Genomic DNA, 71,742 nt, shown 5'->3' with positions numbered 1-71,742 from the left:
CCCCTCCTCTTCACCCCCTTCCATCTTCCCCCTCCTCTCTTCACCCCCTTCCATCTTCCCCCTCCTCTCCTCTCCCCCTCCTCTCCTTTCTCCTGCCCCTCTAGGTTCCTTCCCCCTACTTTCCCCTCTTCTACCTCTTCCACCTCCTCCCTCTTCCTCCTCCTCCCTCTTCCTCCTCCTTCTCCCCTCTCCTCCCCGCTCCCCTCCCCCATCTCCTGCCCCCTAGGTTCCTTCCCCCTTCTCCCTCTTTCTCCTCCTCTCCTCTTCCGCCTCCTCTCCTCTCCCCCTCCTCTCCCTTTCTCCTGCCCCCTAGGTTCCTTCCCCCTCCTCTTCCCCCTTCTCCCTCCTCCTCCTCCCTCCCCCTTCCTCCTCCTTCTTCCTCCTCCTCCCTTCCTCCCCTCCTCTCCCCTTCTCCTGCCCCTCTAGATTTCTTCCCCCTCCTCCCCTCCTTCTCTACCTCCTCCCCTTCCCTGTCTCCAGCCTCCCCAGGGTAGATGGGCTCTGGAGGCCTCTTCTCCCTCTAGAGGTATCTGCTAGAGTCAACAGGACCCCACCCCCGCCAGCCCCCTCATGCTAACACAGGCCCAGCTGGGGCATTCTGGTTATGACAGAGCTGTCCAGTTGCCTGGAAAGGGCTGACAGCAGACACAGCCCTGGTCGGGCAGTGCAAGTCCCCGGCCAGCTGGTGAGGGGATGGGCCCGAGCCAGGTAATGATTGCCTGGTGCAGAGGTCGAAAGCCTCAGAGGCTGATGTACTAATGAAACACAAATGGGGCATCTGTGTTCGGGAGTTCAGCAAACCATGGAAAACCCAACTTTGCCAAGAGTTTATGTACTACTGAGATCAGGGACACTCCCTGCAGCTAAGGGAGCGGTGCACACAGCAGAAGCCACTTTCCCCTGCTGCTCCACATATCCTTTATCTAGGGGCGTGGCAACTTTTTCTTCCCTAGGAAATTGTTGGAGCTGGAGGTGTGTTCCCCTGTGGAGCGCCGTTTCCTGGTAGCTCAGAAAGCCCTGATGCCAGGCCCTTGGATGCGCTCCTGGAGAGGGATGGTGGTGAGGGTGGGTTTCCCTCCCCACAGGTCTGGGTCCACTTGGTCCAAGCTTACCACTTGGTCTGGGCAGATCGGGGCCTTTGCCTTTCCCAGCAGCACCAACATAGGGCATGTGGACTCCTCTGAAGCCAGAGCCAGGAGGGCCCCAGGAAGGGGCCGAGTCCACACATTTACTAAGCAGATTGTCAGAAAGAGGAGTGAGGGGGTGTCTAGAAACTGGGGTTCTCTCAGACCTGCATGCATGGTCAACACAACCTCTGCAAGTCACACTTGCCAGGCCCCAGGTCACACCTGTAAAATGAGGGCGTGACTGAGGGCCCTGTGTTCATTTGGACTCAAGCAACAGAAACCGACTGTCTTATCTGACCAAAAAAAAAAAAGAGTCTCCTAGCAGGAAGTGAGGGTATTTTGTGGACTAGGGGAAGTACTGGCCCGGGAAGAATAGGCAGCTGTGGGGACTGGGGCAGCAGAAGGCGGTGGCCATCTTCTGGGGGCCCTGCCCTTATGGGACTCGACTTCAGTGCCCACTGCCCTGTGTCTTGGTACCACCAGCTGTCAATTCCCAAATTCTGGTGGGCAGACTCTTTGGCCCATCCACTTGAGTGTCTTTCCAGTGCATGGGTGGGAGATACTCAGGACCTGGCCTGCACAGGGGGCTACTTCTGGAAGAGGGGAAATTGCAGAGAGCCAGCCAGCCACGATGTGGATACTGCAGCATCGTGATGTGCAACTACAGATGGGTGTGCCTATCTCACTGGGGTCCGAAGCCAGGACAGCCAAGGGCCTAGCCTGGCTCTGCGCTCCTGACTCTGTGCCTCACTCGTAGTCCCCCACTTACCCTGGGGCCATGCTTGAGCTGGGGACCAATGCTTTAGGAAGCATACGGCCACTACGGTCCACATTTGCCTTCGGGAGGCTGCTGCTTCTGTAACGATGATGGCTAGCGCGTGCTGGGGGCCCAGCCCTAGCACCTCCAAGATTGTTTGCTGGGTGCCAATTACAGGACTGGGGTCTTAGCTGACAGTTGCTGGGGCTCATGGCAGTGGCATCAGGACCGCCCCCCCTCCCCTCCCCACCGCTGTCTAATGGTGGCCAAGTAGGGATGGGGGTTGGCTTTCCTGAGGTTAAGGCTGAGGCTGAGTCTGGGCTGTGTGGCCCTCCCCAAGCAGCAGGGCCTGAGAGTCAAGCCATGCTGAAACTGACCCAGGAGCTGAGGCTGTACTTCCAGCTGGGCCTGTGCAAGTGCTGGTCTTAGAGGGGCCAGAGTGTGGTCTACAGTCAGGAACATGAGGCCAAGAGATGGATCTTGAGAGATCCAACTCCAACTCTTTGTTGAGAGATGGATCAGAGCAGAAGGAGATCAGGAGCGAGTGGGTGGGTTGGCAGGACAGGTGACTCACCCTTCTGGGGCCAGTGACCTCCCTCCTCCACTCCTTTCCCAGTTGGTTGTAATCCCTAGGCTGGGTGGGAGGATTCAGGCAGATCATCTTAGGCATTTTCCAGGAAAGGAATTTTGCCAGGCCATGCCTTTGCCTGGAGGCCTGGAGTCACAATCAAGGAAGCCACCAAAGGCTGCTTCTGCCTGAGGGGTTGGGAACCCGTGGCTCTTGGTGTGAAGCACCAAGGGCAAGACTGTGCATTTTTCCTGAGCAAGGTTTTGCCAATGCTCTTCCTGTTTTCTCAGCATCATTAGGAAATGCTAAGTAAGAATGCTTTGCAAGTAGATGAGAAAACTCACCTGCAAAGCTGTTTCGTAAGCAGGTGTGGCAGACACTCTTGTTGCTCACTCCAAATCCACTCCCCTACTTCCCTGCTGGCGGAGTCTGATTTGCTCAGGCTCCACCCTCTTCCTGGCCAGGCTTCAGGTAAGTTGTGTTTGGTCTATGGTTCTCACGCCCCTGACACTGAAGCTGGTCTGAAGTTGGCCACCTGAGGGTCTTTTGTATGTGAGGTCATGAAAACCCTCAGTGTTTAAACCTCTTTTTTTTTGTCCATAGGTTATTGGGATATAGGTGGTGTTTGGTTACATGAGTAAGTTCTTTAGTGGTGATTTGTGAGATTTTGGTGCACCCATCACCTGAACAGTGTACACTGCACCCTATTTGCAGTCTTGTGTCTCTCACCCCCTTCCATATCCTTCCTCCCAAGTCCCGAAAGTCCATTGTATCATTCTTATGCCTTTGCGTCCTTATAGCTTAGCTCCCACATATCAGTGAGAATATATGATGTTTGGTTTTCCATTCCTGAGTGACTTCACTTAGAATAATAGTCTCCAATCTCACCCAGGTCACCACGAATGCCGTTACTTCATTCCTTTTTATGGCTGAGTAGTATTCCATCATATATATATATATCCATCATATATATATCTCACAGTTTCTTTATCTGCTTGTCAATTGATGGGCATTTGGGTTGGTTCCATGATTTTGCAATTGTGGATTGTGCTGCTATAAACATGTGTGTGCAAGTATCTTTTTCACATAATGACTTCTTTTCCTCTGGGTAGATAGTACTGGGATTTCTGGATCAAATGGTAGTTCTACTTTTAGTTCTTTAAGGAATCTCCACACTGTTTTCCATAGCGGTTGTACAGTTTACATTCCCACTAGCAGTGTAGAAATGTTTCCTGCTCACCACATCCATGCCAACATCTACTGTTTTTTCAATTTTATGAATATGGCCATTCTTGCAGGAGTAAGGTGGCATCATATTGTGGTTTTGATTTGCATTTCCCTGATCATTAGTGATGTTAAGCATTTTTTCATGTTTCTTGGCCATTTGTACATCTTCTTTTGAGAATTGTCTATTCACATCCTTAGCCCACTTTTTGATGAGATGTTTAAACCTCTTTGAGTTGGTGTGTCTGTTACTTGCAGCCCAAAGCACTCCAGTTGACCCCACATATGAAGGGTAACTTTCTGATTTTGTAGGAGATTCATGCTGTCTGCATGGAACACTGTGTGGGTAACAAACAGGTTCCGTGGATGCTGTCACCTTTGATCCCATGGCAGCCCTTAAGGGAGGGAAGTGTGGCATTGGCTCCCTGTCTCAGATGAGGGCAACTAAGGCTAAGGACAGAGAACAACGTGGTGATAGGGCCAGAACTTCAACACAGGAGTGGGGATTGGAGGGCCGCCGGGGACAGCCCCACGTTTTCCTGTTACCTGACAACTGAGAGTAAAAGTGAAGCCACCTGGAAGCTGGAGAAAACCACACCAAGCTTTGTGCAGCACCAGCGTGTGCAGCACGGCCCAGCACTGATGCAGGGAGATAGAAATGACTGTCTTTCATAATAACAACCACAACATTTATTAACTGTATGCTCTGGGCCAAACCCTATGCATGTTCTCACTTAATTCCTGCAGAGTTCCTAGAAGGCTGTCCTTATATTGTTCACATTCTTAGATGAGGAAACTGCGGTCAAGAAAAGTAAGTGGAGGCTTCTGAGCTGGGACTCAGTTCTGTCAGATGTTGCATCATGGTGCTAAATGGAAACTATGGCCTGTCCATCCGGGAGGCAAATGCATAAAGTTCATGCATGGCATGGAGCTCTTGCCCTGTCCTGGGGTGAAGCACAGCCAATGCATTTGTAGTTGAGTAGGCACCTTCTTTAGGTGGCACCCTGGGCCCTGGGCAGCGAACAGATCATGGGTGGGAGCTTGCTTCAAAGGTTCAGCACCCCAAGACCTGGCATAGTGCCTGGGACTCAGGAGGTGCTCCCCCGGTATTTGTTGAATGAATGAACAAGTGTCTGTGTTTGTGGCTGAACTATCCAGAGCAGTTCTGGATAGAACATCCACCGTGAACATCCACCGTGGGCCAAACATCCACCATGGGCCTTTGGGTAGGGGCCTCTCATATGGCAGATGTAGAAAGAACTCTACATCTAAGACCTCTACATCTAAGACCTAAGGGAAGGTCTAAGATCATGCTGTATGTTGGGGAAGGGTCAGGACTAGAGTTCGGGCCTCCTGACATGCAGTCCAGGCCAGGCCAGGGGACCTCCATGTTTTATTTGTAGGAAAGACCACATGGTCAGGAGCTGTGTGGGGAGGGGAAGAAGGAGGTGGGTATGCGTGTCTAGGGAGGGGAGAGAGAGAAAGGATGCAGAAGACTGAGTGAGGACTGCATTCGAGAGGGGCGCCACCAGGAGCTGCTGTCCCTCTCTGGGCAAGAGATCCTTCGGCTACTGTGCTCTCCCTTGCCATTTCTCTGGGCCAACTTGACAGAGAGGCCGTATTGGATGGGGAGTTGCTGTTGGCATCTGGCCTCTCTGGCCGGTGTACTGAGTGTGTCAGGGAAGGGAACATTTTTTGGACTTCTAATCCCAGGCTGCTGAGCCTTAGGGGTCCAGGGGTTGCATCTGGAGCAAAGAGATGTCCCAATAGCCTTGCCCTGAGGTTGAGAGAGGGTGGGCTGGGATAGGGGCCCGTGGGGTTTGCCTGCCCCCAGGAGTCCCTCTGGCACTCATTCGAGCGGGCAGGACCAATGTGAGAGGCTCTGTGGGGCTTGACTTTGTACTGCCGGCAATGAACTTTGCTCAAAAGTGCTCTGTAGGCAGAAAGAGGAGTAGCAAAAAGGCTTTCATGTGCTATTTCAGGATTGCTGGCCCTGAACATTTATCACTTACTGATGCATATAATTTGCCTGATGACTCAGTTTCATATATTTTAGTTTCCAAAGATAAACAGTTTTGCATATTTCCTGCAAATGGGGGTTATATTTAATAATCTCTGGGTAGGAGGGTTGGATGCTGGGGACAGGGAGTTAGAGGAAGGCAGAGGACTTGGGTCGGGGCGGCTTGGGTACAGCGATCTGAAGGCTTGGCCCATGCTTAGAATCTGGGCAGGAGGCGGCTTCAGTCTGCAAGACTTATGGGAAAAGGTGCAGAAGGCTGGAACAAAGATGAGGTTGCCTTTAGAGGGGGTTGAATTGAATGAATACAGGCTTTGGTGCCTGTTTTTGAGGTCCAACTAGACTGGGCATAGGGTGGAGCATGGGAGTTTTCAGCCAAAGCCAGCTGGACTCTGCTTTGACCAAACATTCCAGACCTCGCCCTGGCCAGCCTTCTTCTCAGTCCTGCTCACAAATAGGTCAGCCTGAGAGCAGAGCTGTGTTGCGTCCATCCTTCCCCCGAAGACACTGGGAACCTTGCATAGCACACTAGGCGGCGGTGTGGAAGACCTAGGGGATAATACTGTCCACATCACGGCCAAGGTGGGTTCCAGTCCCAGTTCTGTTACTGATTCGGGTGCGACATTGAACAGAGAGTTTAATCTTGAATCTTGACAGTAACATTGGCCTTACAGGATTTCTCAAAGATTGGGATGCTATAGCACATGTAAAAACATGTAGCACAATGCCAGGCTCATAGTAGATGTTCAATAAATGCTTCTCTCCCAAAATGTGTGTTAAGATACTCAGGGTCATTAAAAATGGGTGCTACAGGTTTCTATCCTGAAGGTGCAACTGTCCAGTTGAGAAGGCAGAGCACACCCTCAGGGAAGTCAGGCTGTAATAGCCAAAGAGTGGGTCTGATTCAATTGTGGTATTGAATCAGACTCTGGGTGGCAAGTGTCAGAAACCCAATGCAAATGGCTTGAGCAGATTCTTGTAATCAAATAGGCCAGGGGTAGCTGGCTTCCACCACATCTGGCTGCAGGACCCCAAGTGACATTGTTGGCGTTTGGTCTTGTGCTTGCTGTCTCTGGAAGGGCCCTGTCCCCTGTAGTGCCAAGACAGCTGCTGGAAGCATCAGGTTCACAGCCACCTCCTCAGAAGCAACAATGGAAATGAATCCTTCTCTTTCCCTTTAGCCCAGATGAAAGGCTTAGCAATGAATCTCATTGACTCAACTGGCCTGGCTTGGGTCACATGCCCATCTTTGAACCAATACCTATGGCAAAGGGGCCACCAGGTGACGTGGGTGTCGATTGTATTCTTGCTCTTAACTCTTCAGTCTCCTTTTCTGTGAGAAGACCATACATCTCCTCCCATACCTCATGCCTTGCAGTGCCTCCTGTGGGAGGAGTCTACCTCCCCTCTCCAGTAACCTTGAACTTGGCATGTGCCTTGCTCTGGTTCACGGCATGTGAGCAGATGTGATATGCACCATGTGTGAGCGGAAGCTTTAATATTACAGATTTCCACCAGCTCTCTTCCTCTTTTCCTTCTCCCTCTAGAAGGGGCTGTCCCAAATAGATACTGCTCCTTCAGCCTGGACCCAACTGCAAAGAAGCCGCATGGAACAGAGCTGCAGTTAACCTGAAGTCTGTGTGAACTGAGTGCAAGAGACAAATGTTTGCCACTGGAAGTCACTGAGATCTGGGGATCATTTGTCACTGCAGCATCTAGCAGAAACTGACTGATACACAGAGGGAATGGGTGCTGGATAGGTGGAAACAATATCTATGCCCCAGAGAGGCCGACTCCAAAAGCTCTGTGAATTCAGAGAGTAACAGCCCATGGCTTAGGGCTTGAAACAAGAGGCAGGAGGTTGGGGTATATTGGTTTTTGGTGAACTTACTGGGCTTTCTGAGGAAGAGCAACACCTGTTTCTCTGGACCATTACTACACAGGTCAGATTGTGAGTCTTGTCCTAGATTCAGCATGCTTCGAGAGTTTTCCTTAAGACACAGTTTGATCATATTACTTTCTTGCTTAGAATCCCTCAGTAGGTCCCCACTGCCCCAGAAAAAAGTCTAGACACCCAAGCATGTCCTGCATGGCCTTCCTGACATGTCTGAGTCTGGGCATTCTACTTACTAGTGAGCCACAAAGTGTGCAGGTCCTGGTGCCCACCCCATCTCCACTGCTGCCCCAGGGACAAATCCACACCACTCCTCAGCTGGACTAGGGCTACTGCCTCCTAACTAGAAGGATTCCACTCAGCTCCCTTCTAACCTACCCTCCACCCAGCCACTTCTTAAATGTAAACCCAGTCTTGTTGCCATCCTACTGTCACGTATACGATAAAATCCAAACTCCTGGAATGGGTGGGGCAGCTTGTATTTTCCAAAACTGACCACATTTGTATTCTCTTCTTGCAATGTGGTGCTGATACTCCTCCCATGGAGGGGGCTCCGTGTCCTCTCCCCTCATTATGGTTGGGCTTGTGACTGTGGTGAAAAAGACACTCCTGAGGCGAGATCATGAGAGGTGACATGACTTCTGCCTGGCTTTCTTGGGACATGCACTCCTGGAACCCAGCCACCCACCAGGAGAAATCTTGAGCAGGCTGTGTGGAAAGGAAGGCAGGTCTCTGACCACAGCCAAAGCCAGCATGAGAGTGCGCTGCCTGGGAAGTGACCTCTTCAGCCCTTGACCAGCCGCCCCAGCTGACTCTGCGTGGAGCTGTTGGTGAAGGAGACTGATAGATAAGGTGCCTTCAGGAAGGAGAGAGAATGGGAGGGAGAGGGTTGGGGGAGAGGAGTGCCATTTCCCATGCTCTTACTGTATGCATGGCCACCTGAACACAGGATGCCTTTCTTATGAGAGAAACTGAGGCTTCAAGAAGCCAGCTCTTTTATTTGTGGCCACTCTGATGGCAAGTTGACACCTATGGGTGAAGCTCAGCTCCTCTAGGAGGCCCACCCCCTCTTTCTGCCCTCTTAGATCCTTCTCTTCCTCTGCAGGCCCTGGACGCAGTGAACTCAGCTGCCTTGTCAGTGAGGAAGTGTTTTGGCCAGCCCCTCTGCTCTAGTGACTTAGTAGACTCTTTCTTCTTGGGTGTTTATTCTAGAATAATGGCGCCATGGGAGAGGGCACTGTGGTGGGCAGAGATGTGTAGGGCTCCTGGTCAGGGTGGGGTCAGCCATCTCCCAACTCTGCCCTGCAATCTGATTCCCATGTGGATGCAGTCTCCTTGGCTGGAGCCAGTAGTGTAAGGTAGAGGAAGATCTTAAGGTCCAAGCGTTTCCGTAGCAGTGAGACCAATGAGGAGGACAGATAGCTCTGGGAATCCAGCAGGAAACAGGAATTTTCACTGCCTATGCAGAGCTGGTCTGGTCCAGGAGACACACAGACACTATAGTGTGATTAGTGGATGCTCGGAGCTGAGATCAGGGACCCCAACCTGCTGTGGGCATCCAGGAAAGCTTCTCAGAAGAGGAGGCAACTATGTGAATCAGACTCAGTGGCCTTGGGCACGGTAGTCAAGGTTAGTTCACCTCTCTGAGCCTCAGCAACATCTGAGCTGGTTTCAAAGTCTGGGTAGAAGGCAGCCACATCGAAGGAGGTGAGAAAGAGGTTCTGGGCAGAGAAACTGCAGTAGTAAAACCTGGAGGTGAAAGAGTGTAGCTGCTCGGGATATAGCGGGGGTCAAGTCCCCAGGGTGTGTGGGCAGGAGATGGGGCTGGTACTGGGTCTGGCCCACCCGGGCTTGGAAAAGGTGTGAGCATCAGCCAGGGACTTAATGACTGCATCACTTGTGTACTTCTGCAAATCTGAAAGATGAGGCACAGTTGGTCTGCAGTGATTGTCTATTAATTGTGATGGTACCCACTGGTCACTCTCATTGCAGTTTATGTCAAAAAAGAATGGGGACCTGATATGGTTTGGCTGTGTCCCCACCCAAATCTCATCTTGAATTGTAACTCCCATAATCCTCACATGTCATGGGAGGGACCTGGTGGGAGGTAATTGAATTATGGGGGCGAGTTTTTCCTGTGCTGTTCTCAAAATAGTGAATGAGTCTGATGAGATCTGATGGTTTTATAAAGGGCAGTTCCCCTACACACACTCTTGCCTGCAGCCATGTAAGACGTGCCTTTGCTCTTCTGTCACCTTCCACCATGATTGTGAGTCCTCCCCAGCCATGTGAAACTGTGAGTCCATTAAACTTCTTTTTCTTTATAAATTACCCAGCCTTGGGTATTTCTTCATAGCAGTATGAAAATGGACTAATACAGGACTTATCAAGGGCACATTCGGATTCTGCTAGAAAGATGTGCACTTGCCCCTGTGACTTCCCTTCCACCTGGCAGATTGCCCAAGGCAGGTAGAAAGTTTTACATTCCTTAGTGGGGCCTGGTAGAAATCGAGTTGATAACCCCAAATTGGGGCAGTGCTATGTCTTCAATTCTTGCATTGGTGGTCCTGGAGATGCTGGGAACTGAGGGGTGGGCTCCAGGCTGACCTGCCGAGGCTGTGGTGCTCTGAGCTTGGGAATGGTGAGGTCTGGGTAGGACACTCGGCCAACAGGCAGTGGAGAGTTGGAATGAGCGAGTGTGTATTCCTAGACTGACCCTGTCTTAGTCTGTGCAGGCTGCAATAACAGAACACCACAGACTGGAGAGCTTATAATAAACTCAGATTTTTATTTCTCATGATTCTGGAGGCTGGGAGGCCCAAGATCAAGGAGTCAGCAAATTCTGCTTTGGGTGAGGGCCCACTTGCTGATTCATAGAAGGCACCTTCCTGCTGTGTCCTCACATGGTGAAATGAGGACTGGAGACCTTTCTGGGGCCTCTTTCATAAAGGCACTAATCCATGGATAAGGGCCCCACCCTCATGACCTAATCACTCTCCAAAGGTGGGAGTCATACTATCACCTTGGGAGTTAGCATTCAACACTGAATTTTGGTGTTGGGGGATGGGCATACACATTCAGACCATTTCAGGCCTTTCCTGCCCACCCTGCATCCATCGCCTCATGGGTAAATTGTCCTGTGCTCTATCTCAGTGTGGCTGGGGGAAGCTTGGAGCCCAGAACGTGGAGTGGGGCTGGGCTGGGGCTGGAGCTGGGCTTTGCCTCTTGCAACTTGGCCTCCGGTGGGAGACGCCTCTACTTCTGAGCCTCAGTGTCCTCACTGTGACCACAGAGGTGGGCATGTGTGCCCTGCGGAGCTGTTGGGAGAGCTGAGGAGAGGATGACAGGTCTGCAACAGTCCCAGCAAGCATGAGGGCCTTTCCTCACCATTGTCATCTTCTTCCTCATGGACTTATCATGACCATAATCACCACTGTTCTCTGCCTTTGTTCTCTTTTCAAAATCTTTCTCATCTTAAGAGAGCTGTCAGAAGAGCTGGGCCTCTCCTCTCCCTTCCTGAGTCCCTCACCACCCCTGAGGTGTAGAGTTTAGGAGGCTTAGAGCGGGTCTGGCCCAGCCCTCTGATTTGGGGCCTGGTGAGGCCTGATTCATTGCTATACGTCCAGTGCTAGTGAGAGCCTGGCACAGAGAAGGCGTTTGCTTGAGCCTTGCTGGATGACAGCCTGAACTGAAGTCTTCTTGAGAGGTGGGAGCTGTGACCACACTCCTCAGCTGTGTGAAAGACCCCCAGCAAGTCGTCCTGCTTGGTAGCTCCCAGACATTCGTGTGGCACTCCTTCTGTTTGGTCCTCTGTGGACCTGGAGCAAAATGACCTATCTCATCTAAATCCAGGATCTTCCTCACTTTTCAGCCCCTGCCCAACTGGCTGCCCCCATTTCCAGCCTCCCATAGGCTCAGTACCACTCAGGCCCTGAGCTTCTGAAAGTCTGTCCTGGGAGGACTCTGGAAACTCCCTCCCCCTGCCAAGTGGGCCCCCAAAGCCCCTGCTGCCCATGAATTTGCATCCCCATGGGAAACAGGGGCCCTGCTGGCAGCCTCCCTCCCCAGCCCACCCCAGCCCACCCCAGCCCTCGCTCCCGAGCCCCCAGCATGCTGCCCATTGTGTGGTCATGGGCTTTTGACAATGACATCTTTATACACTTTTTTCTTCTGACTATAAAATTAATACGGGTCCATGGTGGAAAATTTGGAAAACACACAAAATGACAAAGAAGAAAATTTTGTGGCTGAATTTTGGCGGCTGAATTTGTGCTGTGAATGTATCTCTTTGCCTTGCCTTGTTCTGTTTTTGAGATTTCTTCAAGTTTGCCTTCTTAGCCATCTATTGAGTTTAAAATTTTTTAGTCATACTTTTAACTTGGTAGTCCCTTTCTTACTCTCTGGTTTTTCCTTTTGTTGTTGTTTCACTAGCATTCATTTTTGTTTAACAAGTGCGGTACCTTCTATTATTTCTGTTGCTGTTTCCTTCCATGTTTTTTTTTTTCAGTCTTCTACTTTTCTGTGAAAGGATCTTCTCTAATCTGGTGATCACATCTGGTGATCCTTGGCTGCCCTAAAGATATTTAAGAGTGAGGCACTAAAAAGCTGAGCAGAAATGCTGGGTCCGAGGGCTGGGCTTGTGGACTGATGTTTCTCATTATGGGATGGTTTGGTGGCAATCTGGTCATTTTCTTGTGGGGAGGGTCCCCCAAATGTCTGTATCTGTAGATTGTTTTTCTTGGACTAGTTCCTCAAAAGACACTCTCCAAATCTGTAGAAGTGGGAGTGTGTGTGGAAGAGATTGTGAGATATAAACCTGGCTGCCAAGATTCTGAACCAAGTGAGGAAAGGTACCTGAGGCTTCCCTCATGTTCCCACTCCTGGCTTCCTCTTAATGCCTCTATTTTCAGTAGGATCTTCACTGGGCCTGGGCTTGTTGAATATACAATCTAGTTCATTTTTTATCACAAAATAAGCTTTATTCTAGTCTTCTACTGGTGTGGAAGGGGCAATTTCATAAGTGCCCCAAGTTAGGGTCAGGGAGGAAACTGGTGGTAAGATGATCAACTAATCCTGGTTTGCCTGGGGCTGTCCTAGTTTTTGTACCCAAAGTCCCAGGCACCCCTCTGTCCCATCCCCTCAAAGTCCCAGGCAAACTGAGACAGTTGGTCACGCTATTTGGTCATCCTGCTGCTTCTTTTGCCAACTTTCCACAAATCCTTCGGTCTTCAGCCCCACCCCACTCTCCAGCCTTCAGATGTCTTTGATCCTTCTAGCTCCTCAGCTTTTCTGGAGTGATATGGGAGGTGGGAGACAGGTTTGCTTCTCATTGCACACTCTCCTCCCCACCCCTTGAAATCAGTTAAGTTTTGGCTCTCTGGTCTGCTGAGTCAATTACTACTGATCTATCAACTGTCCGTCTTCCAGAATTTTGTCGACATCTCCCATCTCCTGGTTCATCTTTCCTGTGTTCTTTGTCCTTGTGGGTTGATAGCTCTTTTGTTCTGTTACCATCCCTTGGGTGGGCTTCCTAAACCCAGAGTGAAGGTGTATGTCTCATCTGTCCGGCTTAACTGCAAGTCTTTCTGTGTTTGTATTTGTGCCGCTATCAGCCAGCACAAATACAGTGCTGCTCCTTTCTCCAAGCCCCACTCCGCAGTGCTGAGTATTGTATAACACTAAGACTCTTCTAAAACCATCATTCCATGGCTGTTGAATTTTAGCTCTGTATTTAAATGGACCAAATCCCTGCCACCTGTGCTTTCACCATACTTCTTTCTTTCATGGGTCTTTATGGGAACTGGATGAATTTGATGAGAGTCATTTTTTCAAGAGTGCTATATTCCCAGGGTTTTTCATGTTTGAGAACATCTCCTGTTACCATTATATTCCAACAGCGTCTTTTTGGGTTATAATCTCCTGATTACACTTTGTCACTCTAGAACCCTGCAAATTGCTCTGTAGCTGCCCGGCATTGAACATGACTGTAGAGGTCTTTGGTCAGTTAGCTTTTTCTCTTTGTGGTTGATTTGCTTTTTCTGTCTTGACCTCCAAAGAATTCATTTTTATCCTTGATGTCTAGGCAATGTTTCAGTGTTCATGGCCCTCCATTAAGATTTTCTGGAACACTGTACGTGTATATTTTTGATCTTTTGAAAAAGTCATCCATTTAAGGGAAACAGTGTTGTATCATCTCTTTAGACATCTTCTGTTCAGTTGTTGGGTTCTTTACTTCAGGGACGCACATTTCTTACATTGTACCATCCTTACCAGTTCCCTATATGTCATCTTTTTTTTTTTTTTTTTTTTTTGGAGATGGAGTCTCACTCTGTTGCTCAGGCTGGAGTGCAGTGGCATGATCTCGGCTCACTGCAAACTCTGCCTTCCGGGTTCAAGCGATTCTCCTGCCTCAGCCTACCAAGTGGCTGGGACTACAGGCATACCACCACACCCGGCTAAGTTCTGTATTTTTAATAGAGATGGGATTTCGCCATGTTAGCCAGGCTGGTCTCAAACCTCCTGACCTCAAGCAATCTGCCCACCTCAGCCTCCGAAGTGCTGGGATTACAGGCATAAGCCACTGCACCTGGCCTCTCTGTGTCATCTTATCTCTACTTACTTTAATCTCTTTATTTCGTCTGCATTCACCAGTTTTCTCAAGCTTTTCCGCTATGTCAATAATTTTACTTTTAAGAACGTCTTCTGTTCCTGGTTTGGAAGGTCATTGTTGCTCTCTGGCACTGTTTTGGCTTCCATCTGTACCCTTAGGTCTGAGTAATGTCCTTTTCCATCTTTTCCTGTTGTTTTAGTATCTTGTCTTTGTGCGTCTGTTTTGTTGAGTTACCATTCTCATTCGGTGTTCAATAATGAGGAATTCTCTCTTTTCCTTGAGTTTTCTGTTAGGTCAGGATTGTTTCTCCGTGTCTCCCTCCCTCTCTCCCCTTTCATTCCTGAGGACTATCTGCATTCGTGGTTATTTTCAAGTTGCCCCATTGGAATGGACTTGGGTACAGGCCTGTGGGCATGTGAGTGGCCATGGGGTAGGGGAGACGGTTCAGCGAGGGAGCTGGGGGTCTTTGTCAGGTTCAGGGGCTCCTCCGCTTCGTCTGAGAGAATGTTAAATGCCTTCTACCAGAGTGTGCGTCCTTGGTTCATGGTGGGCTTCAGATGGCTCCCCAGTCTGGTATAGCCCTGAGATCTCCCTTCTGCCTGCATGTGGGCCTGCTGAGTTTCGGGTGGGCTCAGAGATCTGGGCAGGAGAGAGTGACATGTGGTCTTGGTGGATGAGGCTCTAAAGACAGACCTGGCACGGATGGGAAGAGGGGGCCCCAGGAGCAGGCAGTTGGATGCTGGGGCCCCAGGGTGATGTGCAGCTGACAGGAAACAGTGACCATCATCCGATCTGATGTTAAATATTTTTAATATGTGCCAGGCATGGGGGCTCATGCTTGGAATCCTAGCATTTTGGGAGGCCGAGGTGGTGGATCACCTGAGGTCAGGAGTTAGAGACCAGCCTGGCCAATATGGTGAAACCTCATCCCTACTAAAAATACAAAAATAAGCCAGGTGTGGTGGCGGGTGCTGTAATCCCAGCTACTCGGGAGGCTGAGGCAGGAGAATTGTTGAACCCAGGAGTTGGAGGTTGCAGTAAGCCAAGATGGCACCACTGCACTCCAGCCTGGGCAACAGAGCAAAAACTTTGTCATATATATAATTTTAAAAAATATACTCCTGCTTGGGCCCCATCACTGAGAAGTCAAGGTGGCCATGGGTGGCCAGCAGCCTGGCATGTGCAGGATCTGGGAGGAGAGTTCTCACACAGGTCCAGGAGCTGTGAGGAAGCAGAGGATAGAGCACAGCCCATGGGCCCGTGATGTGCTGGGCAGGCAGGCTGAATTCCAAGACAGGCCCCCTGCCAGGTGCGTGGCTCCACCCCCTCCTGGTGCTCTCGGACCTCAGGCGCCACCATCCACCCTGTGAGGACACCTCAGGCCTCTGCAAACCTGGGGAGGACCACAGGGTCATTAGCAGGCTGTGGGGAAAGGACCAGTCTGGGGACAGAGGGGATGGTCACCCCAGGGATCCACCTGCTACAGATCCCAGGTGCTCAGATTGAAGGGGCTTGGGGAAGACCTTGGACTTAGATGCTTTTCTCACTGGGAACCGATTCCAGACCCTCAAAGGGAAGGGGATGCCTCCCGTCAATGCTCGCCATGGTCCCGTTTTTATCTTGTGGAACTATTGGGCTGGGCTGGAACTGCCTCATCCATGAGCTTCCTGAATGCAGGCGCCATACCTCATTCACCCAGTGCCTGGCACACAGTAGGTGCTCATTAAATGACTTCATTGACGATAAGCAGGTCTTCTCATCTTCACTGGCACCTCTCCACATCCCCCCCACACCAAAGCCCATATACACAGGGGCACACCTTTAGTGAGCAAACAATTTTAAGGCTAATGGGATTCGTTCATAATTGCATAGTTAAGGAAAATTTATGTTTGGTGAATTAGCTGGGCTCCCTGAGGGCGGCATACACCAGAGAGAGATTCTCTGTTTCAAAGTCCCGTCTCCCTGTTTAAAATAGTTTGTCATTCTTTTGTGGCAATGGTTAAGAGCTCCTAGAGGCATGCGGATGCTTATTTACTGATCCACAGATGACGGATGGTATATCCCTGCTTTGTTTGGAAGGGAAAACTTGAACAGCTTGTCTGCACCTCTCCACTCGGACATTAAATCAACATGGCTCTATTAGTGGCCTTGGGATGCCAGCTGAGCTGTCTCTGAGCCTGTCACCGTGATGTCTTCATCTGTAACCAGAGCAGACGTGAGCTCCTGGCAGCTTCAGGAGCTGACAACAAATCCAATTAGCTCCTCTCCACGGCGCCGCAGTGCCACTGCGAAACGGCCTGATGGGGAGGGTGGCTGCAGAGCCCCGCACAGTGGGACACTCGCAGGAAGCAGAGAGAGAGAGGGAGGAAGGGGAGGAGAGACAAAGGGACCAAGCTTAATTGTTGGAGCAACTTTCAGCACGATTGGAGAGATACTCGTGCCAGACTGGCCTGAAACAGGCCAGACCCTTGGGCTCTCGGATGGCTGGCGAGGCCGCCAGGAGCCCAGCTGATAGTCAGTCCCTACCTTGAAACCTTGCTTGACTTTGATGGTGACTCTCTTGAGGAGGCAGTTAAATATCATTTTCCCTTCCTCCTCTGCCCCTTCCAGCTTCTTTCCCTGTTTCTGAGCTCTGTGCACAGTCCAGAAACAAACTGGAACTCTGGGTGCTGGTGGGAGGGGAACGTTTGGTATTCCTCTTGGTCAAGGGCGTCATCCAAAGACCAGAGCCGATGTGAGCAGACGGACTTTGGCATGCGAGCTAAGAGTGTCTTAGAAGTGAGGTGGGGGTGAGGGTGGGAGTGTGGTGACAGAGGTGGGGTGGGTGGCGTGGGGGGCACAGAAGGGCAGCAGACTAAAAGCTCACAGCTTCCAGCATCCAGCGGGAGTGGAAGAGGAGGAAGCCGCCTGGATGCTGAGGCATGGCTGTTTGCTCTGTGTTTAGATCCTGGGGACGTTGAGGTGCCAGGCAGAAAAAGAGAACATCTTCTGAAGAAAGCCCAAACTCAAACCAGCTTAAAGAGTCTGAGAGTTCACGGAACTTTCCAAGTTCCCGGGAGGAACACATTATTAACGGTTTCTTGGGTCATTTATTTCCTAAGAATGACTCTCCTGCAAGCCACGGGGCGTTTCCAACCATCCACCAGCTCCGGATACCCTTCTGGAGTCAGGCGTTCTCTGTGCTCCAAGAATAGCCAAGGAATGGATGAGAAGAGGGAGGTGGGAACTGGGACAGTCCCCTTGAGATCTCTGGGACGACGACGTGAGGGTTTGGAGGAGAGGGGCAAGAAAAGGGGGAAGGAGAGGAAGTAACTGAGCCTCTAAATGCTGCCTCTGAATGCTGACATCTGGCCTGCAGGCTTCTACTCTACTGCCCCCTTGGTAAAGGGCTGGAGTGATGGGGGCGGCACTCTGGAAAGAGGGGGTGTGAGTCGGGAGGCTTTGACCCTGATCATTGACTAGTAGGGGGCCATACTCATCCTCTCTCCAGTTCGCTTCTTTGTAGAACAGGAAGAGGCGCACAGCCCTTGCAAGGCTGCTGGGAGAGTGATGCAGTGACAGCACCTGGCAGGTCCTCACATCCATTCCTTCCCTCCCTCTTTCCCTCCAAGGGGTTTCTGGACACCTTTTTGCCTCACATCTTCCTGGTTCTTTGGGGGAGCATTAAGGAGGGGAAACAGTTCCCTGTTTGCAGAGGCCAGGCCTCACCTCAAGAATGCTCCTGGAGTTTCAGCGGATGAAACAGGCCAATGTCACATTCCAGGGAAGGGCTCGGTGCATGGACTTCTCCCAGAGAACAGGAATTTGCAAGCATTGCCTGCTGGAGCCAGCAGGACTGTAGTCAATGGCTAATGGCTGGCAGTGCAGTGGTCTCTGCTGCCAGCTTGCCGGTGGGCTGTCCCTTTCTGCCACAACCTGGTGCTGTCTACCTGTAGGGGCTGGCAGCAGCAGGGCCCTTGGGGTGAGCCACAGAGCGGGGAGAGGCAGGGAGGAGGGAGGGGAAAGAACGAGGAAGTAGTTTTGTGATCCTTCTTTCAGTAGCAGGTTGTTGCAAAATGTACGTTATCATAATCCAACTCATTCCAGATTAATTGGGCAGGATATAGAGGCATCTGGCTGCCGCATAGAGCAAGCAAAGATTCGGCGTGCACTGGATCACTGGACGGCGTTTGGAACCAGCCCCAGTGCTGCCAGGCACAATTATTTTCAGCAATGTCTTTCTGCCATTGAAACTTAGGACTGTGGACTTTGGCATGCAAGCTAAGTGCCGATTTGCAAGCTCACAAATTGACACAATCCTTGATGCAAGATGTTGTACCAGGGCCGGAATGGCAGCGAGACGGACCCCTGCCCCAGGCCATGTGGTGGTGGGGCGTGCCGGGGGAGTGCTGTGTGTGAGCGTGTGTGTAAGCGGGGGTGAGCAGAAGGAGGATGGGGTAGCCTGGGACCAGCTCACAAAGGGTCTTTCAGGCCAACTGGAGGTTTTATTTGGACTTTAGCCTGTGACAATGAGGGGGACTTCACTCATTTCTGCCATTGGTCCCTCCAAAAAGCCTTTCATGGCCCCCTAAGACTGCCAAATGGCCCCATGTACTTCCTCTATGCCACTTGATGTCTACTATGATTTGTAATCTGCATGGGCAACTCATTCCTTATTTGCTGTTACTGTGTGACTTGGAGTTACTTAAAGGAAGAACCATGTTTTGTCATCAATTCCCTCATACCCAGAATTGTGAAGGCACATTAGACACTCAGCCAAGTTCATGGAATTGGCCACCATCAATGGGAGAAATATGACCAGGGTGGGGAGGGGCTGAGGACGGGGAACCTGGATCAGCAAAACCTCCTGGGATAAAATGTCTATGGTCCAGGTAAGAGATGAGGAGCCTTGAGTTTTGAGTAGAAGACATGGAAACGAAGTGACAAAAGAAAAAGATATTAAGGAAGTTGAATTCATAGGATTTGGTCACTCTTTCAACGTGAGGCAAAAGAAGGAAGGTGTCCAGGAAGATTCTGGATTTCAATTTTGGGTGGTAGATGGTGGGAATACAGCCAGGGGAGGAGTGGGCATCCAGGAGTGAGGAGTTCAGGTCTGGGTAGACTGAGACCGCTAGGGTGACTGTGGGACATCCTGGCAGAGAATTTCCACTGGATCCAGGGGTCGGGACCCCCGAAGAGGAGCCTGGGTTGAAGTTCTGTGGGTCATCAGCTGTGGGCATGGATGAGCCCAGGGAGAGGCTGAGAGTTGAGAACAGATGAGGGTGGAGGATGGAAGGCAGCATTTCAGGCTCGGGAGGAGGAGCCTGCTGGGAACCCTGGAAGTGAAACTGGAGAGCTGTGGGAAGGGCAGGTGTGTGCGGTAGGGGATCAGGGGCAGGGGATGCAGTGACTGAACAGCAGCCTTTGGGTGTGACCACAAGGGGGTCCCTGGTGGCCTGGGCGTGAGCCTGTGGGTGGAGTCAGGGTGTGGTGCAGCCAGATGACAGTGGGTTGGAGACCAGAGGGGACCTCTTGGTTACCAACATGCTGCCACTTAGAACCACTGATTCGAATCATGTCTGGAGGTGTGACTGAAGCAGTAGGGCTCCAGGACCTACCTGGGAAAAGGAGAGCAGGGTTGGGAGTGACTTTTCCTGGGACCCCTGCTTCCCTCAGGGCTGGACAGAAGAGCTGGGACCCAATTCTGGCTCTTTTACCTGCTTCCTGGAGTCCTTGGTGGTGCCATGGAAACTTTCTGAGTCTCAATTTCCTTCAAGCTGGGAATTAAACAGCGATCAGTGAGATAATGTACACAAAGCCACAGTCAGCGCTCCACGGACGGGGTCTCTTACCGATCCTCAGAACAGCCAGTGGCGTGGGTGCTAGCATTCTTTCTACTTTCCAGATGGGAAACCTGAGGCTCAGAGAGGTTAAGTAACTGGTCCACAGTCACACAGCCAGGAAGAAGCTGGATTTGATTCTAGGCAGCCTGGCTCCAGAGCTCAGCACTGAACTGTGTGAAGGAACCCATCCAGCGGCTTGGCCCTGCAACTGTTAACAGATGAATATTAAATCAGCAAATGTGCAAGAAGGAAGATAATCAGATAATGTCACTTTAGGGAGAACTGGAGTGTTGCATGAACCACAGAGTTTACGCAGAAACCCTTGCCCCCCTGGGCTTTGGCAGGACCCTTTGGTCCTGCAATAGAATGACATGGTGGCTGTGCTCTGAGGGTACCTTCTGAGTGTGACTATAGCTTTGGGGCTCCTACCTATTTTCTGAAACATATGAGGGCCCAGCTAAAGCCGCATCCTCCCCTGGGCATTTTGCAAGGAGTGGCCAGTATTCCCTTACCTTTCTGTCTCCCTTCAGTTCCCTTTCCCCTCTTCCAGCACTTAATTATTGCCCTCCTCCCTCCTTCTGTGCAGTGGCATGATTTCGGCTCACTGCAACCTCTAACTCCCCAGTTCAAGTTATCTTCCTGCCTCAGCCTCCTAAATAGCTGGGATTTCAGGCATGTACCACCATGTCTGGCTAATTTTTATTTTTACTTTTGTATTTTTAGTAGAGACAGGGTTTCACCATGTTGGCCAGTCTGGTCTTGAACTCCTGGACTCAAGTGATCCACCCACCTTGGCCTCCCAAACTGCTGGGATTACAGGCATGAGCCACGGTGCCCAGCCATAAGCAACACTTTTTTAAAAGCAAAGCACTGAGTACGAATTGTCTGTATGTGTTGGCTCTTCCACGGGAATGTGGCTCCTACCGCAACATGTTTTGCTAACCCTCCTTCAACTTTCTACAAATCTCCCTCAGCCAGTTATCCCTCTTTATCTTCTTCCTTTGTGGCTCCCTCTCATCAAGTTTATCTTCTTGTTTTGAAATTGTTCTGTGTGTGTGGATCTCAAGAGCACAAACTGGATGAATCTATTTACTCATCTTTCTCCTCCGTTAGAGATGACATGCCCTCATTAGTCCAGTCCAGCCTCCCTCCTTGCCCATTCCACTTCTCCCCATTGCACAGAATCTCATCTCATTAATGCTGAACCTTCAATTTCCTCCTAACCTTTTACATGCATATGTATATGGAAATATACAGTATTATCTTTGTATTTGAAAATTTTTCCTTAAAATTATATCATATTATACATTTATATCTTCTTCTTCTTCCTCCTCCTCTTCCTCTTCTCCTTCCTCCTCCCCCTCTTCTTCTTCTTCTCCTCCTCCTCTTCTTCTTCTTCTCCTCCTCCTCCTCCTCCTCCTCTTCTTCTTCTTCTTCTTCTTCTTCTTCTTCTTCTTCTTCCTCTTTTTTCTTTGAAACAGAATTTTGCTCTGTCACCCAGGCTGGAGTGCAGTGGCACGATCTTGGCTCACTGCAACCTCTACCTGCTGGGTTCCAGCAATTCTCCTGTCTCAACCTCCCAAGTAGCTGGGATTACAGGAGTGCACCATGCCTGGCTAATTTTTCGTACATTCATTCTATAACTTGTTTTTTCCAATCAGCAAAATCTTTGATTCATCCAAGTTATAAATAGAGATCTAGTTCCTTTATCAATTGCTCTATAGTTTTCCAGTGCATGAACATGCCATTTTTAATCTATATATTCTCCCAAAGGTGGGCATTTTTGTTTTCGATTTTGCCATAACATAGGATGCTATAATGAACATTCTTGTTCCTGTCAGTTTGTGTAAGAGTCTCTTTGGGTCTAGGCTACACATTTAGAAATAGAATTGCTGAATTGTGGAGTGTGTGTGTAGTAGATGATAAAACATGGCCACAATATTTTCAGCTCCTCTTGTTAAGAGGTGGAATCTGTTTCCTCACCTTTTGCATCTCGGCTGGCCTTGTGACTTGCTTTGACCGACAGAATGTGGCAGACATGATGCTGTGCAACTTCAGGACCTAGGTGTCAAGAGACCTTGCAGCTTCCATCTTTGTCCTTTTGGAAATTGACTCCACCTACAGATAAGAGGAGCCTCATCAACTAGCATGACCTTAGGCAAGCCACCAGCTTGGCTCACCCCAAGCCACCAGCAACTTGATTCCTCCCCTCTTGGCTCTCACCCAGGCTCTCTTGGGACCAAAGTTTCCTTCCAGAGAGAGCAGCTGTCAGTCCCAACAGCATTTTCCTGGACTAACCATCCAGCAGAGAGAAAGGTGGAAAGAGGACAAAAGAGGGGAGCACAGTTTCTACAACCTGTGATTTTTTTCCCACCTGCCCACCTCCTTGGGATGCTCTGGATAAGGAGAGGTCTCCTGGGAGAGAAGAGGAGAGGAGGGGGGGGAGGGGGGAGGGGAGGGGAGGTGCAGGGAGGGGAGGGGAGTGGAAGGGAGGGGAGGGGAGAGGAGAGGAGGGGAGAGGTCTTAGGAAGAAGAAATGGGGCTCTGTTCTACCTATTTCTAGGTCTTTCTTCTCTGTGGGATTCTTTAGCCCTCTCTGCAAAGGAGTCCTTGATGCCTGAGGGTACTCCCTGGGAAGGTTGGGGAGAGGATGAAACCAACTTCTCATGGATGCTGTGCCTCCAGGCCTGGGGTCAGCCAGGCACGTGGCTGCGTACTCCTGGGGAAGAGATTAGGGTATCTCAGAGATGATACACCTTGGAAGTTCAATTTCTAACCTTTCTACAGCTCTTCAAAACCCTCTTAGGTCCAGGATAATGGGAAATTCAGCTCCTCTGGGCCGTGAGCATCTAGTCTGTGCTGCCCCAGAAGCCCCTGAAATACGCCAAGCTGTGTCTACCACACATTTATCCAAGTCTACTGGAGACAAGGCTCAGGCCCCCACCTCAGCCCCCTAATCTGCAAAGTTGTCAGGAGTGTCCCCCAGAACAACCCATCAGCTTTGGTCCCATCATCTGCAGCACGTGTTTGTGTCTTCACTTTGCCAACAAGATGGTCAAAGCACATTATCCATGGCCGGAAGCACCGAAATATCAGGTCAACTTGCAAATATGTCACTTAGCACTCTCTCCTGTTGAAAAGTTAGACGTGGCTATCAGTCTCTTGCTTTCTGAGATTGATTTGGAGAAATTAAATGGTAACACGTGGACAGAGTCTCCTGCCTGTCTACGCTGTCTTCATGTTCTACCCAGTTCTAGCTGAAGTGCACTCATTTGGGCCTCTGTCCGAATCTAGGTCTTTCACTTTCTATCCGAAATGGTGAACCTGCACTCTCCCCGAGGGTCAGTAGAGGTGACAGCCTGCTTCCTTTCAACTTGGCTTTCTCCAACGCAAGTCCAATTGGAAGGGCAATGTCATGCCCCCGCCATCATCCTCATGTTCCACCTCAGCACTGTTTCTGGGCCTTTGGGCCTCTTTGGAGCACCCTGGCAGCCTCACACTGACTAACACCCAGATCCTACATCCAAGAGAGCCCATGGCAGGGGCAGCTGACCGTCTCTGATGGTCACTGGTCCCATGTTCCTCAAGTCATAGCTGTTCTCTCAGAGACCCATAGTGACCTGCTTTTGGGTGGCAGTCTAGATCTTTGGCCACAGAGAAGAGATTTTTCCAGCTGGTGTATCTGAGAGGGGCTGAGCGTGTTGAGAGGAGATGGTGTGGTCAAGTTCTGTGTTGCCAGCTTCTATGGGACACCCCGGGGTTGCTCCTCTGTGGGCCATGAATGCACTTGCAGAGGATGTTTCAACAACAGATTGATCTGGGCTCCCTGCTCCCCCTTTGGAGAGATTCTGTTCCCTAGCAGAAAACCCACCATTCTTGAAAAGTAGCACCCAGAATACCTGTACCTCCTGGGGTATGTAGGACTTTGTAGGTTGTAATCCCTAGTTTCCAAGTTTGGTCCAGGTCTTCCCCACTGCTGGCCTCACTCACCCCGTCGCCTTTTCCAACCTGCCCCTTCTCCTTTGTCTTCTGTTTTCCCCACCCAGGGACCCCTGATGGTGGCAGGGTTACCGTTGCTCCTCGGCAACAGAGCGCAGTGACATCAGGCCGCTGGGCAATCCTAAATGCAGCTCCTCTACTGCTGCAACTCCGCGTGGCTCCGGGGCCAGCTCCTCTCCCGCCCCTACAGAGATCCCAGGCTGGCCCAGCCTGGCGAAGCCCCTCCCGGGCCTCTGCCCTCTGCGCGGATGGCGGACGCACTTGTGCTCCTGCCTGCCGGGAATGCTGCTTCCCTCCACTCCCTCTTGTACCCCATTCTTGGAAGATCTGAGAGCTCTCCAGAGGCTCAGTGAGAACCACATGGCACTTCTCCCCTATCAGGAGTCTCTTTTCCTTCCCGGCATATGTTCCATCCCCTGCCCTTGCAGCACCTGGACGGCACCCCAGTGGCCCTCACAGTCACTCTCTTTCAGGCGACAGCCCTGGCTCCATCTCCCTGAGGTCCCGGCCCTCCATGACGGGCTCGGGAAGTCCCTGCTTCTTGCTGTTCTTCTGCCTCCTAAACCCAAGAATTCCCTTGCTTCTCTCTCCCACAGTTTCTGTCTGGACTGCAAAACTTTTTAGCTGACTCCATGTTTTCTTGTGTTCCTAGTGGGTGTCCCCTTCTCCCGACCAAGTCAAGAGAGCCTTGAGTGGTGGTCTTCTGTCTGGAGCATAGCCTGACCCGTCTCCTTCCTCTCTCACCGCAGCTCCGTGCTGACTGTGAGACGCACACTGATTTCTAAGCTTCCTGCTGGCGTTTGCTGTCAAAGCTAGCCGGCTCTCCAACAAGGCTGCCTCCTCCACACAGGGCTCTGGCTGGAGGCAGAGTCAAGGATCCACTCTCTCCCTCCCAGACACCTTCTCAATCTTCAACCCTAGGGTCTGGAGCAGGCGAGATGTCCAACGAGCGTCTCTGGGGCCATTGCAGAAATGGATAAAGGAGGCCCACCAAAATGACTCCAGATCGGCCCAGAAGGGGTTTAGGGTGTTCTGGCTCCTGCTCAGGCACAGGCGAGAGGCAGCAGGTGGGGACAGACAGAGTGGCCGGGGATCCGTCTGGGAGGGGCTGGGCTGCCTCGCGGGTGGAGGGCCGTCCGCCTTCTTACAAGTGCTCTGGGCAGGCCTCGACACGGGCCACGGTCGCCTGGAGGCTGAGCGGGCTCCAGCCGTCGGAGCTGGATTCCACCCCCAGCCTGGGCAGAATAAATAAAGGGGCTCTCTTGCCAGCGCTTTCTTCCCAGTTACGGTTTTTGGCCCTGCCCCTGGTGCTCGCACAGCCGCCATCTGGCTCTCTCTGCTGTGGCCCAGCCCCCGCAGGCTCGCAGGCCTTCCTGGAGGGGCTGTTCGTCTGTGAAGATCCAGGGTCTGGGGAAGCAGCTTGTGGGATGCCAGGCTGGAATTTCTGAAATTCTGGTACTGTCTCCCTAGCCGGGTCCCTGGCTGGCCTCTGTCAGCTCCTGCGAGACTTAGGCCTCGGTTTCATTTTGAGAGCCGTGGTGGACAGAGCAGGCAGGTGCCCCTTTGAGATCTCAGCCCCGGGGGAGCAGAAAATCAGAGCTGTCTTTGGGGGTCGCTGAATCCTGCCCCGGGGGGGGCCAGTGTGCTGGAGCATGCGCAGAACCTCGCTGCACGGCCGACAGCTTTTACGGACGGGGCCCCTCATCCTCCCCTCACACACCTTCCCCAATTTTATTTTGTAGGAAATAATAACAACGCAATTAGCTATTCCTTTGTACGGGTCCAGTAAAGGAATAATTTAAAGGGACCAGCATGCTGGACTCGCCCTTCTCCTCCTTGCTGGGAGGCAGGGGTGGGAGCGAGCTTGGGAAGGAGGACAGCCTCATTGCCTGTGAACTTGGGGTTCACCGTGGCGCCCCTGGTCGAAGGCTGCCCACATTCTCTGGGGACTCTCTGCCCCGGTGTGACCAGGAGGGGTTAAAACACACACTCTAAAGGAGTTAAAATAAAAACTGACAGACAAGCTAACACATCAAACACGACACTTCAAAGAGAAGAAGAACCACAAGGATGGAGCAGTGGAGCGTTCCAGTCCCCAAATGCTGGGAAACAAAGGCTGCTTCTCCGTGCCCAGGGCTCGCGCCGCCATCCGCATCCTCGCCCAGAGCGCTGGGGATGGGTCTTCAGGGACGACGTGACCAGTTACTGCACTCTCCGTGCCCAAGCACTCGGAGGGGCTAATTAGTGCTTTTAATATGCAAATCAGAGCCTGAGCAGATTAAATCTAGAAAAAAAAACAGCTGGTGAATATGTTATTTTAATTATTACTCCAAAGAAAATATGGGCCTGGCTTAAGAGGATAGCAGGCGGGTGTATGAAGTTCTTATAGAAGGACTGTTGGTTAGTGGGAGAAGCCCAGCTCGGAAGGGACTGCAGGGAACTGGTGTGGGGTGAGGAGGCTGGGAGGGACCAGAACTCTCATCCTGGCCAGGCACCTCCGGCTGTGCACTCTCAGGCAATTGCTTTTTCCCCTGGGGCCTCTCAGGGTCATCATCGCCAACATCCGGGGCTTGGATAAGATGATCCCATTCATTCATTCACTCACTCATTCGGCAGATATTTATTGGTGGCCTACCATGTGCCAGGCACTGTGCCGGGTGTCAGGGATGTTCTGGTGAACAATAGCAGCTCGGTCTCTGTCTCATGAGGCTTACATTTTAGCGGGGAAGGTGTGGCAACAAGTATCACACAAACAAATCAGACAACTGCAGATTGAGGGAGGCGCTGAGAAGGGAGCAAGCACTCTCATTCTCCCATGTTTTTGGCTAGGGTGGCAAGGAATGCGTCCCTGGAGAGGTCATTTACACTGAGACCTGGAGGGTGACATGGAGCCAGAGGAGTGGTAGGGACAATCCCAGTCCCTTCGGGCAGCACTCAACAAACCCATGGCACTCCCATCTGACACCGATCCAGTCTCATGGAACCCAGTCGTATTGGGGGAAACAGAGGAGCAGGGAGGGATGGGACATCCTCAAAGTAAACAGAAAACGAGTCCAGCTGAGCTGATCCTAACTCCGTTTCTCTTTTGAAATAAGAGAAAGGAAGGAAAAGCTCATTAGGGGAAGTCTCTTTTCCCCACAATCCTCCCTGTCCCATGGGCTCCAGTGACTCAATACCCTTATCTGGTAAACATATTTGTCAGGAGGTGGGGGACAGCCACACCGGAGCTCCGTGAGGGTGCGTGTGTGTGCGTGATGTGTGTGCTCGCAGGCACATATGCACTCAGCTGGCATCCTTGGCTAGAAACCTAACTTCCAGCTCCGGCATCCTTGGACACACACAGCCATTCTAACAGGTTCTTACCCTTCCGGTGGGACAGAAGGCAAAGGAAGCTGTCCATCCCATCTCCTGTGGCTGCCAATGGGGTGAGGGTCACTGGATGTGCCGACGGGCTTGCCGTTCTGATTCCCTGGACCTGGCACCTGACTTTCTGAACGGGTTTTACTTTTATGGGAAGCGACAAAGCAAACACTCAGAGATCAAGGTATGTCGCATCTCCAGACACATACAGAGGGGCCTTAGTTCCATTTCCTTGGGTACAGGAGCAGAATATGGAAAAACAAATGAAAAATTCATTTTTCTCCACCAACTTCGCCTGGAGGCAGGAGGGGAAAAATTCTTTGCACAGAATGGAGAGTAAAGAAAGGGAGGGTATGATAAATAAGACTAAAGCAATCAGAGAGAGAGGAAAAAAAGAAAAGAGAGGGAAAGAAACAGAAACAAGACAGAGAATGAGAGGCAGAGAGATGGTGCTAGAGAGGAGGCGAGGCAGATAGGGGAGCAAGAGGAGATGAGAGGAAGTAGAGAGGAAGGAGAGGAGACACGAGAGGCAGAGAGGAAGGAGGAGAGGAGACAGGAGAGGAAGAGAGGAGAGAGGAGAGGAGACATGAAGGCAGAGAAGAGAGAGGAGAAAGCCAGAAAGAGGGGAGAGAAGGGGAAAGCAGAGAGAGAGAAGGGAGGAAAGGAGAGAGGGGCTAAGGAAAGGAGAAAGGGGAGAGGAGGTGAGAGAGGCAGTGAGGTGAGCATGGGCCAGGCACGCTGGGTGCAGGTGGGCAGCTCCCTGGCCTCGTATTCCCACCAACACATCTCCCCCAGCGAGACAGGCTGTCTGCAGGCACCCGCAGGCAACCACAAGGACAAAATGATGCCTCCTTTCCAAGAAAACAAGTTTGCAGTACATATGTGTGCCCCCCAGGCTCTCCACGCTGCCTGGCTGGCCTGGCAGGAAGAAGTGGGGGAAGGACCCACTGCACCGATGCAGGGCTGGGACAGGACAGTCCAGGGCCCTGCTGCTGTGCAGTGGGTTCATGCTGACCCTGGGTAAATGGGTGTCCCTATGTACAACCCCTCTGTGCACTCTTAGAACCCCTGATTTAAAGGTGAGTGAACCAAAGCTCAGAGAGTTGGGGTCACCTGGCCAAGGCCACCAGGCCATGGATAATAGAGCAGGAGGGGCCCAGCATGTTGACCACTATGCTGTACTTGCTTAAGGGGACAGGTGCTTCTTGCCTTTCCTTTCACCTTTCAGCTCTTTTGCCTAGTTCAGAGATGTTGACTGAGCACCTCCTCTATGCCAGGCACTGTGCAGGCTCTGGGGGTGGAACAACGCCGCCTCTCTTTCTGTCAGCAAGCTCCCAGTTAGACAAGGAAGCAGCCTAGAGCCATAAGGGTTGGGACAGGGTGGTCAGGGGGTACCCTAGAGGGCACAGAGGCTACTAGTCATGGTTGCTACAAGCTGTGAATTGTGGACTATGGGCCGGGTCTCATGCAGAGTACCCTGTTGTCCTTCAGTGGGTCCTGGTGACAGTGTGGTGAGGTGGCCGTTACCCTCACTCTGCCCAACGTCCCACACACGCAGGTCAGAAGGTTGCAGTAGAGATGGAGGAGGATGTTGCCAATGGGGGTTTGTGGGAAATGATGCGGGAGCTGGGTTTTGGAAAATGGCAGAGAGTTGGTCAGGGGAAGAAAGGTGGAAAGGGCATACAAGGCAGAAGGACCCATACAAGCCAAGGCTGGAGGCCAGACTGTAGAGAATGTGCGGGCAAAAAGAGGACACTGGTTTTAGCAAGTATTCAAGTGTGAGTCTGTGAGTGGTGGCAGTTGAGGGTGACTGGGCTGACAGAGGACAGGTCACAGAGGGTGAAGGGGAGTCACTGAAAAGTTTTAGGAAGGGGGCAAAATGATTAGAGTTCTGGAAAGTTCCCTGTGGCTGCAAGGTAGAGCCAATGATCTCCACCCCTTAGATCTATAGATCTAAGAGAGACCAGTCAGGACCCTGTCCCAAGGATCCAGGTTGAAGACGACTAGGTCTACGGCAGGACAGCACATCCTAAGGACAGTGTGAGGGGCTAGATTTAAAACCCTCTTGGGAGAAGATTCAATCGGACTTGCCAAGTGTTTGGAAGTGGGAGTAGGACTTCCAGGGTGACACCCAGGTCTTGCCGTGAGCCGGTAGCTGCAAGTGCCATTCACCGAGATGGAAAGACACTGCAGAAGCATGCAGATTACATCCTCTGAACACGGTGACTTGGAAGCACTTTTGGGAAATGGCAGGCAGCTGGATACAATCTGACACTCAGGGAAGAGGTCTTGGCCACGTGTGAACTTGACAGCCATCCATACAGGGTGGTAGTTGTCGTCATGAGAGGGAGTCAGGACTTCTCTTGAGGAGGACAGGAAGAGTAAAAGAAGCATGGGCTGAAGATGGAGACCAGAGAACATCCGTGTCTGGGCTATGGGAGGAGGAAGTGGGGTCTGCACAGAAAGCAGTGAGGACCAGTGAGGGGCATCAGGAGGGAGCATGGTATAGATATGAGGAAGAGGGCTGGAGGACAGAAAGAGTGGCCAACAGTGTCACATGCTGCAAAATGGCCTCTGGGGGATGGGCTGGGGAGTGATCTCTAGCAGCTGGGAGATAACTGGAGACCGGGTGGGGGCAAGAGGAGCTCTCGGGAAGAGGGGCAGCAGCTACTGCTCAGTGGTTGAGGAATGAGCAGGTGCACGGCAGGCATGCTCAGCCCTTTCGAGATACTTGTTAGAGAAGGAGAGAGAATGGGAGTAGGAAGTGGCTTCTGGTCAAGGGGATTCACAGAAAGGAGAGGTTCAGCTCTAAGCCGTGGAGAGAATGCACCTGCAGGACTAGGAGTGAGGAAGAACAATGGTGATCAGGAGCAGGGAATGGGCTGCTCTTGAATAGGAGTGAGGAGCTCATCCCCTGGGACTGGATGCAAGGCAGTGAGGATGGGGTAGGTGCAGGCATCTGTGGAGGGAGTGGGTCAGGGAGCTGGGGGTGTCACATTTGAGTGCCTCATCTCCCCTCTTCCTGCCCCATGAAGTGGGAGACAAGCTTCTTCACTGAGAACAAAAGGATTGCATGTTGGGTAGATGCTTGAGGATGTGGAGGTTTGGCTGAGGGCAATGGGAAGAGAGCCCCTGAGAGAAGTGAAAGGATAGGGTGTGTCAACTGCTGGGGAACAAATTAGCCTGAAACTTAGAGGCTTAAGACAGCAAACAGTTATCATCACACATAGTTCCTGAGGACCAGGAATCTGGGAGTGGCTTTGCTGAGTGGTTCTGGCTCAAGACCTGTCATGAGATCTCAGTCAAGATGTTGTTTGGGACTGCACTCATCTGAAGGCCTGAGTGGGGCCAGAGGATCTGGCATGAGCTGATTTCCTCACATGGGCACTGGCTGGAGGCTTCTGCTCTTTGCCGAGTTGGCCTCTCCATGGCCCTGCTTGAGTGTCCTCTCCAAGGCAGCTGACTTCTCCTGGCACAAGTGACCCGAGAGAGAGGAGGAGGTCATAGTGCCTTTTCAGGCCTCATTTTGGAAGTCATATGCCATGATTCTATTTATTATTATTATTATTTTGAGACAGAGTCTCTCTCTGTTGCCCAGGCTGGAGGGCAGTGGTGCGATCTTGGCTTACTGCAACCTCCACCTCCCAGGTTCAAGTGATTCTCCTGCCTCAGCCTCCTAAATAGCTGGGGTTACAGGTGCCCGTCACCATGCCCAGCTAACTTTTTTTTGGTTTTTTTTAGTAGAGACAGGGTTTCACCATGTTGGCCAGACTGGTTTCGAACTCCTGACCTCAAGTGATATACCCACTGCTGCCTCTCAAAGTGCTAGGATTATAGGTGTGAGCCATCTCGCCCGGCCGATTCTATTTATTAGAAGCAGGTTACTAGGTCTGGTGTACACTCAAGGGGTGGGGGCATTAGGCTTCATAGTTTGAGGGGAGAAAGTGCGGACATATTTGAAAGCCTCCACGTAGGTCCACTGTGAATGGAGACTCATGGGGACAGTGATCTGCACAGCCAGCATCGGGGGAGCAGCAGAGAGGCCAGGAGAGACAGAGTCCAGGGCCTCGGGTCTGCAGTCTGAGGATGGATGTAGCCCAGGTGGACATCATGGGCTCCAGGCTGGGTTGGGAAGGATAAGAGAGGCCGAGGGAGGAGTCCTGAGGACTAGCAGAGAACAAGGGCTCAGGCTTTGCAAGGCTCTGAGAGGACGGAGAGCAGATAGGGAAAACCAAAGTGGGCATTTCCTAGACCCTCATGCCTCAGCCCTTGTCACCTAGAAAATAAAGTCTGAGGCAAAAACTTGGACGCTCACGCTTTATTGGGGAGAGAAGGCCCAGGGAAGCAGAGGGAAGGAAGAGGGACAGAAAATAGAAGGGAGTATGTTACTCAGTTTCAACGAATAACAGCCAGCTTCTGGTCCTTCCTGATCAAATGTCTTCTGCCCTGTCCACCGCAACTTTGAGCAGTTTGTCTTGAGAAAGGAAGAGAGAAGACTTTACCCACTGAAGCCTCTTTCCCGACGGTAACATCTTGCCCCATGAACCATCACCTTTCTGCTCTTACATGGAGTGCTGCCCGGCTCTGCTGGCGGCTGCTGAGGAGGCCATGTGTCCAGAGAGCAGCAGCAGCAACCCCCACGTGAACCCGATGCCCTTGACTCACAGGCCCCTGTGGGCGAGCCATGCGGGTGTGTGGCACCTCCAAGTGCACCCCGCAGCAGGTGAGAGGTGAGGTGCTGTTGGGGTGGCTCCTGGGGACCTGAAAGCCTGGGTAGGACCACAGCAGGAGGCCTGGCAGGAGCACCTTGGCAACATGACCCTGCTATGCGAATGGCAAGGAAGATCCGAATCTCCCCTCCATGGCCCTCAAGCAGGCAGTTGTGCCGGACGATCTTCCTGGAGGGCCAGCAGCAACATGGAGTAGCACATCAGGCCAGGGAGGTCCAGGGATTCTCATCAGATGGACCCGGCAGACCTCACAGTGCACCAGGCACTGGGGCAGGGACGGGGACACAGAGATGAGTCAGACCCGGTTCCCCACCCCAGCTCACAGGGCAGTGGGAGAGACAGACAGACAGACAGGCAGGCAGGCAGAGAGACAGTTACTGTACAGTGTTTTGAAGAGAAGGAGAGGCCTCATCCTGGGCTGAGAGCAATGAGGAGGACTTGCTGCAAAGTGAAAGAGAGAAAGAGACTACTCAGTGGCTTTGGCAGATGGAAATATCCAGGGAGCTTTTAGCTAGAAACACAGACAATTATAATGATATCAAACGATGATAATAATAATTATTATCTAATGATGACATCAAGACGACATAGAAAATGCACACTCTACACTGTACAAAGCACTTCCCTTATCTCCTTTGAGCATCTCAGTGTCGAGGACACCGAGGTGAAGAGGGGAGAGGTGACCTGCCCAGAGTCCCACAGTTAATCAGTTGCAGGGCTGGGACCATATCTGAAGTTTTGCATTAGGTTGGAGGATAACAGTGACAATCTCTTACACTTCCATAGCTTTTTATAATTTAGGGAGCACTTCCACATTATGTGATTTTTATCTTCATAGTGATCCCATGATGCGTATATGCACTAATATTCTCATTTTATTTTTTTTTTTATTTTGAGACAAGGTCTTTCTCTGTCACCGAGGCTATGGTGCAGTGGCAAAATCATAGCTCACTGTAACCTTGAACTTCTGGGCTCAGGCAATCCTCCTGCCTCAGGTCTTCTGAATAGCTGAAACTATAGGCATGAACCACTGTATTCTATATAATAGCCTCATTTTCTAGAAGAAACCAAACATCATGGAAGTGGTGTATACACTGGTAAATGGCAGAGAGTGGGTTCAAACCCAAGCCTCCTGCCCCAGGGCTGCCCAGTGCTGTCGGGAACTTAGGGTCAGAAGTCATTCACTGGCCATGCTTTGGTTTTGCTGTGGCATGTCAAAGTTAGTTATGATTAAGACCGTCCTTCCTTTCTTTTTCCCTCTCCTCTCCTCTCTCTTTTCTTTCTTTCCTTTTTCCTTCCTTCCTTGATAAAGGTCTTTCTTTCTTTCCTTTCTTCCTTCCTTCCTTGATAAAGTCCTTCCTTCCCTCCCTCCCTCTCTCTTAATCTTTTCCTTCCTTTCTTCCTTCCATCTTCCTTCCTTCCTTCCCTCCCTCTCTCTTAATCTTTTCCCTTCCTTCCTTCCTTCTTCCTTCCTTCCTTCCTTCCTTCCTCCTCCCTCCCTTTCCTTCCATCTTCCTTCCTTCTTTTTTTTTTTTTTTTTTTGAGACAGAGTCTCACTCTGTGGCCTAGGCTAGAGTGCAGTAGCCAGATCTCAGCTCACTACAAGCTCTGCCTCCCAGGTTTACACCATTCTTCTGCCTCAGCCTCCCGGGTAGCTGGGACTACAGGCGCCCGCCACCTCGCCCGGCTAGTTTTTTGTATTTTTTAGTAGAGACGGGGTTTCACCGTGTTAGCCAGGATGGTCTCGATCTCCTGACCTTGTGATCCGCCCGTCTCGGCCTCCCAAAGTGCTGAGATTACAGGCTTGAGCCACTGCGCCCAGCCCTTCCTTGCTTCTTTTCTTTCAGTGGGGTCTCTCTGTCACCCGGGCTGGAGTACAGTGTCATGATTATAACTCACTGCAGCCTCAATCTCCCAGGCTCAAGCAATCTTCCTGCCTCAGCCTCCTAAGTACCTGGAACTACAGGCCACCTACTAGACATCATGCCAGGCTATCTTTTTATATTTTAGTAGAGACAAGGTCTCATTATGTTGCCCAGGCTGGTCTTGAACTCCTGAGCTCAAGCGATCCTCCTGCCTTAGCCTCCCAAAGTGTTAGGATTATAGGCATGAGCCACTGCGCCTGGCCTAAGACTTGTTTTCCTAGTTTTATAAAATTTCAGAAGACAAGGAGAACCCTACCTCCATCTTCCATCCCCCATAAGCAGATATATCTACTCTCTGTGTTCTTAGATCAGGGGTTGGCAAACTAAGTCTTATGGGGCTGAATCTGGCCTGTGGCATATTTTTGTAAACAAAGTTTTACTGGCACACAGCAATGTTCATTTGTTTATATATTGTCTGTGTCTGTTTTCGTGCTACAATAGCAGGGTTGAGTAGTTGTAACCAAGACAAGTGAGCCCACAGAGCCCAAAATTTTACTATCTGGCCTTTTACAGAAAAAGTTTGCAGACTCTATCTTTGAGCCTATTACAGGGCCTGGCTCAACAGATGTTAAATGAGTGAATGAGTTTCAGGTGAGAGTAGGAAACCCTGAATAATCCAGTTTGTTGTGTTGATACACGGATATTCTCTTGGCTTAATGTTGGTTGAAAGGGGAGATGAAGAAAAGGTGAATTGAGTTGAGAGTTGTGCTTGCCTCAATGAGGAACTACTCTGAGCTCTTCACAAATCCAGGCTTGCTGCCAGGTGCTACCCTGGTCCTACGGGAAGCCGGATGCCTACTGATGAGCCAAGGAGGCGTTTGGAGCAGGCACTGACATATACAGGTAATGCACACACACACATGCACACACACACACCTGCCAGGGTGTTGGACCCACCCGCCTTTGCATTAAGGGAAGGAAACGTGGGAAGAGGGGCTGTGGTTGGTGAACCTCCATCTGTATCTCCATGGGGTTTGCCCTCCAGGGCTGATTGACATTCACTCCCATGCACAGCTGCCGCATCCATTAGGCACCTGGCGGGCTGCAGTCAAGGGCACTGAAACCGTGGATGGACCCCAGAGGTATCGCAGTCTGGCCTCCTGCTCTCAGGCCAGTCAGAGTCGCCACCAGTGGTTGGCAGTGCTCCAGAGGTGGGTCAGGCTTCACCCGGCTCCAGGGCTTCTGTGCTGGTCACAAGTCTGCCTCTCTTCAAATCACTGTCAGCTGGAAACTTCAAGTCAGCTCAGTGTGGGGAGATTTGAATGTCATGAATGGAATCAGAGAATCCTTTCTTCCTTGAGTTGGCTGGGACTTTTCTGCTTGCGGGGCATAACATTTCTTGTAGGCCTGGTGGAAGTTAGGATATTCCCAGGGATAGGGGTCTCATGACCTCTCAAAGAAGCCCATCCCACTGCTAGAGCTCCTCCTTTGGCTGACCCAGAATTCCCTTTGTGTGGCGTCCGCCATTACTTAAACTCCCAGCAGCTGGGCCCACCAAGCAGGTGTTCTCGTTTTGCATCAGAGCTGCAGCAGCAGAGGGAGAACCAGTGGACTCAGAGTCGGGCTGCCTGAGCACCTCCTGGTCTCCCCGCGGACCCAGAATGTGACCTTGAGTGAGTAACTGAAACGTCTGAAACCCAGGGTCTTCACTGGAAATGGAAATCATGTGGTGTCTGACTGAGAGTGGTGTTAAAAGGATCAAATGAGAGAATGCAGGAGAAATGCCTGGTACAAAGGCACTAAAAACAACCATAGCCATATTGTTGTAAATTGCCAGGCAATGGGACCTAGAAAACTATGCCAGGGGAACGAGTGGATGTGGGCATGGAGATTGATAAAGCTCAGAACCTTGGACAAAAGTGTGGGTTCTGAAATGGAAGGGGAATTATATTATTAAGTGTAATTATAAAACAATGCTTGATGCCAGGCATAGTGGCTCATGCCTGTAATCCCAGCACTTTGGGAGGCCAAGGCGGGTGGATCACCTGAGGTCAGGAGTTTGAGACCAGCCTGACCAACATGGTGAAACCCCATCTCTACTAAAAATACAAAAATTAGACGAGCAAGGTGGCAGGTGCCTGTAATCTCAGCTACTTGGGAGGCTGAGGCAGGAGAATTGCTGGAACCTGGGAGGCAGTGGTTGCAGTGAGCTGAGATCACACCATTGCACTCCAGCCTAGGCAACAAGAGTGAAACTCCATCTCAAAACAAAACAAAAAAATGCTTGGGCATATGAACAATGACTGTGCTTAAATACATTTATTTATATAGAAACCAAAAGCAATGGAAGGGCGAGGAAGAAAACTGGGCACAGGGAGAAGCTGAGCTATGAGCAGGCACAAGGACAGCCTCAGTGGAGCCCATGGCAAGCTTTGGAACTAGCATGGCCATCACTGTTGTCCCAAGCTGGGTGACATAGCCAGGCTTTCGTGCTCCCACATGGATCAGTCATTGCACATGGGCTGCGCTGGAAGGAATGTGCCCTTGGGTTAGGGTACTTAACTGCAGCGGATGTGATCCCTGCAGGAGCTGAGAGCTGAAATCTGTCTGCTTCTAGCACTCCCAGAAGTTGGGGCAAAAGTCCCATCGAAGGGGATCTGGGTGGAGCGTCACGGTGTCCACCATAGTCCTCCCTTTGGACCTCCAGGACCTACTTCTTCCTATATGTTCTGAGCATCACTCCTTCACATCCCAGGTGAACCTCTCTTCTTGGGAGAAACTTAGAAAGGGAAGGTTGAGGAAACTATTGCTTCTGAGGTTGCAGCTGGCCGCAGGGCCATGAGTTGATAGTCCTCATCTCACCTCCCTCCTCCAGTAGCCACTTTGGGTTCTCCTCACCCTCAGCTAGTGCCTTTGCTGCTCTTAGCTGGTTGCATGGCCCAGATCCTCATCCTTGGAGGGTCTGACTCCTAGCCACCATGACTTTCCTCAGCCCATCACAGTTGGGCAAGGAAATATCAAGAGATACCAAATGTTTTCCTCCCTGCCCTCACTTTGTACAGCCAACCTGCTTTTCTTGTTGATCAGGGTCAGTCAGCTCTACCAGGATGCTGATTCCACTCTTACTTGCCAATTCCTCAGTCCTGGGATTCTGAAGCATCAGGTAGCACTTGTAGTTATCATTTAACAGGATTCTTGCTGAGCCCTTGGTGGAATTTTTCTTCTGGGGAACCAGGACCTCTTAACACACACAGCTCAAATTGTGGGTGCAGAAAACACAAATTCCCCAAGTGAGTCGCTGAAAGTGAAGGGTCTCTGTATGAGTCTACTAGGGCCACCATTACAAAGAACTAGAGTCTGGGTGACAATGGAATTTATGGAACTTTATTTCCTTACAGTTCTGGATGCTGAAAGTCTAAGATGAAGGTGTTGGCAGGGTTGGTTTCTTCTAAGACTTCTCTCCTTGGCTTGTAGATGGCTACTTTTTCCCCCCATGTCTCCTCTGTGTGTGTCTGTGTCCTGATATCTTCTTATGATGATACCAGTCATGTTGGGCTAAGGCCCACCCCATGACCTCATTTGATTTTCATTATGTCTTTAAAGGCTCTGTCTCCAATTACAGTCACATTTTGAAGTAATTGGAGTTAGGACTTCAACATATGAATTTTGTGGGGGACACAACTGAGCCCATAACAGACTCTTGCTTCCATTCTTAGTTCTGAACTTGCACACGTATTCTTTCTGTTGGGGGCATAGCAGCATATATAGGTCTTTGATTTAAACTGCATATTGCGTCCTGGAGGATGACACCTCATCTTTGCAAACGGTGGCCTCAGTTGTACCTTTAATGGCAATTCCAACACTATCATGCCCACGCTTCTGGATATAGATATGACCCCTGGGTTACATGATCATGGGCTATTCCCTGCACCTTCTTTGCCATAAAGCAGGTTCTCTCATCTGATGAAGGTCATATGAGATCTTGTGCCAGGGGATTAAATGCTCTACATGCCCTTGGATAGTGGTGTTGACTGAGGCCCTGCAGGCAGGAAAGGCAAAAGCATATCTGGAATATTCGTCTGGCTTTTTCAGGGTGGAAGAGGTCCAATGTAGTCCATATGCCACCAAGTGCCACATGGTGCCTCAACATTAGTCCCTGTTCTGTCAGGTTGGATGTCTGGGGGTGGCAGTAGCTGGACCAGCCTTGGTGAGTGGGAGCTCATGCCATTGGGGCCATGCAGAGCTTCCACTTTGCTCAGGTGCCCTCATGCCAGCACTCGGGTGGCCGATGGCAGGGCTGGCTGGTGCCAGCTGGCCAAGTCATTTGGTTGTTTAGTGCTTCTGCGCTGGATGTGCTCTGGTGAGCTGTGTGAGAAGAGGGTCTTCACCCTTGGTGCCCACTTCCAGGCATCCATCCACATCTCCCTCCCAGACCTCCTTGTCCCAGATCATCAGCTTTTCCTCCCTACAAGCTGCTGACCAGCTTGCCAAGATAATTGCCATTGATCCTGAGGCTGCCTCTATTCCAACCTTAGGTCACAAAAGTGGACTTCAGCTTGCCCCCACATTCTAAGCCCTGTGGCTGCCACTGTGACCCTGTTTTCAGTACAACAGCTGTGGCCATCTGGTTTCTGATGGCTCTCATCCCCCTTGTGATCAGTGAACTTTGTCCTGCAATGGTGTCTTCTCTGCCATTGGCCTTGGCCTGCAGAGGGGATAGTGGTGGTGGCTGAGGCCCTGCAGACAGGCAAGGCAAAACCCCTGCAGAGAGGAGTCCCCAGTGAGGTCTGAGAGCTTGTTTGGAGGTTCCAGCATGGGACCGCAGCTACTCGTGTATCCTTGACCAAAGACCAGTCCTCCTCTATCGGGGAAGCTTTGGCACAGCTTCGGGAGGGACACACATGGAGTGGGGAAGGGGATACCTGACTTCCAGCAAGATCAACTGAATAAACCTGGGTGATCAATGGGGTGACAGATATCACAGCCAGATCACCCTCACATCCCCTAGTGAACTTTGTAATGACGCTGGCACCCCCTTACCAGCCTATTTATTATGGCGTTAGTAAATGACACGTATTCCATGGAACATATTCATCTGGTGTGTCTTCTGACCTTACACAGCGTATCCACCCCAACATACCCACATCTCTGAGCCTTTCAGTCTCCTGTGGAGCTGTCTGCCATGGCAATCCTGGCAGGTCAGCCTCATTGAACGTGGGCCTGATTTTATCCATACTTCCCGCAGACATCCTTGTAGAGTTTGCACCATCACTGGGTGTCCTCATCGGGAGGTGAAATCCTGGGAGTGTACTCACATTGATGAAGTCTCCCTTTTCCAGTCTTTTTTTTTATTGAGACGGAGTCTTGCTCTGTCACCCGGGCTGGAGTGCAGTGGCCGGATCTCAGCTCGCTGCAAGCTCTGCCTCCTGGTTTCACGCCATTCTCCTGCCTCAGCCTCCCGAGTAGCTGGGGCTACAGGCGCCCGCCACCTCGCCCAGCTAGTTTTTTTTGTATTTTTTAGTGGAGACGGGGTTTCACCGTGTTAGCCAGGATGGTCTCGATCTCCTGACCTCGTGATCCGCCCGCCTTGGCCTCCCAAAGTGCTGGGATTACAGGCTTGAGCCACTGCGCCTGGCCTTCCCTTTTCCAGTCTTATACACAGACCCCCTTGGTCAGGGACCCTCAGACTCCAGTGCCATGAACACACTTTGGCAGGCTCCTGCTGGTCATGCTTACTGGGTCCTGGAGGTCCTCTGGTGTCCATATCCCCTACTGGGTTATGCCGAGATTTAATCCTAATTCTAGGCCTAGCAGTCTAAAAGGGAAATGGGAATCGATTCTGAGGGGGCACATACTGACTCGTAGAGGAGGGTCTCTGCATTGTCTCCAAGCAACGGGGAGGCTAGTTTTTTTGTTGTTTATGTTTTTTTTTTGAGACGGAGTCTTGCCCTGTCACCAGGCTGAAGTGTCAGTGGTGCAATCTCGGCTCACTGCAACCTCCACCTCCTGGGTTCAAGTGATTCTCCTGGGGGAGAGCTAGTTTTTAATAGGGAAGGGTGGACCATCGAGAGGGCAGGGAGTCTGATGATTCAAGAATTTGGGAGTATGAACGTAAACACTGTCGTCGTGTATCAGGGCCCTGGCCTTGGTGTGGCAGGCTGACCTTGCTTGGCCGTGTCACCTTCTTTGCAGCTCGGCCACTCTGGCTGAGGATGCGCAGCACAGAAGTTCCGCCATCTGAACTAGGCTTTCGCAGAATCACTGTGGCTGGGTGCCAAGAATTGGGCAAACGTAGAAGCCAGGCTGTTGTATAAACCAAATGAGTGGCTGCCACCCCGGTCCCGGTGGTCTCTGGGCTCAGGTAGATATCTAGGATCTGTCTCCTGTCCTTTTGCCTTGTTCTCCTGCTCCAGCCAGCTGTGCGCGATCGGCTGCCCACCCTCACCAGCCCTAGGAGGGCCCCACCCAGGGATGCACTGTCCCCGTCTAGGACATGGCACGCTGACACCAGCAGCTGCTCTTCTGTTTGCTCAGGCTCTGCTCAGCTGGTTCCACTTCTGCTGCGACTGCCTGTCTGCCCCAACCCTGTGGTCCTGCCCTGGTGACCTTGGTCCTGGCCAAGTCCAAATACAGACTGGCTGCTCTGGGGCCCATCATGTCCTCTTCTCCAGGTCCTGGTATAGAAAACCTTCATTCAAGCACGTGGGGTGGAATAAAGCTACCCACCCACCCGCCTTTCAGAGGGGATTGACATTCTAGAATCTGAATATAATCAAGGCAGCAGCTCTTTTGAGAGACCCTCAGGCTCCAGGAGGAGCAGGAAAGAACCTAAAATCTTCTCAGGTTTGGAATGGGGTCTCAAAGGCTCTGAGGGCCAGCTTGTGTCTTGAACAGGAACAATGGAATTTTCTCCTTATGGACTCTCTGCCTGGCTTCAAGAGAAATCCTGCTTTGGGAGGTGGGCCTACTGAAATGGGCAATTGGTAAAGTAAGCCATGGCCCAGCTCTCAGGAGAGATGAGAGGCCCTGGAATGGAAGGTGCATGGGCCCTACCCATGGGCCTGGAGTCACGGCTCTACCCCAGAGTTGTAATAAATCCACTGGATGAGGCCTGGTGGCTGCTGAAGAATGTAAAAGCGCCAAGGAATTAACAGTGTTTGGGAGTAGGGGTGGCTCAGAGGATGTGGGTGTGAATGTCTTGTGAGATTCAAGGCAGTGCCCAAATCTTGACATCTTAATCTTTCCCTCTTCGGTCTTCCAGTTCCCATTCTGAAACTGCCCCAACTCTAACCTTTCAGTAAAGAAACCATGCATTAGTCTGGTGTGTAGGTCTTGTGGAAGTTGAAGATCAGACTGACAAGGGTGGAGGTGGGTCCTATTATTAATACATTCAGTCCTCTCCTGGGGCAATGATTTTTCTGTTTTTAAATTTTATTGTTTATTTATTTGTTTGTTTATTGAGGTGGAGTCATGCTCTGTTGCCCAGGCTGGAGTGCAGTCAGTGGTGTGATCTCAGCTCACTGCAACCTCCACCTCCCAGGTTCAAGTGATTCTCCTGCCTCAGCCGCCCGCGTAGCTGGGATTACAGGCACACGTCACCACGCCCAGCTAATTTTTGTACTTTTAGTAGAGATGGGGTTTTACCATGTTGGCCAGGCTGGTCTTGAACTCCTGACCGCAAGTGATTCACCCACCTCGGCCTCCCAAAGTGCTGGGATTACAGGCATGAGCCACCACACTCGGCCTGACTTTTTTTTTTTTTTTTTTTTTAATTTTTAAACAGCGTTTTCCAAGTAAACTATAAATACTAAAATGTACTTATTTTAAGTCTACAATTCAATGTTTACTAAATTTATAGAGTTGTACGATCATCACCACAGTCCAGTTTTAGAATCTTCCATCCTCCTCACATGTTTCCTCCTGCCAATATGCAGTCAGTTCCTGCTCCCCCCAGCACCTGACAACCGCTGACCTGCTGTTTCTATGAATTTGCCTTTTCTGGACACATCATATAAATGGAATCATACGATATGTGGTTTTTTTGTGGCTGGCTTCTTTCTCTTAGTATGATGTTTTCGAGGCTCATCTAAGTTGTTGCATGTTTGACTAGTTCATGCCTTTCTATTGCTGAATGTAATTCCATTGTAAGGATACCGCCCATTTTGTTCAACCATTGATTGACTGATGGGCATTTGAATTGTTTCAGGTTTTTTGGTTGCTATGAATATGTTGCTATGAGCATTCTTGTACATGTCTTTGTGTGGAGAAATGTTTTCATTTCCCTTGAATGAATACCAAGCCATGGAATGGCTGAATTGTAGAGTAAGTTTATGTTTAACTTTTCAAGAAACTGCTACACTGTTTTTCAAAATGACTGTATCATTTTACATTCTCGCCAGCAATGTGTGAGGGTTCTAGTTTCCACATCCTTACCATATGTGTTACTGTCTTTTTGATTACAGCTAGTTCTAGTGGCTTTATAAAGGTATCTCACAGTGGTTTAAAAAGTTTTTTTATTGATACCTAATATTTGTACATTTTTATGGAGAAATATATTTTGTTACATGCATGGAATGTAATGATTGAGTCAGGATATTTTGGGTGTCCATTACCTTGAGTATCTTTCTTTTTTATTTATTTATTTTTTATTATTTATTATTTTTTATTTTTTGAGACGGAGTCTTGCTCTGTCACCCAGGCTGGAGTGCAGTGGTATGATCTCGGCTCACTGCAAGCTCCGCCTCCCGGGTTTACGCCATTCTCCTGCCTCAGCCTCCCCAGTAGCTGGGACTACAGGCGCCTGCCACCACGCCCGGCTAGTTTTTTGTATTTTTAGTAGAGATGGGGTTTCACCGTGTTAGCCAGGATGGTCTCGATCTCCTGACCTCGTGATCCGCCCGCCTTGGCCTCCCAAAGTGCTGGGATTACGGGCTTGAGCCACCGCGCCCGGCGAGTATCTCTCATTTCTATGTGTTGAGAACAGTTCAAGTCCTCCCTTCCAGCTATTTTGAAATATACAGCATGTTGTTAACTTCAGTTACCCTACTCTGCTATTGAACACTGGAACTTAAACTGTATGTTTGTTCCCATTCACCAACTCTCCTCTCTTCATCCCCCACCCCACTTCTCAGTCTCCAGTAACTACCATTCTACTCTCTACCTCCACAAGATTAACTGTTTTTTTTTTTTTTTTGATGTGTTTGTTTTTGAGATGGAGTCTTGCTCTGTCGCCCAGGCTGGAGTGCCGTGGCACGATCTCAGCTTAGTGCAATCTCCATCTCCCAGGTTCAAGCAATTCTCCTGCCTCAACCGCCCGAGTAGTTGGGATTACAGGTGCACACCACCAGGCCTGGCTGATTTTTGTATTTTTAGTAGAGATGGGGGCTTCACCATGTTGGTCAAGCTGGTCTTGAACTCCTAACCTCAGGTGATCTGCCTGCCTTGGCCTCCCAAAGTGCTGGGATTACAGGGGTGAGTCACCATGTCCAGCCAAGATCAACTTTTAAGGGTCCCACATGAGAGTGAGAACATGCGACATTTGTCTTTCTTTGTCTGACTTATTAACCTAAGGACCTCTAGTTCCATCATTGTCGCTGCAAATGACAGGATTTCATTCTTTTCTTTGGCCAAGTAGTATTCCATTGCATATATGTACCACATTTTCTTTATCTCTTCATCTGCTGATGGACACTTAGGAATCCACATGTTTGCTATTGTGAATAGTACAGCAATGAACCTAGGGTGCAGGTAACTCTTTGATACACTGATTTCTCTTCCTTTGGGTAAACACCCAGTAGTGGGATTGCCGGATCATATGGTAGTCCTTAGTATTTTGAGAAACCTCAATACTGTTTTCCATAACGGCTGTGCAAATATAGATTCCCACCAACAGTGTATAAGAGTTTCCTTTTTTCCACATCTTCACCAGCATCTATTATTTATTTCATAATAGTCATTCTAACTAGGTTAAGATGATATCTCATTGTGGTTTTGGTTTGCATTTCCCTGAAGTTTAGTGTTGTTGAGCATTTTTTTCATATACCTGATGGCCATTTGCACGTCTTCTTTTGAGAAATGTCTATTTGTGTCTTTTGCACAGTAATTTTTTTTTTTTTTTTGAGACAGGGTCTCACTCTGTCACACAGGCTGGAGTGTAGCGGCATGACTGTAGTCCATGGCAACTTTGAACTCCTGGGCTCAAATGATCATCTCACCTTAACTTCCCAAGTTTCTAGGACCAGAGGTGTGAACATCATGCCAGGCTTTTTTTTTTTTTTTTTTTTTTTAGAGACTGGGTCTTGCTAGGTTGCCCAAGCTTGTCTCATGCTCCTGATCTCAAGCAATCCTCCTGCCTTGCCATCCCAAAGCACTGGGATTACAGGCAAGTGCCTCCACATCCAGTTCTTTGTCTACTTTTCAATGGAGTTATTTGGTTTTTCTTGTTATTGAGTTGTTTGAGTTCCTTGTGTATTCTGGATATTAGTCCTTTGTCCAATGAATATTTTGCAAATATTTTCTCCCATTCAACAGATTGTCTCTTCACTCTGTTGATTATTTTCTTTGCTGCCCAGAAGCTTTTTAGTTTAACAGAGTTCCATTTGTCCATTTTTGTTTTCATTGCCTGTGCTTTTGAGGCCTTAGCCATCAAATCTTTGTCTGGACCAATATCCTGTAATGTTTCCCCTATTTTGTTAGTAGTTTTTTAAAAAATTTTTATTTATTTATTTATTTTGAGACGAATTCTCACTCTGTCACCCAGGCTGGAGTGCAGTGGTGCAATCTTGGCTCACTGCAATCTCCGCCTCCTGGGTTCAAGCGATTCTCCTGCCTCAGCCTCCTGAGTAGCTGGGACTGCAGGCACGTGCCACCATGTCCAGCTATTTTTTTTTTTTTTTTTTTTGTATTTTTAGTAGATACAGGGTTTTACCATGTTAGCTAGGATGGTCTCGATCTCCTGACCTCGTGATCTGCCTGCCTTAGCCTCCCAAAGTGCTGGGATTACAGGCGTGAGCCACCATGCCTGGCCTTCTTAGTAGTTTTATAGTTTTGGGTCTTATATTTAGGTCTTTAATCCATATTGAGTTGACTTTTGTATATGGTGAGAGATGGAGTCTAGTTCCACTCTTCTGCATACGGATATCCAGCTTCCCCAGCACCATTTATTGAGGAGGGTGCCCTTTCCCCAGTGTATGTTCTTGTTGCCTTTGTCAAAAATCAGTTGGCTGTAAATATATGGATTAATTTCTGGGTTCTTTATTCTGTTCCATTGGTCTCTGTGTCTCTTTGTATACCAACAACATGCTGTTTTGTTTACTATAGTCTTGTAATATATTTTGAAGCCAGGCCATGTAATACCTCCAGCTTTGTTCTTTTTGCTTGGGGTTGCTTTGGCTGTTCAGGCTCCTTTTTGATTCCACATGAATCATAGGACTTTTTTTCTTTCTAATTCGGTGAAGTATGATGTTGGGCTTTTTTTTTTTTTCCTTTTTTTTTTGAGATAGAGTCTCACTCTGTCATCCCGGCTGGAGTGCAGAGGCGCGATCTCGGCTCACTGCAACCACCGCCTCCTGGATTCAAGCTAGTCTCCTGTCTTAGCCTCCTGAGTAGCTGGGATTACAGGCACTTGACACCATGTCATGCTAATTTTTTGCATGTTTAGTAGAGATGGCCACCATATTGGCCAGGCAGATCTTGAACTCCTGGCCTCAAGTGATCTGCCTGCCTTGGCCTCCCAAAGTGCTGGGATTATAGGTGTGAGCCACTGTTCCTGGCCTGATGCTGGTATTTTGATAGAGATTACATTGAATCTGCAAATTATTTTCGGCAGTATGGTCACTTTAACAATATTAATTCTTCAATTCCATGAGCATGGAATGCCTTTCCATTCGTTTGTGTACTCTTCAATTTCTTTCATCAGTGTTTTGTAGTTTTCCTTGTGGAGGTCTTTCAACTTCTTGTTAAATTTATTTCTGGGTATTTTATTTTTTGTCTATTGTAAATTAAATTGCTTTCTTGATTTCTTTTTTAATGATTTTATTATTGGTGGATAGAAATGCTACTGAATTTTGAATGTTGATTTTGTATCCCACAACTTTACTGCATTTATTTATCAGATCCAAGAGTTTTTTGGTGGAATCTTTAGATTTTTCTAAATATAAAATCATGTCATCTGCAAAAAGGAAAATCTTGACTTCGTCTTTTCCAATTCGGATGCCTTTTATACTTTTATTTCTTTCTCTTGCCTGATTGCTCTGGCTAGGGCTTCCAGGCGTGGACGACATGGAAGACATTCCTTTCATGTTGAATAGGGATGGTGGAAGTGGGCATATTTGTCTTTTTCCAGTTCTTAGAGAAAAGGCTTTTTAGCATATTTCCATTTAGTATGATGTTAGCTGTGGGTTTGTCATATAAGGCCTTTATTATGTTGAGGTATGTACCCTCTCTGCCTAGTTTGTTGAGAGTTTTTATCATGAAAAGATGTTGAATTTTATCAAATGCTTTTTCTGCATCTATTGAGATAATAATGTTTTTTGTCCTTCATTCTGTTGATGTCATATATCATGTTTATTGATTAATTTGCATATGTGAACCTATCCTTGCATTCCTCGGACAAATCCCACTTGATCATGGTGTATGGATGTACCATTGGGTTCTATTTGCTAGTATTTTGTTGGAGAATTTTGTGTCTAGGTTCATCAAAGGTATTGGTCTATAATTTTCTGTTTTGTTTTGGGGTGTGTGTGTATGTGTGTGTGTCCTTGTATGGTCTTGGTATCAGGGTAATGCTGGCCTCATAGAATGAGTTGGGGAGAATTTCTTCCTCTTCAACTTTTTGGAATAGTCTGAGAGGCAAATTGGTGTTAGTTCTTCTTTATACATTTCATAAAATTCAGCAATAAAGCCATCCATTCCTGGGATTTTCTTTGTTGGAAGACTTTTTATTACTGATTTAAGGCTGTTACTCATTATTGGTCTGTTCAAGTTTTCTGTTTCTTCTTCTTCTTTTTTTTTTTTTTTTTTGAGACGGAGTCTCGCTCTGTCACCCAGGCTGGAGTGCAGTGGCCGGATCTCAGCTCACTGCAAGCTCTGCCTCCTGAGTTCACGCCATTCTCCTGCCTCAGCCTCCCGAGTAGCTGGGACTACAGGCGCCCGCCACCTCGCCCGGCTAGTGTTTTGTATTTTTTAGTAGAGACAGGGTTTCACCATGTTAGCCAGGATGGTCTTGATCTCCTGACCTCGTGATCCGCCCGTCTCGGCCTCCCAAAGTGCTGGGATTACAGGCTTGAGCCACCGCGCCCGGCCTGTTTCTTCTTAATTTAGTCTTGGTAGGTTGCATGTGTCCAGGAATTTATCCTTTCCTCTAGGTTTTCCAGCTTGTGCATACTTCTTCGTAATAATCTCTGATGATCTTTTGTATGTCTGTGGTGTCAATTGTAATGTCTCCTTTTATTGTCTCTGATTTTGTTCATTTGGGTCATCTCTCTTTTTTTCTCAGTTAGTCTAGCTGGCTAATCAATTCTGTTTCTTTTCAAAAAACCGAATTTTCACTTTGTTGAACCTTTGTTTTAGTCTCTATTTAGTTCTGCTCTAATCTTTATTATTTCTTTTCTTCTAATTTTGGGTTTGGTTTGTTCTTGTACCCCCTTGGGGAACATGCTTGGGCATTGAGGGAGGGGCTCCAGGCCAGGCAGGCACATCTTCAGGTTCTTGGTGGTGTGCATGAATGCAGGCTGTGGTGGGCAGGGTAGGGTGATCCCTAGGCCCTATGGTGGAGTACTTGGGTGATAGCAGCAGAGATGGCTGAGGACAGAAAGAAACTGTCCTTAGGGTGATGCAAGTATGCTGAGAAGATGCTGTTAGGGGGTGTGGGGTTGCTGTCATTGGCGGCAGCTGCAGGCAGGCAGGCAGGCAGCTCTTAGAATCTGGAGAGTGTTTGGTTTGGTCTCTGGTGGAGGTGGCAGCAGTGGCAGCAGTGGGAGAGCCAGTCCTCAAGGCACATTCAAGTATGTGATGACCCCATTGCTGAGGAGTACAATGTTGCTGCCAGTAGCAAGTACTTTGTACCCTGGTGGCAGCAGCAGTGGCAACTGCAGGCTGTGAGAGCATGTCCTCAGGGAGTATGAAAGCTTGCTGTGGCCCTGCTGCTGGTGAGTTAAGGGTTGCTGTCAGTAGCAGGGGCCCAGGCAGGTAGGTTTCATGCTTTGAGGAGTACATATTTTGGCTCCCATTGTCCCAGGGCAGTCTTCCCAGAGTACTGCAGTGTCCACTCCCTGGAGTGCAGGACACTGTGTGTGCTAGGGAGCTGGGGATCTTGTCACTTTGCTGGATTCAGCTGGTGTCACTGCAGCCCTCTGGGTGGACACAGCGGGATGTCAGGGGGGCTCCAGGGAGGTAAAGATGCAGGGGCTGTTGGGCCCCAGGGCAGGATGTAGTCTGGTAGGGGCTGAGCTCTCAAAATGGTGCCCTGCTGCAACTGCTTAAAACTCAGGGTATGTGTGGGACCCAGCATGAACTTTCTCTCTGGAGCAATGCCTTTATGTGGTCTCTGGGCAGTTCCCTATGAAAGTCTCAAGGCCCACAAGGGTCTAGGAGTTCTCTTGTGCCCAGGGCTATAGGAGCCTACAGTAAGAATGTGGATCTCTAGGGACTTCTCATCTACCTTTTCCCTAACCACTGAGGATCTCTGGCTGAGCTGAGTGCCTTGCTTGCCTCTCCTTCTGTGCCTTGGGTGTTTCATATCACATTTCTGTCAAATTCCAGTGTTTTAGATGTTCTATTTGAAGTGAGATTATGGACTCACTATTTTGGTTCTTCTTTGCAGAGGAGGTGAGTGTTGAATGCCTTTAGTCAGCCATCTTGAACCTTCATTTCTCCTTGTGGTTTTAATTTGCATTTCCCTAATGACCGGTGATGTTGAGCATTTTTCATGTGAACATTAGCCATTTGTATATCTTCTTCAGTGAGATGTTTATTCAGTTTTGTCTATTTTTAATTTGGATTTTAAAATTAATTTGGCTTCTAATTATTGAAGAGTTCTAAGAGTTATTTATATATTCTGGATACAAATTATTTATCAAATATATGATTTGCAAATATTTTCTCCCAGTCTGTGTTTTTACTTTTCATTTCCTTAATGTTATTTTTTGAAGCAAAAATTTAAAAATTTTGATGAAATTCAATTTATCTTTTCTTTTATGGATTGTGTTTGTGATATTATATCTAAAAACTCTTTGCCTAACCCAATGTACAATTTTTTTTCTGGTAAGTTTTCTATTAGGAGATTTATAGTTTTAGTTTACATATTTAAGTTTATAATCCATTTTAAATTAATTTTCATTTATGGTGTGAGGTAAGGGTTGAAATTAATCCTTTTGCATATGGATATCCAATTGTTCCAGTTCCATTTGTTGAAAAGACTGTTCTTTCCTTATTGAATTGCCTTGACATCTTTGTTATAAATCAGTTGATCATGAATGTCATAATGGACACTCAGGTATATTCCATTGATCCTATCCTATGCCAATACCACTTTATCTTGATTATAGAAGTTTAACAGTAAGTTTTGAAGTCAAGCAGCTCTTCAACTTTGTTCTTCTTTTTAAAATTGTTTTGACTATTCTGGGTCATTTGCTTTTCCATATGAATTTTGGGATCAACTAATCAATTTCTACAAAAAAGTCCTACTGAGATCTTGATAGGGATTGAATGTACAGATCAGTTGGGGAGAACTGTCATCTCAACAATATTGAGTCTCCAGTCCATGTGCATGGACTGTATCTCCATTTATTAAAATGTTCTTTATCTCAGCAGTTTTATAGTTTCAGCATACAAACCTTCCATTTCTTTTATTAAACCTTCCATTTCTTTTATTAAATTTAGTCTTAATGTTTTTATTCTTTTTGATATTATTGTGAATGGGATTTTTCCTTTTTTGCATTTTTTCAGATTATTTGTTAGTATATAGAAGTGTGGTTTTGTATATTAATCTTGTGTCATGTAAGCTTGCTGAACTCATTTATTAGTTCTAGCTGTGTGTGTGAGTGTAAGTGTGTGTGTATGTGTGTGTTCCTTAGGTTTTTCCCCTTACAGGATTGTGTCATCTGCGAATAAACAGTTTTACTTATCTTCCAATCTGGATACCTTTTATTTATTTTCCTTGCCTGACTGCACTGGCTAGAACTGACAGTACAATGTTGAATAGAGTGGTAAGGATGGACATCCTTGCCTTGTTCCTGATTTTAGGGAGAAAGTGCTCAGTATTTCACTATTGCATATGATGTTAGCAATAGGCTTTTTATAGCTCCCTTTATCAAGTTGAGGATTTTCCCTTCTATTCCTTCTGTATTAAGTCAATTTTTTTCTGCACCTATTAAAATGATCATGTGTGTTTTGTTCTTTATTCTATGAATATGGTGTGTTACAGTAATTGATTTTCAGATGTTAAACCAACTTTGTATTTCTGGAACAAATCCCAGTTGGTCATGGTGAATAATCCTTTTATTATATTGCTGTATTTGGTTTGCTAGTATTTTGTTTAAAAACCTTACATCTATGTTCATAAGGGATATTAATGTATAGTTTTTTTTTCTTGTGATACTGTGTCTTACTTTTGTATCAAGGCATTGACAATAAAATGAGTTTTCTAAAAAAGTTTGTAAAGGATCAGTATTATTTCTTCTTTAGATATAGATACTTGATAGAATTCATCATTGAGGACTGGCTTCTCTTTGTAGAAACAATTTTTTTTTTTTTTTTTTTTTTTTGAGACGGAGTCTTGCTCTGTCGCCCAGGCTGGAGCACAGTGGCCGGATCTCAGCTCACTGCAAGCTCCGCCTCCCGGGTTTACGCCATTCTCCTGCCTCAGCCTCCCAAGTAGCTGGGACTACAGGCGCCCGCCACCTCGCCCGGCTAGTGTTTTGTATTTTTTAGTAGAGACGGGGTTTCACTGTGTTAGCCAGGATGGTCTCGATCTCCTGACCTCGTGATCCGCCCGTCTTGGCCTCCCAAAGTGCTGGGATTACAGGCTCGAGCCACCATGTCCGGCCAGAAAGATTTTTAAATTACTGTTTTTTAAAATTCATTTTTAAATTATATTAGTCAAGGTTCTCCAGAGAAATGGAACAAATAGGAAATATGAACATATACAAGAAGGGACTTACTGTGAGAATTGGCTCACTCAATTGTGGAGGCTAAGAGGTCCTACAATATGCTGTCTGCAAGAGGGAAAACAAGGAAGGCCAGTAGAGTGTAATTGGTCAGAGGCTGAAGGCCTGGGGACTAGGGAGCTGCTTGGTCTAAGTCCTGAGTCTGAAGGCCCAATACCCTGGAGTTTTGATGTCTGACGGCAGGAGAAGATAGATGTCCTGTTTGTTTTGTTTTGAGATAGGGTCTCACTCTGTCACCCAGCCTGGAGTGCAGTGGTGCCATCTCGGCTCACTGCAACCTCTGCCTCCTGGGTTCAAGCGATTCTCATGCCTCAGCCTCCCTGGTACCTGGGATTACATGCCTGTGCCACCATGCTCAGCTAATTTTTGTATTTTTGGTAGAGATGTGTTTCAGCATGTTGGCCAGGCTGGTTTTGAACTCCTGACCTCAAGTGATTGACTCTCCTCAGCCTCTCAAAATGCTGGGATTACAAGCACGAGCCGCCACTCTGGGCCTCATAAACTTTTTCTTTTCTTTTCTTTTTTTTTTTTTGAGATAGGATCTTGCTCAGTCGCCCAGGCAGGACTGCAGTGTCCCAGTCTTGGCTCACAGCAAACTCTGCCTTCTGGGTTCAAGTGATTCTCCTACCTCAGCCTCCTGAGTAGCCGAGTCTACAGGCACATCACCGTATTTGGCTAATTTTTGTACTTTTTGGTAGAGAGGGAATTTTACCATGTTGACCAGGCTGACTTCAATTTCTGCCCTCAAGTGATCTGCCTGCTTTGGCCTCCCAAGGTATTTGAATTACAGGCGTGAGTCACTGCGTCCGGCCTATTTTCATATGTCTTATTTTTGTTTTCATTTAGTTAAAATACTTTATAATTTTCCTTACGATTTTTTTTCTTTGACCCATGGGTTATTTCGAAGTGTGATGTTTAGTTTCCAAATATTTAGAGATTTCCCACATTTCTTTCTTTTGCTAATTTCTAATTTAACTCCATTGTAATGAGAGAGCATACTTAGTATGATTTCAATTCTTTAAAATTTATTGAGACTTGTTTTATTGCTTAGAATACAATCTATCCTTGAGAATGTATCAAGTGTGCTTGAAAAGAATGTGTATTCTGCCTCAACTTGTTTTATTGCTTAGAATGCAACCTATCCTTGAGAATGTTCCAAGTGTGCTTGAAAAGAATGTGTATTCTGCCTCATCCAATGAGTATCCTATAGATGTTGATTAGAACAAATTAACTAATATTATCTTCTATATTCTTGCTGATCTGTCTAGTTATTCAATTGATTATTAATAGTGGGGTACTGATATTTCCAATTATGATTATAGAATTGTCTGTTCCTTTCCCTTCTTGAATTTTTATTATTTATTTATTTATTATTTAAAAAACACTACTTCCCATTTTCCCTTTCAGGAATATGAAAATTTTAATTGTGGTTAAAAAACATACATTTTGCCATTTCAACCTTGGTTTTTTTTTTGAGACGGAGTCTCGCTCTTGTCACCCAGGCTGGAGTGCAGTGGTGCTATCTTAGCACCACTCCTGCCTCCTGGGTTCAAGCGATTCTCCTGCCTCAGCCTCTCGAGTAGCTGGGGTTACAGGCACATGCCACCACACCTGGCTAATTTTTGTATTATTAGTAGAGATGGGGTTTCACCGTGTTGACCAGGCTGGTCTCAAACTCCTGACCTCGGGTGATCCACCCGCCTCAGCCTCCCAAATTGCTGGGATTACAGGTGTGAGCCACCGTGCCTGGCCCATTTTAACCATTTTTAAGTGTATAGTTCAGAATTGTTAAGTGTACTCACTTGTTATGCAACAGATCTCTAGAACCTTTCCATCTTAGAAAACTGAAATTCTATATTCATTGAACAACAGCTTCCATATTCTTCTTCCTCTATCCTTTGGAAACCACTATTCTACCCTGCAGTCTACAAGTTCGATTGACTACTTTAGATATCTCATATAAGTACCTATATACTATATATAAACATTAGTGTTTCATATAACATTTGACTTTTTGGAACTGGCTTATTTCACTTACCATAGTGTCTGCCAGGTTTATCCGTGTTGTAGCATGTGACAGGATTTCCTTCTTTTTAAGGCTGGATAATATTCCATTATATGTATATACTGTATTTTCTTTATCTCTCCATCTACTGATGGACATTTAGATTGCTTCCATCTCTTGGCTATTGTGAATAATGTTGCAATGAACATCCTTTTTTTTTTTTTTTTTTTCTTCCACATAGGGTCTCACTCTGTTACCCAGGCTGGAGGACAGTGGCACTACATGGTTCACTATAGTCTTGACCTCCTGGGCTCAAGCAGTCCTCCTGCCTCAGTTTTCTGAGTAGCTGGGACAATAAGTGTGCACCACCACATCTGGCTAATTTATTTTTCATTTTGTAGAGATGAGATCTCCCTATGTTGTCCTGGCTGGTCTTGAACTTCTGGGCTGAAGTGATCCTCCTGCCTTGGCCTCCCAAATTGCTGGGATTACAGCCATGAACCACTGCACCTGGCCTAATTTTGTTAATTATTACTTCCTACCTTTTGGGTCTCTTTCATTAGGTCTCTATATATTTATAATTGTTATATTTTATTAATAAGTTGACCTCTTTAATCATTACAAAATGTCCCTCTTTATCTCTCTTTCTCTTGGATTGACATAGCCACTCCAGCTCTGTTTACTGCTTGTTGATATATCTTTTTCTATCCTTTCCTTTCAACCTATTTGTGTGTTTTAATCTAGAAGAGGTTTCTTGTATATACCACACTGTTGGATTAAAAAATAAGAGTCAGTCTGACAATTTCTGCCATTTAATTGAAGTGTTTTATCCATTCACATTTAATGTCATTATTGGTGTGACTGAATTCATCTTGCATATTGCTTTTTGTTTTCTATGTGTCCCATTCCTGTTTTCTTCCTTTGTTTCTTCTTTCCACTTTTTGTGTTAAATAGATCATTTTTAGCATTTTAATTTATTTCTTGGCTTAAAATTTTTGAAAAAAGTTTATTGTTTATTTTTTTCCTTCAGTGATTGATCTGGGGATTACTATATGCTTCTTAATTTATCACAATACGCTTCAGATTAATACTAATTTAATTCATGTAAAATACATAATCTTTGCTGCAATATAGGTCTATTTCCTCCTCCATCCTATATGCATATATATGTATATGTGTTATAAGACCCACAATACAGTGTTATATTGCTTTCTGCAATTTTACATCTTTTAAAGAAAAAATACAGTTTTTAAATATTATTTATATATTTACCTTTTTTGGTGCTTTTCATTTCTTTGCACGAATTCAAGTCTGATGTTATTTCCTTGTAGCCTAAAGGATTTCCTTTACTGTTTCTTGTAAAGCAGGTCTGCTAGCAACAAATTATCTAGTTGCTTTTTGTTTGAGAATGTCTCCATTTCACTTTTATTCTTTGAGGGATACTTTTAGTGATATAGAATTCTTAGTTGACAGTTCTTTTTTCTTTAGCACTTTGAATATGTTACTGCACTGTCCTTGGGTTTCCCTTGTTTGTGATGAAAAGGCAATCATTAATCATATTGGTGGTCCCCCTTGTATGTTATAAGTTATTTTTCTCTTGCTGCTTTCAAGATTTCTCTTTGTACAATTGCATTATGATAAGTCTAGGGTGGACCTCTGTATTTATTCTAGTTGTGGTTCATTAAGCTTCTAGAATATATCATGTTTTTCATCAAATTTGGGAAATAGTTGCCATTATTTCATTATAATTCTCTCTTTTTTGATGGCATTGTGAAATACTAATTGGTCTTCCCACTTCCTGACACACAACTCCTAAAACCCTTGACATCTCTGGAATAATGTGTCTTTGTATACTAATTACAGGTGGCTGGAAGCCCCAGGTGTCTTTAGGATGGGGGCTGGTCACAGAAAAAACCAAGGCATAATTAGAAGGCTGGGAATTTCAGCCTAACCACCCCAACCTCCAGGATGGGGAGAGGGACTAAAGGTTAAGCTAATCACTAATGGCCAATGATTTAATCAATGATGCCTATGTAATGAGGCTTCCATAAAAACCCAAAAGGACTGGGTTTGGAAAGCTTCCAGATAGCTGAACATGCAGTGATTCCTGGTGTTAGCATGACTGGAGTGGGCATGGAAGCGCCATGCCCACTTCTTTCATACCTCACCCTGTGCATCTCTTCCATCTGGCTGTTACCAGTATCCTTCGTAATTACCTTAATGACAAATCAGTAAATGTAAATAATGTATTTGTCTGAATTTTGTGAGCCACTCTAGCAAATTAATTGAACCTGAGGAAGGGTTTGGGGATCCCTCAATTTATAGTTGGTTGGTCAGAAGCTCGTGCCACAACCTGTGCTTGCTACTGGTGTCTGAAGTGGGGGCAACCTTGGAGACTGAGGTCTTAATCTATGGGATCTAATGCTATCTCCAGGAAGACACTATTAGAACCAAATTGAATTAGAGAACACTCAGCTGGTATCCACTGCAGGATTACTTGCTTGGTGTGTGTGGATAAACCCAAACACCTGTGGGGCCACAGAAGTCTTCTGTGTTGTGAGACTATAGTAGGAGAAGCTGAGTTGGTTTTTCCTACATCGTCTACTTTCTCTTTCTCTCTTCTCCTAGAATCCCCATTTCTCATATATTGGTATACTCAATATTGTCCCACATACCTTCAACGTTCTGTTCATTTTTCTACATTCGTTTTCCCCATTTATTTCAGATTGGATAATTTCTGTGATATATTTTCAAGGTTGTTAATTCTGTCTCCTGGTCATTTCCGTTCTGGTGTTGAGTCCCTCTTATGGTTTTTTCATTTCCATTAGTGTACTTTTCATTTTCAGAATTTCTATTAGGTTCTTTTTAATAATTTATATCTCTGTAGATATTCTCTATGTTTTGAAGCATTGTTGTCATACTTTCTTTAAATTTTTAAATGACAGTTACCTTTAATTTTTTTTTTAAGAAAACACATTTACAATAGGTGTTTTGGTGTTTTTGTCTGCTACTTCCAACATCTGGCCCCCCCTTACACAAAATTTCTACTGACTGCTTCCTCCTTCTCCTTTCTTTTCTCTTTTTTATTTATTTATTTATTTTTATTTTTTGAGATGGAGTCTCACTCTGTCACCCAGGCTGGAGTGCAGTTGTGCAATCTCGGCTCACTACAACCTCCATCTCCTGTGTTAAAGCGATTCTCCTGCCTCAGCCTCCTGAGTAGCTGGGATTACAGGCACATGCCATCATGTCCAGCTAATTTTTGTATTTTTAGTAGAGACAGGGTTTCACCATGTTAGCCAGGCTGGTCTCAAACTCCTGACCTCAGGTGATCCACCCACCTTGACCTCCCAAAGTGCCTCCTCCTTTCTTATCATGCTTTCTTGTTTCTTTGCAGATCTCATAACTTCTTGTTACAAAAGGAATATTTTAAGATTATATTCTAGTAACTCTGGATTTTGATCCAAGGTGGTGGTTGTAGCTGTTTGATTGCTGTTTAACAACTTTCCTGAACAATATCTGTGGTATCTATTTTACTGCAGAAGGCAGCTGCATATGTCTTCATTCAGTTCTTAAAAATTCTTTGTTTTGTTTGATTTTAAGCCTGGCTCTCTAGGACCTACTCCTGTGTCTGTACGGTCTACTAGTCAGCCAATGACTATCAATGTTGTGCTCATCCACCTTGGGCAAGTAAGGCTTCCACCTTCTACTGATATATCAGTGTGTCCCGGTAACGTGTTCAAAGTTCAATCTGCTCTGTATTTTTCTTTCATATCTCTTAGCACATGTACGCATGTTCACAGTCTGTCTGGAAAGTCTGGAGAGCTTGGGTCCTATCAGGTCTCTCCTGCTTGGATGTGTCAAGAGTTTATCAAGGCTCCCTATTGTTGTCTAATTTCCTGCATCTCCCTGTGAAATTTCTGACTACTCTGCTGGTCTGTGCTTGCTGCAGTCAGAGCTTCAGTCCCAGGCTAGCCGAACTGATCATTCCTGTTCATTTGCCACTGAGATTGCTACTGTTCCTGACAATGCCACTGGATGTGGGGTTTTTCAGTGCTCCATTCCAATCAAGTTAGCCCCCCTCTGGCATCAAAACTACTGGTTTTCATGACCTGACTGGCCTTGGGAGAACAGATCAGGAGTGGGAGATGGGAGCAGCCCTAGGCAAGAATGCTACTTACTTCCACTTTTCTTATCCAAATAACCAGTTCTCGATTTGGTGCGATTTACAGGTTCTGCAATGGATATTGTTTTGTTTTGTTTTGTTTTGTTTTAAGATGGAGCCTTACTCTATTATCCAGACTGGAGTATAGTGCTGCGATCTCGGCTCACTGCAACCTCTGCCTCCCAGGTTCAAGTGATTCTCCTGTCTCAGCCTCCTGAGTATCTGGGACTACAGGCACATGCCACCATGCCCAGCTAATTGCTTTTTGTATTTTTAGTAGAGGGTTTCACCATGTTGGCCAGGCTGCTCTCGAACTCCTGACCTCAAGTGATCCGCCCGCCTTGGCCTCCCAAAGTACTAGGATTACACACATGAGCCACCGCACCCAGTCCGCAACGGCTGTTTTTGACATTGCTGAGTTTATCATTGCTCCTCACTTTGCTATTGAAAAGTCTTGTCAGCGTTTACTTTTAAGGGCTCAGATTTAGAGGTACAGAAGACCTGGAGGACATCTGCAAGAACAAACCTTGTAGTAAGCAGATTTACTAAATTTGCAAATGCTGACTCCTTGAGAATGGTGAGAGAGCAGCCACTGAGAATCCCTGGATTGCTGTCCGTCCGTCCATCCATCCATCCATCCATCCATCCCATCATTTATCAAACCTTTATCAAGGGTTCACTTTCCAGGCACTGTGCTAGGAACTCAGAGAACAAACACAAAATAAACACTCTTGCTCTCAAGAAAAGCAAGCAGGAAGGAAGAAAATCATGGTGACAGTCAGTGCCCCAGCAGTAGCTCTGAGAGCCTACATAGGATCAGGGTAGGCTGGGAGGGCTGGGGTGGAAGGGCAGCAGAGTGGGGTATTCTGGCCTGGAAGTAGCTTCTCCAACAGCCCTCCCCAGCCCTGCATTCCTGCCTGACACACTTCAGTCCTTACCTAGAGACTACTGCAGCTATATCTCTCATGTCTAACATGGAGTCCACTTAGCTTTGGGAGGAATTGTCTTCCCTGCTTCCTATCACAAAACTCTAGACAGCAGTTCTTTATCTTCAACTGAGAACTGTTTCATGCTCTGGCATAGCAAAGTGTCTGCAGACAGAGATAAGCTGTGTTTTCACATTTTTGTCTACAAAATTAATGATCTACAACTACAATAAAATCATCATCTCCTGTCACCAACAGGGATCACAGGACATTCTAAGCTTAAAAAAACGCCAGCAACACAAAATCTCAATGGCAAAAAGTGCAGATGTTTTTATTTTTCCTTTTCCTTCAGTAGCGTTTCCATTTGTTAGAAACATGGAATCATAAAATGTTATTGTTGGAGCATTTCTAGGAGATTTTCTACCCTAAATCCTTTATTTACCAGGAAGCGGACGGGAGACGTGTTCAAGGATGCCAGGTCAGCAGGGGTGCCGGGTCCAGGACCTGGCCTCTCCATCATCAGCCATGTTTTCCCTCCTTCAATTGCCCATCAGTAAGTTTCAGTTCTCTGGCTGGTCTGGGGGGCCCCAGCCCAGTTCTTGAAAAGCCAGCTGCTGGAAGTTCCCCACTCTGCTCATTTCCTGCTGCCTCATCTGCACCTGCTGTCTCCAGACTCTGCTCCCTGCTCAGGACTCTGCTTCTGGCCACCTCCCTTATGCTTCTCTCAGACTCAGGGAAGCTTTGAGGCAGGCTGACATTTCGCTGGTAGGCACCTGCATGGTGTACCAGTTGTCAAAACACTAAAATGTTTGCATTCCAATTGGTAAACAGCCACTGCCTGATCCCTAGAGGGCCCTCCCCACTTCTCTTGACCACCAAATAATCCAGCAGCTGAGGGGTTAAGAACCTGCAGGAGCCTCCAGGCCCCTGCTCTAGCCCTAAGGCAGGTATCTGCTTTAATACCCTCCTGATTGTTCAGTATTTTCAAGACTAGCCCTGCTAAAGAGCATGGACTCTGCAGCCAGCCTATCCAGGTTGAAATCCTGGTTTCTCTCCAGCTCTGTGACGGAACAGGTTGTTTAAACTCTCTAAGCCTCAGTCTCCCCATCTGCAAATAGGGATACACACTTCATAGGTTTGCTTTGAGACTCACACTAATAAAAATGTTCTGGTTTCTATCTTGCCAGTTGTCACTGCTAGCACTTCAGACTTTCTTTCCATGTCCCTACATCAACAGTGAGGATAACCTGGGGACTTGTCCTTGGGCTATACACAGCCACACACCAGAAGCTGGGAGAGGACAGAAGGCAGGCTCTGCCTGAGGCTTTTTCTCTTGTCATACTGGTGAAGGCTACAGCCTTCTGGGCCCTGCCCTCTGCCTGCCCCAGCTGACAACTGCTTCTTCCTGAGCAGAACCTCTGGCTCCACTCGAGCCAGCTCTCCCCTCCTGTCACCCATATTCCAATGATACCCAGAGCTGCTCTCAGCCCATTCAATGCCTTTGTGAGAGCTGAGAAAAGGCGGCCACTCTAGACAAGCATATGACTTGGCAGGTGAACCACAGGCTCCAGTCACACTCCCTTGGCCAGGCATCCTTGTGCAGTGCACATCCTGTACAACTGTATATGGCATTCCTGCTGGCAGCACTCAGGAGCATTTAAGAAAAGTGTCAAGAGATTTGCAAACACGAGTATGTAAAGAAACAGCTAACTGCAATCATTAGTCTAAGCTTTGCTTTATAACCAAACAGCATGACTAATAAAGTGTCCCAAACTTTTATTTTCCTTTACTTTCACCTTCAGCCAACTCACACCATCAAGTGTCCCAAACTCTTATTGTTTATTAATAATCATTTGTTGAGGGCTTACTGTGTGCCAGGTTCTGACGGTACAGATATGACTATGACCTGAATTTTGAGAGAGAGGCAGCTGAATAGACCTGGTGCTCCAGCCTGGGCTGTCAGAACACTGCACTGGGGTCAAGGGCAGAAGGCCCTTCTGGGGCTGGGGACCAGGATGAGTGTGTGGCCTTGAGCAGGGAGCAACCAGCGCTCTTCTCAGCTGGGCCTCTCTGGCAGGGCTGGCCTTTGCTCAGACTTCAGCTCCTCTCGTAGAGAAGCTCAGTTTTCATCACTTCCACTCGCATTCTCCCTGAAAGTCCCTCAACTAATGCATTTCTTTCTTTGGGAGGCTGAGGCTGAAGACTGACGTCTTTGCCCCGTTGGTCCCTGAAGGCGGGCTGCTGCCCCATTTGGGAGAGGACAGGGCACTCCTTGCACAACCTCAGGCGCGTCAGAGCAACAGCACATTCAACCTGTGCGGGAATCGCAGACCAGCAAGTTTTGCCGACGCGTGCTCCTGGAACAGAATCACCTTTTGTACAGTATTAATGTAAAAGTTTCATTTAAAAGACACCAGCTGTGGTCCTACCCAGGTTTATTCATACGGGACCTTCACTGGGTCAACTTAATACTTAACTACTGCTTATTATCCCATCAGTCTTCAGGGACAACCCATGATCTAATTGCCCAGCATTTATGTTGCTTGGTAACCACAAATAGAGAATAATAGTCCTTAAAGGGGCAGTGTGGAATTTCATGCCCCTGCAGTGAAGTACACTTCATTTCCCAGAGCACCCTGTGTTTTTTAATTCAGTGAATAAAAATGTGTAATGAATAATTAATTACGTGCTTGGAGGCACAATAGCTGTCTACTTTTGAATATTCATCAGTGGCATTATTAATTCACTAGAAATCCCAGGGAGGAATGGGATAGGCTTTTAGCCTAGCTGGAGGACTTAACGATAATGCTTTGCAACACGCACAAAGTTTTTTAAAGCTGACTTTTCTTTGGGAGTCGCTTTCTGGGTAATTTTCCTCTTTTAAGAACATTTCGCCGTGGCCCAGATTCCCGCGGAGCTGGTGGGACGCAGAGACCACCAGTGACCATGAAAAAGGCCCAGTCTGGAACTCCCGCCTGGAAAGTCCATTAATAACCAGGCTCGTTCGCCTCGTGAGACCCAGGGTGTGCTAATGGGAGCGAGAAGCCCGGCCGCACAGGCGGGAGCCCCCGTCCACTTCCGGAGAAGAAAGCAGCATGCGCACTATGCCCTCTCCTAGCGGGGACCCTCTCCTGTCCTGAGATGGAGACTTCGGCCGTCCCTCCGCAGCCTGTGATGTATCCTGCATGACTCCCGAGTAGCCTCTGAGGCCAGTGGTGTCAGAGTCAGGGTTGGGATCCACGCCCCGAGGCCTCCCTGCCCAGTTCTAACCACAGCCGCCAAGGCACCTCTCTGCCAAGCGTCCTGTACTGTTTCCTCGGCAGTTTTCTGAGATCTTCCATGCTGGTATAATTCCTCAACCCACATTCTCGTTTAGTCCCAGAAAATCTTTCAGGCCTCTCAATTGCGAGCTGCTTACCTGACGCCCGCTCCTTCCTCCTCCCTTAATAATATAACCTCCACACCATGGGGCAGCATGGCACCCCGCTGGACGAATACACTTCCCAGCCTACCTTGCGGCAGGAGCTCGTCATGTGACTGAGTTCTAGCCAATGAGAGGCATGTGGAAGTTGCTGGGCGGAATTTCTGTGGAGTCTTTCTGAAAGCGGGTGGGGAAGGAGTCCTGCTTGCTCTCAGCCTTCGTTCTTTCCTCCAGTCTGGGATGTAGATGAGATGGTTGAAGCTCCAGCAGTCATGGTGGATCATGAGGAAACTCTGAGGATGGAAATAATGTGCTTGGAGGTTGTGTAAGAAAGATAGAAGGAGCTTGGATCCCTGCTGGCTGTAGAACTCTCCCTCACAGCCTAGAATTACCTCCTTCCAACCTTTTTTCACATGAAAGAAATGAACCTCTAACTTGATTAATCTGGATTATTCTGGGCTTCCTGTTGTGTGCAGTGGAACTCAATCTTCATCGAGTTCCCCTTGCCAAGAGTTCGGTCATTTTTCCTGCATTCTTTCTAGATTTCATAGCATTTACTCTTTCCGATTCTTTGAAAAGTTAACATCTTGAATAATGAAAGATAGCCTGTGCAACCCACACAGAAGTAGGAACTTTAAGCAAAGTTTTGTAAAGAGGACTGCAGAACTTCTCTGTGTGTATCGCTGGGACCTCAGAATTTTGACCAGAAAAGGCAGGAGGGGACTGCCTGGTTTAAGCATCTCTCCATAACTGTGGTTTGGAAAAGTTTTTTTAATTTGAGAATTTAAATAGTCAATACAAGTTTATTCCAACCTGGTTGATCCATGCTCTGAAATGAGAACTCCCATAGTTTATCATCTCTAAGATACTAAAATGCACCAATATTTTTTAGATCAAGGAAGGAAAAATTCTGCCAGCTATAATTGTAAGATGCATCCTGATTCCAGAAATGTTAAATGTGAAGAAATTGCTTTTTTAGATCAATGAAGTATGGTACCTATAGTTAACCATAGTTAACTTAAGCATCATTATCCACAAGCAGCCACAGATATACTACATAGAATTGTGCTGTTAACTTTCTGTTCTGCTCTTGCCAAGAAATAAGTGAGAACTTTCTGTATCCCAAGCAGATTTTGTTCCACAATAAGAATACCAGGAAGGACACCACTTTCTGGAATTAGATCCTTATTTATTTTGGAAAACATATCTGTCTCTAGATTGCTCAAAGTTTACTTTCTGTACTAATTCTCTTACACTGGCAATGCTGGTGGTTTGCCTGCTCCTTAAAATACCCAGTGATGGTTACGCATTACCCAGACGTAGATTTTCTGTCACTTGATCTTCTCTTCCTCTTGAGCTCTGTGTTCTCTGTGTGTGTTGGGCAAGTTGCACTTGCATTTTGATGATAAGTGGGACTTCCTTGACTCTCTGTATCAGATGGTCATCAATGACCTTAGCCCACTGGATCACTTGCAGCTGGGGTGGACTCTTTCCAGCCCACTGACAGCTTCTCACCTCGAGTACCTGGGGTTCTCTTTTTCTCTGCATTAGCTCTTTCCCCATTATCTCAGAAGTGGCTCAACCAGTGGTGGATGAATGCTCCAGCCTACCCATCCTCTGATGGACAATTCTGAGGCCTGCCCACGTGGCTTCTCAGAGGGTCCCCAGCAGCATGAAGGTCCAGATTCCCCCAAGAGTAACTCCTTAGCACATGCTTATTGGGTTTACTTCTTTCCCTGTCTGATTTTCCCTGCTTCTTCACTGTACTTCCTAGGATTGTCTCCCAAGTAAGCTACCTGCACCAAAGTCCTTTCATCAGGATCTGCTTTTGAGGGAACTCTTTATCAGAAAAAGTAACTTGCTTATTGGAATCCAGGTTGAAAATGTTTTCTTCCAGTAGGCAGGAAAGTTTATACCATATAAAAAAATTTATTGTGGCCAAAGCTTAGGAGTTGTGATCTATTGTGTATGTCACAGTAATGGCTCCAGATGAGTCCACCCCCAGGTCTCTATGCCTGTGTGTAGTCCTCTCCTGCCTTGACCCTGGTCTAGGCTGTATGACTTTCTTTGGCCAATGAAACGACAGCAAATATGATGTAAGTGGAGACCATAAGTGCTTGCACATTTGACTTTGCCCTCTTGGGGGATTTCTGCCAACATACAAAGAAGTCTGGTCTAGCCTAGTGGAGGACAAGACAGCGTGTTGAGAACTGAGGCACCCCAACCAGCAGCCAGCACTGTCAGATGTGAATGCGGTTGCATTCACATGGTGGCTCAAAGGCCCTCCTGCACCACACTCAAACTCATAGACATCCAATTGTTTTAAACAGCCCCAATAAGCAAATTTTTAGCCAATTAGAGTGAGCATTATGAGCATTATTTGCATACTCTACAAAACAGTGCCCAACATCTGCTAACCATAGATAAGATACACCTCGTAGCTATAAAGATCCCTATTTTGCAGCTCTCTGACCCGGACTCCCCTCTGGGCTGCTGCGTAACACCACCTAGATGTGTAAGACTCCTCTCCAATCTCCCTCTCTCCCAGGAGTTCTTTCGCCCTCCTTCTTCCCTTTGCTCTCCTTTACCCTTCTGGGTAGTGGCCCCTGGACAGTGTCATACCGTGAGCAACTTTTCTTGTACGCAAACCTGTCAAAGTGGCACCCAAATTAAGTTCATTGTGTACTACTGCCACCTTATGGTTATATCTTTTTTCCTGATCAGCCACGGAATCCCTCAAACCCACTACAGTGGGGGAAGTCAGAAAAGAATGAACCCACTAAGGCTGATGCCCTGCGAGCTGTGGGCTGCTGAGAGGCTGCAAAAGCAGGGCATGATGATGGAGTAGAGACCCAGAGCAGGGAGGCCAAGAGAAGGGGGCAAGGAAGAAAGAAAAATCTGCTGGGGCCAGAGAGGGAAAAGCTCCCAGGAATAGCAGAGTGCCAGAAGAAAGGAGAGGACAGTTGGTTTTATTAAGAGTTGCTATAGATTATGTAAATAATGGTCAAAATTCCTGTTTGGATTTCCCCACTTTCAATGGGACATTGTTTTGGGACTGTAACACTTGGGTCCAGGCTTTATATCTGACACACAATGAATATCCTTCCCATATCTTTTTTAATCCTCTAGTAAAGCAATAAAAAGTTTCTTAGATTTTTCTGCTTCTCCAAGTTCTTGACTGAGACATACTGCATTTGCTTGTAATGAGTGAAAACAATAATATCTATGCAGTCATAACTTAAGCCATCATCATTTTCCTCAGCAAAGTCACACTTTTATGAAAGTTTGCCAGGAAGTTTAAGTACATGGATTTAGATCAATGAAGACTTTCTTGCATTTTTTTCTTAGCTTGAATTGAGACTGGAAGTCATATTTACATGTATCTTTTACTCTTGGGAGTATAGCACTGTGCCAATAATAACTGTAGGAAACCTAGCAAACTCTGTATTCTAGATTTATCCCCACTACCCCTGTGCTTCAATGAGGAGTGGAGGAATCATGAATAATAAATATGGAGATAAGAGAATGAAACTGGGAAATCAATTTACTGCAAAATATTTGCATATTTTATTAAAAGAAACTGTGTATGAGACCCATAACAGGGTGTGATGATTTATATTTTGATTTGATGTGTCTGCACCGTGCCTCTGGGAGAAGTAATGTCACTCAGGCATCCATGCAGGACTCTTCTTTCCCATTGATTTCAAAGACTTGTGGTATATTAGGGTTCAGAGGGACTGAATGTTGATTCTGTGTCCCTTATTGTACGGAAAAGGAAATGGAGGTCTGGAAAAATGATGCAGGTTGGTGGCAAACTCAGGATTCACCTGGAAAAAATTCCATTGTCCTCAAAATGTAGGGAAAATGTGATAAAGGGATAAAGTAAGTCATAAAAGTGTGCATATCCACAGTCTTTTACATCTTTGCTAAAAGTTAGGAAGACAAGAATCCTTGTCTCCTATTCTGATAAAAAACACACACGAACGCAGCCAAATACGCATTTGAATATATTTGACATCTCTTTTGACAAAGATGGGAGAAATTGTTTACTGAATATATACAAGACATTCCTACCCCCACCCTCTCCTACTCCAAGAACAAGTTATAGCCAACAGATCCTCTTTCAGTGATGTGGTTGGGAATTTGTGGACTTGCTTTTTCCTTCTCCAAACCCTCTCTGTGACATACAAATTATTTTTAAAAAGTGATGTCCCCATTGGCTACTCCTGATTATTTGACAATATGTGAAGCTTAGGAATTTCTACCCATTCAAAACCAGAAGGCCTGTGATGGTTAGCACCTTCCTTTTAGGTTGTCTGCAGTTCATGCCATTTGCAAGACCATAGTTCCATTTAGCGGCTTCTACTGTGGATTGATCTTCCCAGGAATCCACTCCTCCCTTTCAGCTGCTGCCCTACTGATTCGTGATGCTGCACTGCTTATGGTCCACCATGCTGCTCAGGAAGCTCTCAAGATTCATGGCCAGTACCTTCTCCCATTTCCTACAGAGGCTCTTCCAGACTCTCTCCACTGTTCTTACCCTCTTTACCTCTCAGAGTGTGACTGTGCCTCCTACTGGCTGGGGTCAACAGAAGCTGTTTGGGTGCACATGCAAAACGTAGCTATTAGACTGCCTGCTTTTAGCGTGATACCCGGCATAGAGCAGCTACTGGATGCATGTTTGCCAAATGGTTGAATTAATGAAGCAGCAACCCTGGAGGTGCAGGTCCAGTAGAGCTGGGGTTCTGTCACAATGCACATAGGCATCTATGGTTTAGGGGAAATGAAAGAATCCATTTGGGTGTACCTTGTCTTAGAGTGGAAAGACTGAGATCTAGAGCTAGGTTTGCTGCCAGCTGTCCACATGACTTTCAGGAAATAATCCATCCCCCATCAGTTCATTCATTCATACATTCACTCATTAGCCCATAAACTGTCACTTAGCACTTGTCTCCAGCTGGGCATCATGGTAGACAATGAGAATGCAGACACAGTGAGATACACGCACTGCCTATAGAGTGCTCACAGTCTCGTAAGAGATGTGAATAACTAAGCTAACATGGCTTGAATAGTCATGAGGCACTGAGTCAGGGGCAGTTCCAAGCAAGGAGATTTTATTCAGCTGGGGCAGGTGGTCAGGGATGAGAAGGGCATTGGAGCTGAGGCTTGAGAGATGAGTGGGAATATGACAAGTGAAGAGAGATGGGAAGAGCAAGGGCCTCTCCTGGGCAGGAGGAAGCTGGGAGGGAAGCAAGTTTTGAAAGACTGAAGGATTAGGAGCCTTTGTGAATTTCTACCTACAGTGGAAAAGCGGGTGGGAGAATAGCCTTTAGCCGGGCCACGGAGTTCCCATGAGGCTGTTGGGGAATCAAGTCCGGGGCTTGCCATCATTTCAGATGGAAAAGATGACTGGTGAGAGGGGCACTGACAAGATTCCTGGTGTCTGTTTGTTATCAGCTTTGAACTTGTGTCTCTGCCTTGGCTTTGCAGGACTCCCAGGCTTGCTTGCATTTGCAAACACAGAGTTTGCCTTTGTGGTGTAGATGAGGAGATTGGGTCTCAGAGAGGACAAGACAAGTCCAAAGTCACATACAGCCATGTGCAGCCAAAATGTTAGGTGGCATTTACCCATGGAGAAATTCAGTGATGAACTGAAAGCAGTGCTAGAAACAGAATGGAGGCCGGAGGGAAGAAATCCACAGGACCCCATTGATTAGCAATCTGGTCCACACAGAGCTTTTAAAGATTGGAGTAGATATCAGATGCTTCCTCTGCTTCTTGGGCCTATTTCTTCTTCTAATTCTAAAGTACCCCAGCTGCCTTCTGGAGTATTACCTCTTCTCCTTTGTATGCATTCCGGAAGGAGCTGTCATTCGAAGGGTCCTTTACTTCTCTAGACACATACTGGGCACATGACCCAAGCTCAACCAATGAGATTCTCTCCTGAGATGTTTGAGCAGAGACAGGCATGTATTATTTTATTTATTTATTTATTTTTATTTTTATTTATTTTTTTATTTTTATTTTTTTTTTTGAGACGGAGTCTCGCTCTGTCGCCCGGCCTGGAGTGCAGTGGCCGGATCTCAGCTCACTGCAAGCTCCGCCTCCCGGGTTCCCGCCATTCTCCTGCCTCAGCCTCCCAAGTAGCTGGGACTACAGGCGCCAGCCACCTCGCCCAGCTAGCTTTTTGTATTTTTTAGTAGAGACGGGGTTTCACCGTGTTAGCCAGGATGGTCTCAAACTCCTGACCTCGTGATCCGCCCGTCTCGGCCTCCCAAAGTGCTGGGATTACAGGCTTGAGCCACCGCGCCCAGCCGCATGTATTATTTTAAAAAAAGCTGATGCTGGTTCATCCCAACAATGACCTGACTATATAGTCCTGGTTATCTACAGAACAGGAGTCACCCGGGTCCCATCTGTATGTATCTAGTCTGCCTGTCTCTTCACTTCTGTGAGGACCTCCATCTGTGTGGTCTTTGGGTGGGCTAATGTGTCTCACTTGGCCTCAGTTTCTTCATTCGTACAGTGAGATAATAATACCACCTTGCTGTGCTGTTGTAACGATCAAGTGAGCCAATGGGGCGAATGACTGCATTCTGCAAACTGTAAAGTGCTCTAGGCATGGGAGCGACTGTTACTGTGAATATTATTAAGGGACAGCTAGTGGTCACAGAAAGCACAGCCTGAGAGTGTTTCAGCTGGTCCTAATGAGCGTTCACAGTTGCTTTCTCCAGTGATTCCATTTAAAATGCATCGTGGAGGGAGCTCAGGGGGAATATACTCTGCTGAATTCATAGTTTTGCATACTGTTCATTAAAAAAAGTTTCTAAAAATAGATTCAGGTCAGAGAAGGTGTCCCAGACAGGAGTGTTTTTCAGAGCTTGACCCAAATCCCTGTGATCTCGTTTTCCAACAGCCCAGCTGCCTGGGGAGACAGACCTGACCCAGCTCAGCCTTTGTGGCCATTTTCTGCCTGTAGAGAGATCTGGAGCCCTTTCCCTGCACCTTTGTGACATGAAGTCCCACCTGGCACCAAAGCCTTCTAAAGCGCTGGAGCCGAAGTGGGCTCTAGGATCCCGTCCTTTCCTGCTTTGAAACGGCTATCTTCTTTGACAGCAGTTGGAGTTGTGAGTGCAGATCTGATGGGCTCACCTTGACTGTTGAGCCCCATGATGTGCCCCATGACTGTTCAATTTGTGCCTCTAGTCCATGCTGATTTTCTGAGTTTCAAACCTGTACAGGCTGAGCATCTCTCCTGGAAGGTCCATGAACCCACTTGCCTAGGATAAGCTCCTTCCACACCACACCCCATTCCCAAACTTGGCTTCCTGCTCCTCCACCCACTCTGAGCTCAAGCCTGAGGGGTAGCTCCCCCACCATCCCCCTCACATCCAGGCCCTGGAAAGTCCTGCTATATTCATCCTCTAAACACCTGTAGGCTCTGCCTACACTCTGCATCTCTCTCCATCTTCTCTTCTGCAAGCTCAGAGTGACAAACCAAAAGCCTTTTTTTCCCCCTGAATGGGAAGGAAGGGGAAAGAAGTAATAGTAAATGGGAAGGAGAGGGATCTAGAATTTCTAGGGATGGACCCCTAAAAATCTCTTATTTCATACAGAGAAGAACTGCAACTCTAAAAAGGCAATAGACCAGGGCTGCCACTGACCCATGGAATGTCTTTGTGAGAACAAGGAAAATGCACCCTTTTCTCTGGGCTGATGTAGTCCTGTTCCAAGGTGCATGGCTTGGCAAGTAAAGTGCAGACCAGATTTCAACCTCTAATCACTGCCTTGTGCGGTAAGCCACCTGTGCCACCATACAGGGCAGACTTGAAAATTACACTTGAAATTCCACAACTAAAAGGCTGATAGGAACTTAGGACTTCAGATGCATTTGGGGCTTTTTCCAGTGTACTCCTTGAGCTCATGGGGACCCCTTTCCCTCCAAAGCTGCAGCAGCATTTCAAAGTCACTGAAAATGCAGCCCCTGCCAGGACCCTCTGTCCCAGCCTCTCAGTGGATTGGGATCTTTGTGAGGAAGAGCAACGGGGTTGCTCAGCAGAATCATGACAATCTGGTGCTCTCAGATCAGAGGAACTTTTTGTCTTGAACCAATGCTGGTGACACCTCGTGGCAAAAAAGACAATGCCTCCTCCAGTCCATCACCCATGGAGGCAGAAGCCTGCCCTCTTTATTCTAGAATTGTAGTTGCCTACAGAATTTACAGAGGTGGTCATCACTCATTCGCTCAGAAAGCCTTGCCAAATAAATGCTAAACATATCAGGCAAACTCTGAAGGCCTTCCCTGTACATCCCATATACGTTACCTCATACACTTATCCCAACAGCTCCATGAAGCTGCATTATATCCTCATCCTCCGCGTTCACCAATACGTGAACTGAGGCTTAAACATGGTTCACTGCAAATAGGGGCCAAAGTAGCACGGGCATGCACACCTTGAGTCCAAAACCCTTGCTCCTTTATCCTACATCACTCTCTAGCAACCAGAAGATCTAAGTTCTTGATCCTGTTTGACTTCTAGGTTACTGTGATTTTGGGCAGGTGACTCTATGTCTCTGAACTTCCATTTCTTCATCTAAGAATGTCATCCCAGACAACTTTACAGGTTGTTATGAAAAAAATAACAACAAAAATACTTAAAACATTAGGTAAGGCACTTTGAACGGTGATCAGTGATATACAAATATGAGGCATTGCCAACTGATCCCAGCACAGGTGAACCCTAGCAGGCCAGAGTAGTGGAGCCCTGCAGTATGCTGCTGAACAAGTCTACATTTGTAGGCTCGAGTGCCCTCCAAACAGCCCAATCAAAGTGGAGGAAGGAAACCCACAGGGTTATTTCCCATTGTACTTCTTTAAATCAATGATGACCAGAAGGCATCCCAAGTAGTTCTAGGAAATCAAAGAGATTTAGAAATACATTGAAAGAAGATGGTGGAGTCATGCCATTCAATTCATTTTCTCTGTTTTCTAAGTTTTCGGTGCTCTGAATGTGACTTATAATGAAAGAAATCAATCTATTATTTACTTTTGAGACAGAGTCTCACTCTGTCACCCAGGTTGTGATGCAGTGGCACCATATTGGCTCACGGCAACCTCTGCCTCCCAGGTTCAAGCAATTCTCCTGCCTCAGCCTTCTGAGGAGCTGGGATTACAGGTGTGTGCCACCACACCTGGCTAATTTTTGTATTTTTAAAAATTATATTTTAAGTTCTGGGGTACATGTGCAGAACGTACAGGTTACATAGGTATATACGTGCCATGGTGGTTTGCTGCACCCATCAACCCATTATCTACATTAGGTATTTCTCCTAATGCTATCCCTCTTCTAGCCCCACACTCCCTGACAGGCCCCAGTGTGTGATGTTGCCCTCCCTATGTCCATGTGTTTTCATTGGTCAACTCCCACTTATGAATGAGAACATGTGGTGTTTGGTTCTCTGTTCTTGTGTTGGTTTGCTGAGAATGATGGTTTCCAGCTTCATCCATGTCCCTGCAAAGGACATGAACTCATCCTTTTTTATGGCTGCGTAGTATTCCATGGTGTGTATGTGCCACATTTTCTTTTTTTTTTTTTTTTTTGAGACAGAGTCTCGCTCTGCCGCCCAGGCTGGAGTGCAGTGGCCGGATCTCAGCTCACTGCAAGCTCCGCCTCCCAGCTTTATGCCATTCTCCTGCCTCAGCCTCCCGAGTAGCTGGGACTACAGGTGCCTGCCACCTCGCCCGGCTAGTTTTTTGTATTTTTTAGTAGAGACGGGGTTTCACCGGGTTAGCCAGGATGGTCTTGATCTCCTGACCTCGTGATCTGCCCGTCTCGGCCTCCCAAAGTGCTGGGATTAAAGGCTTGAGTCACCGTGCCCGGCCATGCCACATTTTCTTTATCCAGTCTATCATTGATGGGCATTTGGGTTGGTTCCAAGTCTTAGCTATTGTGAACAGTGCCACAATAAACATATGTGTGCATGTGTCTTTATAGTAGAATGATTTATAATCCTTTGGGTATAATTTTTGTATTTTTAGTAGAGACGGGGTTTTACCATGTTGGCCAGGTTGGTCTTGAACTCCTGA

This window comes from Trachypithecus francoisi, unplaced genomic scaffold (genome assembly GCF_009764315.1).
Source record: "Trachypithecus francoisi isolate TF-2019V2 unplaced genomic scaffold, Tfra_2.0 Lachesis_group3, whole genome shotgun sequence".
Classification (NCBI taxonomy): Eukaryota; Metazoa; Chordata; class Mammalia; order Primates; family Cercopithecidae; genus Trachypithecus; species Trachypithecus francoisi.
This window is presented reverse-complemented; position numbering follows the sequence as displayed.